This window comes from Bos mutus, chromosome 9, assembly GCF_027580195.1.
Source record: "Bos mutus isolate GX-2022 chromosome 9, NWIPB_WYAK_1.1, whole genome shotgun sequence".
Classification (NCBI taxonomy): Eukaryota; Metazoa; Chordata; class Mammalia; order Artiodactyla; family Bovidae; genus Bos; species Bos mutus.
The window spans coordinates 94,366,049-94,438,137 of NC_091625.1; the positions used below are offsets into that span (position 1 = coordinate 94,366,049).

The following is a 72,089-nucleotide window of genomic DNA, read 5'->3' on the forward strand; positions in this document are numbered from 1 at the left end:
CTTTGGTACCCATGTCAAGGGCAATTCAACTGAACACAATTCTTTCTTTCCAACATCACTCTTTTCTAACATGAGGGCATTTTATTCGTTTTTGGATTTTTGTTTGCATCTTAAAATGCAGTGTTTTCATTCTCTTTTTTTTTTTTTTTTTTTGTATGCCAGGATTTGGTCAATAACCGAACTTGCCAAAAAACACATCTAGGTCCCTATTCTCTGAGTTTATGTCAACTGTGTCTGTCTATTACCTTGTAGTTGAATGGTGACTTAACTGTTATCTTCTAATTAATTTTCCTTCTGCATTCACTGTGGTTCTGCAACCATTAAGCAAAACCTCTATTAAGAAGAGGATTTTCATCCGTGTCTCTCCCGTTCTTTAATGTGGTTTCTGCTGTATCCTGTAATTGTCTTGATTGGGTTTCCAATTTGTTTCTCAATCTCTTTTTCCCTTGTTCATCATTCTTTGTATTCTTCAAGGATTACATTTGCTTTTATAATGGAATCTTCAGTCATCAGTATATATAAAACTTGGTTTGCTTTCTTATGTTAAGTATCATGCCATTTCATCTTATGTATAATAAACTTCATCCAGACAAACTTGCCCTGCTTATCGGAAGCTGCTTCCTGTTCATCCCTGCTTGATGTTACTGCTCATCCCCTCTTCATTTATCTGAGTGTGGGAAGGGACAAAGGTTACCCCCGTACACCCCTGGGGAGAGCTTTGTACTATCTTTGTTTAAAGATCTGTCCTCTCCCACTTCTTTTGAGGATTTCTGGCCTCTCCCACTTCTTTTGAGGATTTGTTAATGGCTATCCTGGGATTCACTTCCCCTGGACTCTTATCCTCTGTCCCATGTTGTCGTCGTCCAGTCGCTCAGTCGTGTCTGACTCTTTGCAACCCCATGGACTGCAGCTCAGCAGGCTTCCCTATTTTTCACCATCTCCTGGAGCTTCCTCAGACTCATCTCCACTGAGTCAGTGATGCCATCCATCCATCTCATCCTCTGCCATCCCCTTCTCCTCCTGCCTTCAATCTTTCCCAGCATCAGGGTCTTTTCCAATGAGCGAGCTCTTAGCATCAGGTGGCCAAAGTATTGGAAGTTACTAGTCCCATAAGGGCTTCAGAAAACAAAGCCTGGCTGATTCTGCCTCCCCCATCGCCCACATTTACATGTCCAATTATAGAGGTTTCCAACCTCAAGGTTTATTCCTTAACTTTGCTCAAGACCACCTTCCTCTTTTTTTCTACAAAATAGAGAACTGTTATCACAGTTCTCAAGACTATTAATCTTGAGGTCAACTTTCTTCCCTAATATCACTTATTTTTTTCCTAGCTACCATTTTTCAAAGTTAATGACAGCTTTTAGTCCTTTCATTTTTTTAGTTGCTGTGAATTATTTTCCACTTTTCCTTTTTCTTCCCCCTCCTTTTAATGAGCTACTGAGGGAGAGAAATTCTACGATCAGCTTGGAAGTCCTAGACTACCCACTACTGTGATGTTTTGTCAGTTCTTAATGTTTTAAACGTTCTATGAAAACCCTGCAATGCACACGCATAGGTTTTAAAATAAAACCCAGGCTTAACCTTTGCTCTCACTAGCTCTGAGACTCTGGGCCAGTTTTATGACTATTTTAATGCTGAGTTTTCCTATCTCTAAAATATGGCTAAATCTACCTTGTATTCTTATATAAGGGGCTTCCCAAGTGGCTTAGTGGTTAAGAAAATGCCTGCCAATAAAGGAGATGCAGGTTTAATCCTTGGGTCAGGAAGATCCCCAGAGAAGGGAATGGCTACCTACTCCAGTATTCTTGCTTGAGAAATCCCATGGACAGAGGAGCCTGACAGGCTACAGTCCATGAGGTCACAGAGTCAGACATAACTGAGCGCACATTCTTATATAAAGCAACACTTGGTGCATAAGTATTCAAAACATGTTCACTGAATTACAGTTCTATTTTATCAGTAGGATGAGGACCAATTAGTCCAAACGTGAAAATCAGAATCAGAGACTGGGCAATAGAAATGGAAAAGGATTCTGGGACCCTTGGAAGAGAGAGGACAGCATCTGATAGTAATCCTGTGTGGGGAGGAGAAGTCCACTGAAAAAGGTCCTGCTTGAATGAAAAGTAATGAACTGTCTGAAACAGAAACAGGAGAGATGGACTCGATGGAGAATAAACACTGAAATTCTTAGGAGCTTTCAAAGTGTTAATTTTTTAATTAAAAGTTAATTTATTGAACATGCTTAAATTTTTTTCATGGACATAATTTTTATACCAAATGTCAATAAAAACCAAACCAAACATTAACATATTAAATATTACAAAGATGTGAAAATTCAGGAGGGTATGCCTAAAACTCAAATTTTAGGAATTAGAAGTAATTTGAGGGGCATCATAAATTATGAACCAAGCTCAAGAGACTCATTACTGTATTACCTTGTGGCCTTTCTCAACAGGAAGTCTGCCAGCACCCAACACCACGGGTGTGCCCACTGAGCCGAGGGCCACATCCTCCACTATATTCCGGCTGTCGGTGTAACCTTGGCTGAATGGCTGAGCCAGCGTCGAGAAAGGTATCCTGATGCTCCACGAGCAGTCTCTTTCTGTGGCAACATTTACACACTGGAGCACAGGGGGCTCAGTGCCCTCGACTTTTAGGGTTGACAGTAAAACCGGAAAGAAGTGACGGGGGTGTAGATGAGAAGAACTAGCTTTCCATAGTCATCTGAATTGTGTTTACAGCGTGCTTTCAGGAGTCTGCTCTCTAACACGCCTGTACTGTTTATTTCCTTCTGGGTGAATCATTTAAAGCGACTTTTCACATGAGGGGAAAGGTAGTCGAAACTTCTCCCGAAATCCTCTCCCAGAGAGGACATTTAAACAAGGCTGACTGAGCTAGAACCATTTTATTGATGGTCTAAGTTTAAAACTGTTTCAAACGTGTTATGTTTTCATATGTTGTATTCTTAAGAGTTTTTCAGGTGGTGATTATTTTAAAAATATTATTGACTTAAATCTCACAAGACTGAAGTAAATCTGTGAATATCATATCCACTTCATAAAAAGAATAAACAGAAATGGTGGCTTGCCTGAGAAACTATAGTAATTCAGCAGTACACTGGATCTCTCTGCTAGACCTTATTTTTAAAGCACAGCTATAATAGCTATATCGAGATTTTATGAAGTGGAGTTTCATTCTATTACTCCACGTTAATGAACAGATGTTCCAACCATGGTTTATCTGCCATGGTTCATGGAAAACAAACAAAACAAAAAAGAACCAAACATACCTACACCTCTACCCTGTGATCCCATTAGCTAGTTTATTGCTGACAGCTAACCAGCACATTCTCTGTAGCAGGATAATAAGATAAGTCAAGTCACTTGTTAGATCATTGCATAATTAAACAATTAGATGTTGTTAGGGTTTATGGCTGACCCCTGTGTACCTTCAGATGCTGTACTTGTTTTAGCTTTTGACTATCCCATTCTACAAATGGCCATCATTTTCAAAATGGTAAACATAAGCTTAACATGACTTAGCAATTCCACTCCTAGTATATACCCAAGAGAATGTAAAACATCTCCACAAAAAAACTTGTACATGAATGTTCACAGCAGCATTATTCATAATAGCCCCAACATGGAAAGGACCTAAATGTCCATCAACTGATGAACGGGTAAGCAAATGTGGTACATCCATGCAGTAGAATGTTATCTGCCATAAAATAACAACAAAGCACTACATATATGCATGTTATATCACGGATGAGACTTGAAAATGTTATGCTCCAGGAAAGAAGCTAGGGACTCCCACAGTAGTCCAGTGGCTAAGACACTGTGCTCCCATTGCAGGGGGCCCAGGTTTGATCCCTAGTCAGGGAACTAGATCCCACATCTCAACTGAAGATGCTACATACCACAACTAAAACAAACAAATAAACAAATGTTAAAAAAGAAAGGAAGAAGCCACATAAGATTCCATTCCATTCCATTGTAAGATTCCATTTATAATGAAATGTCCATAACAGACAAATCCATAGAGACCAAAAGATCAGTGTTCATCAGGGGTTGGGGCAGAGCAGAGGAAGACTGGTTGCTGGTGAGTATGGGGTTATTTGGGGGGTGATGAGATGTTCTGCAAGTACATAGTGGTCATGGTCGCACAACTGTAACTACTCCAAAAATCCACGAGCTATACATTTAAAACTGAATTTTACGGTATGTGAATTATTTTTCAATAATTACTCTTCAATTATTTTTCAAAAAGTCATCAATATTATTTCCTATTTCTCACATGCTGGAGACAATTAATAGCACTTCCAAATGAGCAAGAAGGAAAGGTATATTTTATTTTGCTAAAGTGAATCTGAGAATCTTGATACTAACTATTGCTAATACGTGTATTGGCTTAGAATAGTCTTATCTCACACTCTGATCAATAATGGATTTATTCTTCTTATCTGAGAAAAATTAAAAGTATAGGGAGCTACAGTCTGGAAGGAATTATTATAGGCTAGAACTCTTTGAAAAAGAAAAATACTTGTTCTCAGCAATATGAAAATGAAAACTTACCAGGAACTGACCCATGGATGACAAGAGGTAAAACAAAGCCACCACGTTAGACAAAGGTTTACACTGACAAAGTTTTAAAATTTACAGCACATGGAAATCCAGACCCAAAACAGAGTCTTGAAGGTCCTAGTTCCTGCTCTCTCCACTTTAGGTTCCCTCCGAGAGGCATTTCTACGGTAAGCTGGTGATGGCTCTCCCTGCAGAAGTCACCCGTGCCGCTCCCAGCATTCGCCGGGGATGGCCACAGATGGCCAAAGTCACAGGTCACGTGCTCTGCAGCCACAGCAGCTTGCTCCCTACCACCAGGGACAACGCTGCACAAAGTAAACCGACGCACAGGAAGTTGTTTTTTACTCAAAACAGTGCAGTCTAGCCTCCCTTCAGTCCAGTCTAGCCTCCCTTCAGTCTTGACCGCCCCTTTCACGTTCGTGTTTCACACAACAGTGGTCTGCTGCCTGCGACGCACTTCAAGCCGCCTGGATGCCACAAGGACTATGTCTGCATGATTGAGTAGAGCTTAAAAAAAGAACAGCACGCTTCTTGCACTGTGTTCACATATGAAAAGGGAAAAGACGGCTGTCAGTTTTCCAGGTCTTTGGCTAAAGCGTCACGGATGAACTGTAAGGTACGCTGGTACAAAAAAGCATCCTTTTTCTTTGGCTTACAAATGTTCAGATGGTTAACATCCACAGGAATTAGATCTCCAAGGCCTAGATCTAAAGAAAACAGAAATGTCAATAAAGTCTAGGTAAAAATATAAGCTGCCCCCGTCAACAGGGAAAGAGACCACCAGATGGGTAGATGTAAATGTCAAGTTGGTTGTGACAGAGATCTCTAAAAGATAAAGGAACTTAAAGTTTGACTAGCTAAATGGTATGTGCCTACTCATAAGAGGACGGAGTCTTAGGCAGTGCCCTCATATGCCTATGCTTTTCTCATCAATTCTGCATATGTGTGCACTGCCTGCTTCCTGATCTAACAGTGAGCTGTGCCAGAGCACTGTCATCTTCAAAGCCTTTATACACTGCAGGCTGTTCCTAAGTTACCCCACACTTCTGTGAACCACTTCTTTTTCTAGAGTTAATGTGAGAAACTCGATAGTGAGCTCCCTTGCCCGATGAAAAGAATGGGAACGTCTCACACAGAATCCTTTCTATGCCCAGACCCTCCATGCTCACTCTACCAGGGAAGGCGATGACATGGTGCTTGGGAGACCTGGGTGAGTTTTTCATGTTTCAACCTAGCCAAGTCCACCTCCTGGGCATGCCAGGAGGTACTAGTGAGGCCAGCCTGGTGAGCAAGTGCAGGTGGAGGTTATGAAGGAAGTAAGGCCAGCTGGTGACACAGAAGAAGGGGTGGACAGAGTTACAGTAAGGCTATGTCACTGCCAGCAGCTGGCCCACCATACTGATTCTGCTTTAAGCTTCCAAAGTCGTCATAAAAAACAAACAAAAAGCCACTGTTCTTTGAACTCTTTAGGTTCTTCAACTACCAAACAGCAACCCCTCACTTCATGGCATATTACTTTAAGGTAAAGTCTCTTCAGGTTCCACTACAGGGTATCAAGCCTTTTTCATTTTACTTAGATAATAACTAACGCAGCAGGAGAGAAGGCCCATCGGCAGGCGCTCCGGATACGCTCCACGCCTGGCTGCCCGGAGCCCGCAGTGCCACCAGGACAGCACCTGATTCAGCCTCTGAGGCGATCAGAAAAGAGTTTGACGAGCAAACTCAAGAGTTAGCCGGATGAGGGGAAAGCATTTCAGGGAGTGGAGTGTCCATGCTGTTTACTATGCACAGAGAAACAGAGGAGGCTGCAAGGAGAATGGAGATTTGAGCCCTGCCCGCAAGGAGCCTTATATGGGCTACAGGAGTGGGTACTGGCCATGTCCCTCATCCCAGGAGCAGGAAGAGACTTTACACTAGTTTTTTTCCTTTCAAATCTTTGTTGCTTGAATATTCCCCATGTACCCTCCATTTATTTACTAAGCATCCATGCCTTTAGTAGATTTAAAGGCTCCTGAAGGTGGCTATCAGTCTGTTAAATGAAATACTCCTTTTGATTGGGCTGATAGAAAAGTTCTGGATTCTTACCTGAAGGCAGCAGCTTTCAGTGTGGGAGCTAACACAGCGTTAGCCAGTTAACCTATGCCGTCTAATCAGTTAAATCAAAGCAGGGGAGGAAATGCCAAGGTTGAATGTTTGCCGAGAAATTTTAATCTGTGGCTTAACAGAGTAACAGAATCTAAATCTTCATAAAGCTGTCTTCTAAAAACTGAGAAACTGAATCTAAAAGCTGACGTTTATGATGACCACCTACCAGGAATCTAAGGTCAAACAAGTTTCAAAAGAGTGAATACCTGCCGAGTCCAGGGGCACCACGTGGAGCTTAATCATGCTACCGATGTAGGTTGGTAGTGTTTCTACAAAACTCAGCACCTGGAAGTTTTTGTCTTTTGCAAACTCCAGAAAGTCGTCCTGTAGTGTTTTAAGGGCAGGAGAATCTGTAGAATTATAGAGAATGAGAACATGACAAGTCCTGTGTATCTAGTTCATAATAAAATGCAGCAGCCTTGTGAATTTCGGGAGGAAATTAGGTTCTGATTCAAGATAGTGGCTTAGTTTCTTCACTTCCTAAGGAGCCATGAAGATGAGAGTAAAGGGCTAAAACCACGCGAGAACTGAGGAGCTGGTAGCAGCAGCAGCAGTTTCTCACGTTACTGGCTGACAGGAAGCAGTGCCAGGGCAGTGTGGTATGTAGGACGGAGGGTCCTGCAGTGTGCTGGCGGACACACCTGCGTGCATCCTGAAATACCTCTAACCAGCAGAGCCTGTGTGTAGTCACAGAGCGCCTGTCTCCCACCCTCAGATAAGAAAAGGGCAACCAAGAGGCGCCAGGTCTCAGGAAAGCCTGCCACCGGAGAGAGACCCGGCGAGCAGACAGAAAACCTGAGCACAGGAGACAGTTAAAAACAAAACCTCTGGTATCTTTAGGATGATTTCAAAAGAAAATGGATCACAGAAGAAAGCTGCTAGAAAATAAAATTTGACTTCAAAAAATAAAATTCACCAGAAGGTTTCAAGGTAAAGTCCAATAACTCTCCATAAAGCAGAAAAAAGAACATCTGAGCAAAAGGACAACGGCATATTAAGGCTTAGGCCAGGGGTCCCAAAATTCTCATAGCAGGTGTTCCAGAAAAGAGAAGATGCTCATTAACCCAAAATAAATATAATGCCTTATAGTTAATATGGTGAATATCTTTAAAGCTCATGTATATTTTAATAGTTGATTTTGCAAACCTGTGGGAAAAAACAGTTCATTGGTAATTTGGAATAACACTTAACGCAGAACATTATGTATCTCTTAAAATTGTAAATATTTAAGATAGTATTAAAATTGTTGTATTTCTTGAGAAAATAATGTGTGCTAAAAAAAATGTGCTAAGTTGCTTTAGTGGTATCTGACTCTTTGAGACCCTAATGATCACAGCCCTTCAGGCTCCTCTGTCCGTGGGATTCTCCAGGCAAGAACACTGGAGTGGGTTGTCATTTCCTTCTCTAGGGGATCTTTCCTACCCAGGGTCGAACCCGTGGTTCTTATGTCTCCTGCACTGGCAGGTGGGTTCTTTACTACTAGCACCACCTGAGAAAATAATGCTAAGACGAAAAAGGGATGGTATCAAAGAAAAATTCACCCCAAACTGAAAGTTTTCCATGATAGTCTAAACACAACTAATATAGAAAGAGTAAAGTGAGGTAATCTGGGTCAAGTCAGAAACTGTCTCCTCCTCCTATATACTGGTGTTAACACAATGCCAATTTTCTTCTGAAAGAAAGAATTACCTTTGCTGAGTTCTTTGACTTCCAAAGAGGGAAAGAGAAGATAGCGAATATTAACAGAGTATTCAGCCAGATGGGATCCATGATGAGGGACGCTATAAAAAATTATTCCTCTGGTATTGTTTATAATAGTATTCATTTCTGGCTTCTTCGAGGCTTCCAAGAGCATCTTTTTGACAAGAAGACCTAGTCACAGAGAAGGGAAAAAAAATGTGTAAGCTAATTTCCTTCGCAAACAAGAATACAGAAAGAGATGCTTTCTTTAAAAAAGCTGAAACAATTGTTCTCTGTAGTCCAACAAGCAAGGCCTTAAAATATTAACACTTAGTCATGCTCCTAAGCCTCTAAAATCTGTAGCACAAGACTGCACACAGGTGAGATTCTACAAACTGTTTGTAAGGCAGCTCTTACTTCACAGGACGCCCTCTCCCAGAGAAGAAGGTCAGGCATTGCATGCTGAGTGCCCATCAAGGCGGTGAGTATGCATGGCCAACCCCCACCCTAACCCACAGTAGCCCACTAACCGCCACTCCATTAAGACAGTACTAAGATTAAAAAACACAGACTCTCATATCGTGGGAAAAACAAAGCTGTTGTGGGAGAATGCACCTAGGAATGCACCTTCTCCTCTGTCCCCCAACCTGTGCTTAGAGCTGACAGGGAAACCCAAGGTAACATGGAGGGGAACAGTGGGTCTCTGAGAAAGTGTTACATCCACCTTTCGGCCCAGACACAGAGCCAGCAATCCTGAGCATTTCACCAGATAATCTAAGCCAGGAGCTGTACAAAGGCCCTCTGTGAGGTAGATGGTGAAAATTTAGAACTAGACTGGGGGAGAGGGTTGGGAGAAACAGGAGATGTGGCTAGCAAGCAAGCATAAGGACCGAAGAGCCAACCCCTGCGATCACACCGCCATCGTGGGCTCCAGCCAGGGGAAAGCAGGCCGGAAGGGGGCTGGGGCTGTGGGCACCGGAGCAACGACAGACTCTCAATGATGGTTGAGAAACAGGGAAGAAAGGGAGGGCCCTGGGACCAGCCATGCGTGCTGAGCGATATTTACAAGTCAGGCTTATACATGCCATGGACAGATTCTGACATTTACTCATTATCACGCTTAATGCCTCATGAAAGCATTAAGTGGCAAACTCATTTGCTTCTTTTTAGTTTCTCATTTTTCTTTTTATATGATCTGTTACTAGTTGTCCCTTTCTAGAAAAACAAATAGCATGGAAGGAGAGTAGTCATTCTCAACCTCCAAGCTATCGCCAGAAACATTAATTCAGGGGAAAAGGGGCCACCATTACACAGCCGCAGAGACTTCGCTCAGCCTGCTGGCTGACGACTCACAGTGCTGGCTGGCAGCAGTGAAGCGCACTGACCTCCCATGCTGTGCGACACCCATACCACCGGCCTGTCCCCAACGCCAGCAGCTCTGAGCTTCCGCAGAAGTTCGTTGCTCCTGAACGCGATGGACTTCCTGAACAAAATGAGAACAGCAGGCATGACAGGACGCTGTCGCTCTCCCCCACCCCCAGACTTTGCAGTCCATTCTTTAAAGCAAGAGCCTTTGTTCACTGTACCAATTCTACAGGCTACGTTTCGGAGTCAGGACCACCTCCATTCTCTTGGGTTGATCCCTGCAGTTGCTTATTCCCCATTTCTAACTTAATCACGCTGGTGGAAGTGGACATCTTTACTAAACAAGCACTGTTCAGGCATCTAACATGTATCTGGCAATTTTCATGGGTCCAACTGCCCCCCCACCCCACTTAGACTGTGCGTCCCCCTCTCAGTATGTGGCCTCACTGGAGACCACGTGGTCCCTTGCGAGTTCACCTGTGGAGTCAGCTCTCACTGCTGTTTAGCTCTACTTGTATTTATGTCACAAACACTAAGCTTCTATCATTTTGGTTATACTCCTTAGAAACAGCACAAAGCTAATCAGAATCGAAGCATTCAAATACATATTTTTAAACTAGAAGGGAACTTTAAAGCTGTCTGGTCTAGTAGATTTAAACTGTGTATCTGGAGAATCCTTTCTTTAAATAAAGGTGTATGAGCACTCGTCCGAATTAAGTGGGGAGGGAGCCCTGTGGACTTGTCCACTGACCCCTAGGCACCATTCCTCCATCGTCTGGGTGGGGATCATTCAAAGATAACAGTTTGAGAACACTGATCAGACCAACCCCCTCCATTGGCAGATCAAACTTCCCAGACCAGTGAAATGACCTAAAGTGGCTGGTGAGTCAAAGGCAGAATTGGCTACAGTCTGGCTCCTGACACCTGGAAGTCGCGTGCTGTCTCCTGTACCTACAATTGGACGAACGACGTACAAGTGACCGAAGGAGCCCACACGGTGCAACCTCTCTCGGCTGCCTTCAGGTGGTGTGCTCGGGAACACAAAAGCCAAAAGCCTCGTGTTTACTTCCAGGAGTTACGGAGACTGTGCTCCGAATCTGTGGTCCTTACTCAGTTCAGTTCAGTCGCTCAGTCGTGTCCGACTCTTTGCGACCCCATGGACTGCATCACGCCAGGCCTCCCTGTCCATCACCAACTCCCGGAGCTTACTCAAACTCATGTCCATTGAGTCGGTGATGCCATCCAACCATCTCATCCTCTGTTGTCCCCTTCTCCTCCCGCCTTCAATCTTTCCCACCATCAGGGTCTTTTCCAAGGAGTCAGTTCTTCGCATCAAGTGGCCAAAGCATTGGAGTTTCAGCTTCAGCATCAGTCCTTCCAACGAATATTCAGGACTGATTTCCTTTAGGGTGGACTTGTTGGATCTCCTTGCTGTGGTCCTTATTATGAGAGGAGTTTTAAGTGAACCATGTTAGGAACCCAACAGTAATACTCTAAGCCTTTGGTAGTTTCATTACTTATAGCTAACTGTCTCTAGAAGGAAGAGGGAAAAGGTTAAGAAGAAAATCCTGGCTGTGACATCAAAGACAAAACTCCCCTCCTTCCGGGCCACCTGTGGCGCAACCCCTTCCCCTCTGTTACCTTTCTGTAGGGCACCTGGCTCTCCAGTTGCTGAGGCTGGTGTCGTACTCCACAGATATTATTCGGAGAGCAGGACAGTCTCTTGCTAACCACGACTATGTAAAATAAAAAGTACAATAGGACAAATATTAATTTCCACTATCCCACTTACTTCTTAGCACCTGAAATGTGTACCTGAAGGCCCCTTGTTAATACTGACAGCCAGTCAAAGACTGCATTGGAGTCAGGTGTGAAGGTGACCAGAAAAATGATCGCAGCATTTTATCTTTATATCACTGCTCGCAAAGGGATATCAGTATTTACAGCATAAGGTCTATGTAGGTGTTAAGAGTATGCTCAATTTTAATCTGCTATAGACAAAAGCAGGGCCTGGTTCTGGAGTCTAGATCAAATTGGCTTTTTGAAAGCATTTAATAGAAAGCTATGATCTCAGGACAGACAGAACAGAGTGACAGAGGTTAGAGATCCGATCTGAGAACTCAGAGATACTGATTAGAGTCACGGTTCTGTCTCCATGTTCCGGTGTCACCAGAGGGAGGGCGCCAACTATTCTTTCTGCTGATAAGCCTCGTGAAGGTGAATAAGCAGCAGTGGGACAAAGCCCCAGAAACTATACATATTTACAGCATCAATTTTCACCAAGCTTTAGATAAATTTCATTCAGTAAATTCATCCCAGCATTTAGGCTCTTTAGGAGAAATAATGTCAAAGAAATCCAAAGCAGAATTACTTCTTCAAAGTCTTTCTATTATAATTATTGAAATCACAGAACTAGTCAACTGTCATTAATATATTATTTACTGAATTATATTTTCAGTGTGAGTGAACTATTACTGGCCCTCACCCCTGTTTTTTTTCACTTAATACACTTTGTATCATAGCATGTACCCAACATTATACAACAGAGTGACAAGCCCAGCTGTTCATGTAACATACTGTAGGTGTCTCTAAGGGAAAGAAAAACTGCACGGAAAAAAATCCCAGTAGAAGGAGAAAAACAAGTCACAATGAGGACCCAAAGGCTGGTGGCACAGCCGTGTGTCAGGATACGGGGTGGCCCGCCGGAGGCAGCTGCTTCCTTACCTTGGGCCAACATGTTGTATACTTGGTTTCATCTTCTGAGACCTTTTCAGTTAAATCCTGATCATTGTCCTGCTGGCGCCACGTTTTGAATGCTGCTCCCATAAGGCCATGAATAAAAAGGACATCTGCTTTAATGGGCTGACTAATAGGCGGGAGAGAGTTTTGAAAAGAAGCAGAAAAAAGTGCATTATTACTTTGATAGCACAGCTGGCCAGGCAGACCAACCAAAATCAACTGTAATGCACTTAGAGATCAATGAAGTGACATGTCATAGATTACCCTCCAGAGAATTCCATGAGAATATTACACAAATCAATAAAAATATTTAAGACATTAAATAATATGCTAATGTAGTTTCAAACTCAGAGTGCACGAAAGAGATTCTTTTACCAAGGTAAGTGATGTTTATCAGAAACAGAGCAAATGAGATTTTAAAGTAACTTTATTCTCTCTTTGTATATGACATTTTAAAAATTATAATAGCATATTACTTGCAAGCTATTTATAATACACACACAGTTATGCCACACATATAAAATACATTACCATATCACATTATTTACAAATGAGAATTAACCAGGCCATCTATTTTTCAAGTTGAAAAGAAGTTCTTGCTATTTTCTGAGGTATTATTTTTAAAGTACCTGACAAAAACCCAAGATATGTGTAATTTTTTTGTTGTGGTCCTTTTTATATTTATTGTCTTAGCAATGATACAGCTAGAAATAGTGGCCAGAAATAACCTGAGGAAGAAGCATGAGTCAGATGTATCATTACAGCCCATTCTGCCAGGCACCGGCCTTTATACTCGCCTAAGCCTTCTCCAGTCCCTTGAGTCCTAGGCCCAGGCTCATTTGGTGCCTGCATATAATAATGTCCTAGTCCCTCTTCATCCAGATCAGCCTCTATGACCCTAATCAGTCAATAACTTACATCTCCATGAAAAAGTGTAATGTAACAAAGATGAAATAGGCATCACAAAGTTTAAGTGAGACAAGTTATAAAAGGTGAATGCAGTCTTCCTAAAGGTAAGCCCTTGGTAGAAAATAACCCTGGTAACTTAGCTGGTTCCCATTCTTTGGTGAGTGCAGACTGTTTGAGTAAATGAGGTATCTGACGTATTTGTACGGGATTTCACTGGTCTAAATCGTGCAGAAGGCAGTTAGAATGTTAAGCCCTCCAGGCCCCAGGCCCCCGGGGACAGAGCGGCGCTGGGCCTTCTCACCTGGTCCGATACTGCGGGTGCAGCACATACACGCCATCGTGGTACTTGTCTGGCACAGTCTCTCGGTCTAGGTTAGCCAGCGTTCTGGCGGCATGGGAGGCCTCCATGACGTGCTGAGACTTGATTGCTTCCGCCAGTATGGAAACCCAGCCTGGTGAAGAGAACAGACTCCCTAAATACCAGCCCCCATTGCTCTCAGACTGTTGAGAGGCTTCAGGCTAAAAAGGGCGGGAGGAGGGCAAACCTCTGCCTCTGTCTGCGAGGAAAAGCCTGACCGCCCCAATTCCATTCTTCCCTAAGGCCCTCTGGGTCCCACAACACAACGCCACGATGTCCCCAGCCATTTTTTTTTTGTTTAGAAAGTGTAACAAAAGTTGTAATTACTAGGGATGAGGTCATAAACTGTAAGAAAAGGTCCTATTTTGCTTTAGCAATGATTATTAAACTCAGTGAGTTAATACTAGTTATTTCATTCTGATTGGCAGTCAGATTAGCAGGCCTTGATATCCATGAGGAAGCTGTTTCTTAATTATGAACTTAAGACCTGAGGTTCAGAGGGAAAAAAAATATTTTTTAATTGAAGCACAGTGGATTTACAGTGCTGTGTTCATTTCTGTGTACAGCAAAGTAAGCCAGTTATACCTGTATCTATATATTCTTTTTCATATTCTCTTCCTTTATTGTTTATCTCAGGAGACTGAGTATAGTTCCCTATGCAATACGGTGGAACCTTGTTTACCCATTCTCTACATAACACTGGAAAAACTTTCTTAAAGGGAGACAAAGAAATACTGCCTGCAGTACCACTGCATTTCTTTTTGATATTTTTGTGGTTTAAAAGTTACATAAGTATGTACATAAGTATGTATGAAAGTCTACGCATGCGTGCACACATCACACGCAAAGACCTAAAAAGAGGCACCAAACTAACAAATAGCCACTACGTCTTAGGAGGGGAGGCAGTTGGGATTGGGGTGGGCTCTGTAAAGGTGGGTTTAATTTTTTCTGTATCTGTGTTCTCCGAAGTATTTACAGTGAGAGTCTGCCCATGAATTATTTAATTTAAAATAAAATAGGACATGGGCTTGGAGGTCAGAGAGACTTGGGCATCCAATTTCTGTGCCCTGCTGACTTGCTATGGAGCCTCAGTCAAGTTACTTTGCTCCTTTGACCCAAAGGAAGGTTCTAATCATTAATCTAGATAAAAACTGCCATTACCAAGCCCAGCAGGTGCTCAATAGACAGCAGCTTGTCCTCATGTCCTCCTCCCACTTTCTGTGGCAAAGTGTTGAGAATCACTGTGATGATAGGAGGCCATTATTTAATAATCCAGAAGAAATTTCAGACCCAACAATTTTTTAAACAATATTCTAATTTTAAAGAAAACCCCTCTTCAAAATCTGTTGTAGAATGCTTTATAATAAATAATGTTTTAAAATTCTACCTAGAGAGATATACAAGTTTGTTACTGGTATGTACAAAAATATGGCTTCGTTTTTAATGGAGTCACAAGAAAGGTAACAGTAGAGCGCGTGGCACAAGCCATTTCTACAGCATTCTTCAGTCGACAGAGTATTTTAACAATGCCTACAATGCTGCACCTTTATAAACCATCAACTGCTCCTTGGGAAACTTGTGTCTTTCTTATATATTTACTGTTTTTAAATTATATAATCTCTGAATATATTTTAATTGTAAAAATGAACAAAAACAGCATTTAAAAATGAACTTTAGCATCCCCATCATTTCCCCATTCTCATTTATATCCTCAGAAGTAACCAAAGGTAAAACTCCGGTAGATACCCTTCCAAACCTTTTTAAAAATTCAACTACATACCAATAATTTATACATATATCCTAGCTCCATATACTTTTATTTTTGCTAAATGGAATTATCCTGTTCCTACTGTCCAGTGAGTTGATTTTATACTTTAGCCATGTACACAGATCAAATACCAATAATGAAATTGAATCAGTAACAATAGTAATAATAATAAACTCCCAACAAACAAAAGTCCAGGACAAGATGGCTTCACAGGCGAATCCTACCAAACATTTAAAGAAGAGTTAACACCTATCCTTCTCAATCTATTCCACAAAACTGCAGAGAAGGGAATGCTTCTGAACTCATGCTACGAGATCAGCATCACCCTAATGCCAAAACCAGACAAAAATATAACAAAAAAATAAAATAACAGACCAGTATCACTGATGAACATAGAAGCAAAATTCTCAACGGAACATTAGTAAGCTGAATTCAATGTACAAGAATCATACACCATGACTGAGTGTGATTTACCCCAGAGGTGCAAAGACACTTCTACACCTGTAAATCCATCAGGGTGACACACCACATTAACAAGTTAAAAATTGTGAATTACTATGCTGTATACCTGAAACTTATCTAACACTGCACCTCAACTATACCTCAACTATACTAAATAAAAGTACATTAAAAAACAGAAAGGGAAAGCACAAACAAATGTTTGGAAAGATATGGACAGAGCCTCAGTGACCTGTGGAACAGAATCAAGAGGTCTAATATACAGAATTGAGGTTTCAGGAGGAAAGAGAGAAAAGGGGACAGAAAAAAATCTAACGATACACTATCTGTAAAGTTTCCAAATTTGAACAAAAACATCAACTCACAGATACAGTCAGCTCAGTGAACACCAAGTAAGATCAACAAAACAGACTAGATACTTCACAGTCAAACTGCTGAAATCTTAAAAGAAGGCAGAGGAAAAAAAGACACATATCATATAAGAGAACAAATGGACCTAAGAGACTTCTCATCAGACAATACACACACAAACCAGCATGGTGACAGGAGCCTGCTCTTGGTGTCTTGGAAACATGCCCCCAAACTGCTGCTTTGTTATCAATAAAAGATTGATGTTCAAAAGAAAAAGGAGAATAGAATGATATTTTTTAAGTGCTGACAGAAAAAAAAAAACAAAACCACATTATCAATAAAGTATTTTTTATCCATGGAAAATAACCTATCCCTGGATAATAAAAGTCAAGATATTTTCAGAAAATGAAAGGTGAGAGAATTTATTGCCAGCAGACTCAGGTCTTTAGGTTGAAGGGAAATGATATCAGATGCAAATTTAGATAGAAAAGCAGGTAGAGTTCTGGATATAATATGTAAATAAAATTTGTTTTCTTATATTCTTTAAATATCACTTGACTATTAAAAGAAAACTAACCACAATATATTGTGATGTCTATGGCCTGTAACGTATTAGAGTTTGACAGTGCCACAAATGATGGCAGAGGGCATAAAGTGAATCACACTGTTGGAGACACTCACATTATATTTGAAATGGTGTACTATGAATTCAGAATAGACTTATAAGTTAAAGATACAGTCAATCAAAAAGCACACATTAAATACTGTAAAAAAGCTAAAAGAGGAGAAAGAATAGAATATAAAACAATACTCAAGTAACCCCAAAATTGCCAATAAAGGAGAAAAAAAGAAACAAAAACCAGAAAGGGGGAAAAATGCAAGACAACAGACATAACCAAACAATATCAATGATTATATTAGAGGCAAACAGACAAAACACTCCAATTAAAGGGGATTATCAAGCTGAACTTTCTAAAGAAGATGTAAGTGTGTGATGTCTGTGAAAGATGTACTTATTTTTAGGCACAGCAAAATGAAAGCAAAAGAGAAAAACACAAAAGACATGCAATGCAAACAGCAAGCACTAAAAAAGGCCAGCTGGCTATTTTAATACCTGATAAAGTAGACTCCAAGAAAAGGAGTATTACCAGTGATAGAGAAATTACTTAATAAAAAAGGAACAATTCACCAGGAAGAAAAATCTGAGAGAACTAAAGGGAGAAACAGACAAATTTATAATCACAGTTGAAGAATTTAACTTGTCTTGGTAACTGATAAAAACTAAGCAAAAGATCTGGAGAAGATTTGAATAATATAATCAACCAGCTTGGTTTCACTGTTACCATCGCTGTAAAACACTTGACCCAACGACAGGATATTCATTCATTTCAAGTGCAAATAGTTCACCAAGAGAGACCATAAAACAGGCCATCACATGAGTGTCAAATTACCAAAGACTAAACTCTTATAGGGTATGTTCTTTGAACGCCTGGACTATTAAACTGGAAATCAGAGACATATGATATCTAGAGAGCCATTAATATTTGTAAATTACTCCAACACACTTTTAAGTAACCCATGAAACAAAGAAGAAATCACAAGGAGAACTGGAAAATATTTCAAACCGAATAATGATGAAAATACATACAAAATTTGAGGGATGCAGCTAAAGCAGGTTGGAGGACATTTACAGCTCTAAATACCTATATTAGAAAATAACTAATGATTAAATTAAATTTATTTTAATTAGTTATTTAAAATAACTAATAATTTAATGATTTTAAAACGTCTTCAAATTCTTTTGACACTGTTCTCATCAAGAGGGGATGGATCTAAACCCCTTCTAAATCCTCTCCCCTCAAATATGAATTAGCCTTAGTGACTAGCTTTTAATCAACTAATACAATTATGTAAAGTTTAAAAATAAAATAAAATTTAAAAAATAAATAAATAAAACAGCATTTGGAGCAAAAAAAAAAAATAGATTTGGCAAAAATTACTTCCAGTGCTTGATTTTTTTGTAAAAGGCAAAAGAGCATATTATACCTGGCTCTTTCTCGGAAAATTTGCCCTTGGAATCCAGCCACCATGCTTTAAGGAAGCCCAAGGTGGCTGTTGAAGGAAGCGAATGCTCCTGGCCCTGGCTGAGCTCCAGGCTGAAAGCCGGTACCAATTTACAAGTTGTATGAGTGAGCAATCTTTAAAGGGTAATCTCCATCCCATGGTTGAGCTGCCCTGCTGACGTAGCATAGAGCCCGTTAAGGCCCTCCCTACTGAATCTTGCTCGAATTTCAGATTCATGCACAAAAGATATGACTGACGTTCTAACCAGTGAGTTTGGGGTGGTTTGATACACAGCAATAGATAACTGAAACAAGAAAAAAGGTTCAAATCACTGATCTAAGTTCCCACCTTAAAAAAAGAAAAACAGGAACAAATAAAACCAATACTGTAAGTGGTCCTTTACAGGAAAGTCTGCTGGTCCCTGTATCAGACTTCAGTAAGTTAAAATCTTCTGCTTATCAAGACACTCTTAAATATAAATTAAAAAAAAAATGGAGAGAGATACAAGAGAAAATATAATATAAATTCATCATTTCTACTAAATATTGTTGAACACATGCATGCATATGTGCACATATGCATGGATATTTACATATGTGTATGTATACATTTGTATACATTATGTATACATTACAAATAAATGTATGCATTTATTTGTATATATCACCCTGCTTCTTCCACTGAAAAAGCCAAGAAGCAAAGACATCCCAGGAGCAATAAGCACATCTAACTAGCACCCAACCTTGGTCTCTTAACAATTAGCCTCCACTAAAAGGAAACAGGATTCTCTGAAGAAATAAGCCTGGAACATGTCATTACACCAGCACGTAAGGAATGCCTCCCAAAATGAGGTGGGTACATCAGAGGACACAGGAGCTAGCTGGCTGGGCTCCACTGACCAAAGCTGGGACAATCTGGCATCAAAGTACAGTGAGAAGTTGTAAACCATGAAAAATTAGGAATCCATGTGCCCATACTGATAGGGAGGGAGGGAGGGAGAAGGAAAGGAGGGAGAAGGAAGAAAGGCAGGAGGCAGAGAAGGAAGGGCTCTTGCTTACAGCAGAATGCCAAATGCTGAACTGTCAACGAGGCAGGGATGCTGCAGCTGGAAAACCACCATGGTGCAGGCATCATGATGCATCATGACAGAGACCAGAGCAGGTGGGAAATTTCATCCACAGCATCTCCCCACAGGTGCTTTATTAGTTACAAGGCGGGGATATCACCTCTCTTTAGTCTTACTATGCCTCTTGGTTACCCAGATCATATCAAAGATGGTCGTCATGGCCGAAACTGCTCTCCTATGACCGTCTACACACTGATTAGCGTAGGTGAGGATTATCCACATGTCTCAAGCAATTCTTTGCCCCTACTAAAACGACATGCTCTAAGGACCCAAAACTAACCCTAAGCAAAGCCTTATGTCTGTTGAGAAATTAGAGTACCACGACGGAGGGGTAGAGGTGGGAGAAGAACAGAGGGCTGGATTCCAAATACTCAGTATGTAAAGTTGTTACCTGAGCGAACTATAGTAGAATGAAGATGTTCATTCAAAGCCATATTTCCAAGGATGCGCATTATATTTCTCTGCACTTTAGGACAGTCCTTGTGAAGTTGGTACAGCCTCTGCAGTAGCTGCAAGCCTCCATTTGCTTCAATTTTATCACAATGTGTGGGTATCTAGCACAATAAATTAATGAAAGCTCACTTTACGTTGTACAAGTTCACTAACCAGGTGACAAGAGCATGCTGGCGGGCAGCCAGGTGGCTCCTGCTCAAGGAAGAGACCCAGGGAGACCCCCAAACTCTCAGCTCAGCTCAAATATATCAGCCAACCCCCATCTGCGTGGAAGTGCTTTAAAAATCACTGGAAAATGAAGGCCACTAGGACTTGTGACATTTTTATTCTTAAAAGTCATTCTGCTTAGCTCTTGGTTGGATGGAACCATGATATCATTATTTCAGAATTGTTTCAGTATATATGGATATTTTGATTGGTTTCAAACTACATTAAAGGGTCTTCTCCCCTTGAGAAACCTGCCACCTGATGCCAGGAAATAACCCCTGTGTAAATGGCAGATGTTGCTTCTGTCTATATGAACTCCCAGATACAGATAAGCAACATCTGTGATCCCACACAAGCCCATAGCCTGAGCGGGCAGTGCTCGGAGAGGCATGCTCACCTCAAACTTAAGAGTTGAACATGTTTTTAAAAGAGAAAGATCAGGTAAAAATTAGAAAGAAAAGGGGATGTGCACTTTTAACGGAGAAAAGAGATCAAAGAAAGCCAAAGGAAATCTATGGATTAAGGTAAGACGACAGAACTGACCCAGGACAGTCTGCCACGATCCCCAGGGTGGTCTTGCTCTTTTTGCCAGCACTTAGTTTTATCACTTATGTGACACCATGTCCTGTAGATGCAATGACTTTCCCTTTCTAAATTCTTATTAAATTTCACCACATTTTAAATGCATTTAAAAGTATGCCTTTGGGACATGTATCAGTGAGATATGTCATACATTGAGAAGTTTCTGGAAAGGAAACTGTTACGTTCTGTGCACTGGACCTACTACTACAGATGCACCTGTTATTTCAGACAACAGTCATAAGTCACAAAACAGTTAAGCTGCTTCTCCCACGTTCCCTTTTCAGGGAACACTCAAGACCCTGGTGCTCATTCCTGATTCCACCAGTGGGAGCTGAGATGAGCACTGCGCTTCTGTGCCGTGTCTAACGGTTCTCAGTTAAACGGGAGCATTTAGAGCCGATTCTCATGATGTGGGATGACCCGCCTGCATCAGCCTCACCAGGAGTGCCTGTTACCAATGTGAACTCCTGGACCCCACCGCACATCGACTCCATTCAAATGGCCAGAGGTGAGTAGGAATGTGCATTTTAAGCATGCTTCCTGGATAATTTTTATGTACTAATGCTTGAGCACCACAGTTTGTTGCTTTTTTCTTTATAAAACCAAACCATGATCATGATAGAAACGTTGTCATAATGCAAAAAAAAGTTTTAAAAATCATTGACATATACATGCTATGGTTAAAATTGAAGGCTATGGTCAAGTAGATACTTTTACCAAGTATTTACTTTTTTCCTGTCTTACATCTTTGGCACATATTTTAACTGGAAATTAACTCCAGTTAAATAATAATACTTGTAAATTTTAATATTATTGATAATATTACTTGTAAAAACTATCTGAGAAAGGTAATGGAAGACAGCATAATTGAAAGGTAAATGCTATATTTAGACAACAGGTTGCTTTATGTACACTTGAGATTAAATCCATTTTTAGAAATACTTAGCAAAGATGAAATTCATGTGTTGGTGCTAAATCATGATTATCAATGCTAATAATTGAGAAAAAAGCAGGAAAACAAGCAAAAAAAATTTTTTTTCTTTTATAAAAAATTAGAATTACTTCCCTTGAATGAATCAACATGTATAATGTTTTCAATGTGATCATAAAATGTGACCATATTTTGAAAATGTAACTTACCTCAGAATGCTTTACTAAAGCTTCCAAACAGAACATTTCCACTGTAGCTGAAGGAACTTCTCCAAAACTTTCCGCATAAGGAAGTCCATTTCCTCCGAAACACCATAAACCACCCTGACAATGAGATGATCAAAATTCTTAGTGAAAAAAAGGGCCTAATATTTTTTGTTTCACAAAAAACAAACAAACAAACAAAAACCTCTGTACTATATATAGTAATTAGAAAGAACTAATATGTAGGACTCAAAATATTTCAGAGACTTACAGGGAACTTTCATTATGCAAACTGTTGCTAGACTAGAAAACATGTGGGATTATTCTTAGAAGACAGCGGTCTTTGAGCTTCTCAGTTCTTTCCTCTGTGTCCTCTTATCTGAAAGTACAGAGACTAACACACAAATCTTCACCCGGTAAGAAAAGCCAGGGCTGAACAAATGGTGTTCTGGTGTCAGATTATGCCAGTAGAGTCTAGCTAAAATCTATCAATAAGAATGATAGAAAAGGCATTACTCAAAAAAGTTAAAATACAGACAATAACAACTGCTCAAAGAGCTTTTAATTTAAAAAGGGGGGGTGGGGCACAAATTCCCCGGCAGTCCAGTGGTTAGGGCTTGGCGCTTTCACTGCCAGGGTCGGGGTTTAATCCCTGGTTGGGGAGCTAAGATCCTGAAAGCCATGCAGCACAGCCAAAAGAGAGAGAGAGAAAGCTTTTAAGTCTTCTTAAGTTGAAATTCAAATTCACATGGAAGAATAAACAGAAGAGTTAGGAAAATTACGAAGGAGAGGAGTAGTGGGGACTAGTCCTTGTAGATACTAAAACACAAAAATAAACTGGGAAAGGAAAATTTCAGTTCTTACAGCAGATTGCTAACATGCGATGATCGCCCACAAATCAGTGAGAAAATACCAACAAGGCTATGGAAAAATGAGCAACAGTCAGAAGCAGAAAGTTCTTAGGAAAAGAAATATAATGCCTCTAAAATATATGAAACAGTGCCCAACATTGCTGGATTGTCCTTAAACCAAGACCACAAAAGCTTCACAATGGAAAAACCACTGCACCACATCCACTGTTCTCTTGACCCCAGGCGGTTTGTCATATTGGATCAAAAAGAAGTCACAGTCTACACTGTCCAAATGTTTGCATCCTGTTTGCACCCTTGGGCTCTGAGGTCTCCAACAGAGGCTGAACCTGGAGACAAGGTGACTGGGAGTGTCCAATGGTAAGAAAAACCAAACAAGACAAACCTGGATCCTGACATCAGAGGAGGAGCAATCTTGATGGTAACATGTGGGATGGTAGAAGACCAAGGACCATTCCTGCCTGGCCTCCCTCCAGAAGTACAGTCAGCAAATTTCCCAGGCTTTAGCAGTGGGAGTAGGTGACCATTAAAGCTGAGAAGCGCTTTCCTGCTCACCGACCCAGTTCTCCCAGTGAACTGAGAAAGTAAAAGCAGGGAAGCCAAATCATCACCAGGGTGGGTGGGGTGCAGGGGGGTGGGGGGTTTTGATACTGCCTCTAACTGCGGGTCCCTTCCTTTTAATACATGTGAGAGCTAATCTCTAGTGTTTCTTCATAAAAAATTACAACCTTAGAGCTCTGCAACTTGTTCAGACTCACTGGGCATAAATGACGTTCATTCTAAAGCACGAGTTTGTAACCCAGGTTATCCTTAAGGGTCTGGGGTATAGAGAATTTGGGGAAGAGAGGATGTAAGCTTGGATGGGAAAAAATTGTCTCTTTAACTTTCCTAACCCTTAAGTGAAACTTTTCATTGTGTTCAATTACCAACAAAGATAAAAAGCCACAGTGACAGCAGCAGTCTGTGCGCCTCTGCCAACAATAGAAAAGAAAGAAAAGGGACGTCGCTCAGTCGTGTCCAACCCTTTGCGACCCCATGGACTGTAGCCTACCAGGCTCCTCCATCTGTGGGATTCTCCAGGCCAGAGTACTGGAGTGGGTTGCCATTCCCTTCTCCAGGGGATCTTCCTGACCCAGCGATCGAACCTGGGTCTCCCGCATTGCAGGCAGATGCTTTACCGTCTGAGCCACCAGCGAAGCCCTGCAAATAATAGAAGGTGCATCTTTTCCCCACCACACGTCACTTGCTGCAGCTGCCTGAAAACAGCATCATGCTCATGGTTCCTTTGAATGCCAACTGCATATTCTCACACTGGTGACCCCAAACTGACCCTGCATCTAACTCTCAAAAGGCACAGGGTGGAAAACTGTAAACGTGCGTAAAAACAGACATAGAAAAAATATATCTATAGGGCTTCCCTGGTGGTACAGTGGATAAGAATTCACCGGCCAATGCAGGGTACATGGGTTCGATCCCTGGCCCAGGAAGATTCCACATGCCTCAAAGCAACTGGGCCCACGCGCCACAACTACTGAGCTTGCGTGCAGCAACCACTGAAGCCCGCGCTCTAAGATCCAAGAGCCTGTGCTCTGTATCAAGAGAAGCCACTGCAACGAGAAGACCGAGCACTGCAACTAGAGAGGAGCCCCTGCTCACCACAACTAGAGAAAGCCTGTGCAGTGATGAAGACCCAGCGCAACAAAAAAAAAAAGAAAAAAAAAATATACACACATATATATGGAGAGTAAATGGGGAATGATAAAACAAATGGGATAAACTAGGAATAACTGACAAGTCTACTGAAATATATTATTGTTGCAATTCTTTAAGTTTGTAATTAAAGTACATACTTTACAAATTTGTAAATTGGATAATAGTATTTCAATATAGTCGGTCTCCCGTGTAATCCTATGTATTTTAAGCACCTAGAAATGAGTTCATAGGCTTTATCAAGTCACCAGAGGGATCCATGGTGTGCAGAGGTTAAGAAGCCAGGCTCTGAACCCAATCCTAACTGCAGGCTGTCCGCTAAGCCCAGAGGGACCTCTGCACGTGAGCAGTGTTGTAGAGAAGCTGCAGCCCCCACTGCCCCACTGAAGGGGGCTTGGGGACTGTCACGGGACGGGGACTGTCACGGGACAGGTCTGTCATAACTGGTCAGATCACTAAAAACCAGACGGGCGTGCCTCCCACTCCTTCCCCCAACTTACAAAAAAACCAGAGCCTGACTAAACTGGGAGTAAGAGTAACTGAAGTGGAGTTGCTCACTGGTCTGATGAGATGGGATCTCAGAACTAAAGTTACTGATTTCAATACGAAACTAACTAAAGATGGGCTACTCCTCTAAACTGCTGGCTGAGGCCATGATGTCCAGGTAGCAAGGAAGTGGTACAACGTGTTACACCATGAACTCTCTTCACTTAGCGAAAGGTGAGGACATCCTGTAGAAGGTGACAGAACACTAGAGAAGGCAGAGGGATGTCAACTGAATAGTCATGAGCAGAAGAAAATCTTTGGTGCTGAAAAATGAGGAACTCCAGGCCAGGTAGCAGGAGCTCTGCAGGGGAGTGAGGACAGAAGTTGAAAGAGAAGTCGTGGGAGACGGAAGCCGTGGGATGCCCTGTGGGAGGCAGGAAGAATCGAGAAGAGCCAGGGACCTCTCACCATCAGAAAACACAGGTGCTCTCACAGCTACCTTGGGGATAGAATTAAAAAGGACAACGAGGAACAGGCTCTGGTGGCCAGGCAGTGACGCTCTGAGCATCGAAAGGAAAACGATGATTACACTTCATTTGAGCGATTCCAAGACACGGCCCAAAGGAGAAATTGTAAAACATGGGCTAGAGAAGTCATAGCTACTAGTATGTCCCTAATTTCTCATAAAAACGGAAATGAGGGAAAGACAAGCTGTCTGGAAAAAAATGAATAATGTGAGAGTTGTGAGTGAAGTTTTATTTGGGGAAAAATGAGGACTGTAGCCTGGAGAGAGAGCGTCTCAGATAGTTCTGAGGAACAGAGGCAGGGGGGAAGGCCAGCATTTTATGTGGTTTTAATGACACACTATGGCAGAGGCCGAAGTGAGGAGCGCATGACACTGTTAATGATTTTACTGCTTTTCTAGATAAGAGGACATGCGAGAACTTGGGCTCATAAAATCTTTTCCTAAAAATATCTATCTGAAGGCCTGTTCTGCCAGTTTTCCCCAGAGCACAGAGGGCCTCATTCCTGATCTCCACCCTGAACTGCCTTCGGGGTGTGTTGATAGTGGCTACCGTGGTCAGTGACTTAATCCTTGTGGAGGCAGATAGCAAGTGCAAATTTTTAGCTGGCAGTTCAATTGGTAAAAGAATACAGAATACTATGATTTGTTTTACTGATAATGCTTTTTATTTTATTGCATTTTTATTGCAAAACAAATGCAAACAAAATGCATTTGTTTCACTGATAAAATGCTTTCTCCTCACTGAGTTGATTATGTAATTAATATAGTAATAGTGACTATAATTTGTTTGGTTTCTCTTAGAGATGTAAGAGCTATTCTTTTTAACTTTTTATTTTGTATTGGGGTGTAACTGATCAACAAACAATATTGGGATAGTTTCAGGTAAACAGTGAAGGGACTCAGCCATACACATACCTGTATCCATTCTCCCCCAACTTCCCATCTACCCTGCCACGTAACAGAGCCAAGCTCCCTGTGCTGTACAGTAGGTTCTTGTTGGTGATCCATTTTAAATACAGCAGTGTGTACATGACCATCTCAGACTCCCTAACTGTCCCTTCCCCGTGACAACCGTTAAGTTCGATCTCTAGGTCTGTGGGTCTCTTCTGTTGTAAGAGTTATTTTTGGAAGACAGAAGTCTTGCTGAGATGATAGCAGAGGAACAGTGGAAGCCAGTGACCACGCTGGGCAGGCCGGAGCGGGAGTCTGTTTAGGAGGCTGCTGTGATTCACCGAGAAGCCCTCTGCGACGTATGGGTGGTTTTATGCCAGGTGTTCACATCTGGTCAACAGGCCGTGGCTAGAACAGCAGGAGTAAGGGTTTCGGGGAGATAACAGACACCTCCATCGGAAGTGATGGCTTTTCCTGTCTGAAAGTAGTCTTACTCCCAAGGAGTGGAGCTTCCCCGGGGAGCACTCTAAGAGCTCTGACCACGGTGCAAACACCGCCTTCCTCACCTAAGTGTGGTCTCCTTCAGTTTTCAGCCTCTTTGCCACCAAACAAACTTTACATCTGTGCCCAGTGGCGCCTTCCTGTCAATCTCCTCACCACTCCTAGGGGCAGGCACACCGGTAAAACACAGGCCAGTCCGTGCCTGGATCACAGTGAGGGGTTCAGGTTTAATGTGCAACGGGGAGCCATTTGAAGGGCTCCAAGCAGGAGTGTGACCTGATTGAACTTGTGTTTTGTTTTTAAATCACTGCAGCTGCTGAGGACACAGAACTGGAGACAGAAGTTGGAGGTTGAAGCAGTGTCGAGGTGATGGAGACATGATAAGGAAGCTTTCTAGATGCAGCAAGAAGGTGAACTTGGCTCCCAGGTACGGACAAAGAATGTAGCCTATCATTACACTAAACAAAAAATGTACCCACCATCAAGCCATCAGCCACTGCGGCACAGGCTACCCACTGTGTGCCCTGGGGGAATTCCGGATGGAGGGAAACAGAGAAAAGTCCGCACTCTGGATACTGGCCCGAGGTGATAAAGATGCATATCTAATGAATAATTTCAATGAGCCCAGATTTTTAACTCATGATGTGTTTGTGTGTGTGTGTGTGTGTGTGTGTGTGTGTGTGTGAGAGAGAGAGAGAGAGAGAGAGAGAGATTAGCAATAATCTTTGGTGTTCAACCGCAGGGTTTTTTTCCCAACAAAAACTCATATACCCTGGCTCCTTCCTCACCTCTGTGGAGCAGTTCCTTGGAGCTACCTTAGCTACAATCCTCAATAAGTTCCCCAAATAAAACTTAACCTGGAACTTTAGGTTGTGATTTTTTCTTTAGTTAACATACTGAGCCCCTCCCATGACAAGCATGCTTAATAAAATATAGCAAAACTATTTTGAAACAAAGTTAAGCTCTAAAGAAAATAAAAAAGAAATAAAGGGAAACCCCTGGGTGCTAGAACTGAAAACAATGTTCAGCAGAAGTGGTCAGCACATCGGTGATGGGTCAGCACATCGGTGATGAGGTAGAATGCTTGCAGGCCCCTGAGGATGGGATAGTAACACGTGTTCAGGGGTCACATCACCGAAGAAGATGGGGTTTGAGTCTCATGTTCTCTGGGAGCTAGATCCAAGATCTCTATTTAAAGAGAGAACCCTGCAAAGTTTGCCTCCTTGTCTATAAGACAGTCTAGAAAAACTGTGCTCACCAGCCCATGAGCAAGAAACCTGTCTCTGCTGGGCTTTAAGTGGGAAATCACAACCACAATCTGTATCATCCACAGATGTATGTGAATTCACACTACCAATGTGCTCTAGAAATTCCAAGCTAAGGAATTAATATAAAAAAAAATTAGTCCCATTATAGTGAACCCTTGGGGTATCCAAAAGAAGCAAACATAAAAACTTCTCCGTAGCAATAAATTTAGAATGTGAGGTACTTGGGACTCCCATAGAAAACAATCAGTCTAGCTAAAGATAAGCTCACAGTAAAAATGATTAACGTGTGTTAATCCACAATATAATATATCGGGGAGCCTCCACAAATAGGAATCAACACCCCAGTAAACTGAAATAAAAAAAGAGACTTTAAAATTATTTTTAAATGAAGGGAAGAACAGAACCAGGATGAAGGAACAGGACACTATGAGGAAGAGATGACGGTGGCCAGGAGTAAGTGGCTACAGTGAGGATGGTGAGACCATGGATTCAAGGCATATGTGAAGGAACAGCTTACACTAACTGCTGATCAGATGAACATGGAAGAAAAGAATCAAGAATCCCTAGGCTTTAGCTTAAGCAACTACATGGATGCTCTGCCCTCTACTGAAACAAAACAGACTAGGGGAGGAAGAGCTTTGTGGAGGGAGGGAGGGAGAGTTCAGTACGTATAGTTGGGATGCCTGTTAAACATCCATGTAGAGACATCAAGAAGGAGGCTGCAATATTTAAACCTAGAGCTTAGGTGAGAACACAGGTTAGAGAAGTTGAATTCAGGCATCACCAACATAGAGGTAATGTTTAATAGCCTTGTCGGTTACTACCTATTCATTCTTCAAGATCCAACTTCAGAGGACATCCTATAGAGCTTTTTGAACATGGCCTCTTACAAAGAGTGATGGGATCCTGGATCTCTCTTACACGCTCTGTAACTTTGTTTATTAACTGTCTCCCGTTATCCTGAACACCAAGCCCAGGATGTGGCAGACAACCAGGAATCAGAAGTATTCAGTTCCTAGATGAATGACTGCCCTACAGCTCTAAGTGCTAGCCTCTAGCACAACATTTTAGAAAAGTGGACACTCAAGGGTATTTACTAACTGAATAGAAGGGCTAACCTTCTGAGCAGCTAGACTTTGACTGCTCTCACTCAGAGCCAAAGCTGTAAAACACTGGATACACTCGTCCAGGTCTGTTTGAGGTAAAGAAGCCAGCAGGTGCCTGAGCTCTTCTTCAGTGGAAGAATCCTGAAATAAAGGGAAAAAATTCTTCATAACTAAATTCAACAATTGAGTATAATGAAAAGCACCCAAAGAATCTAAGCCAAAACAAAACAGTAGAGGTAAATCAGTGCTTTTAGTCTTGCAGCCGGTCACCCACCCTGGTAAAAGGGGACTGTTTAATTTTGAATTCCATACTTTCCTGTCTACTACCTCAGCCTGAAAGACCTACTGCAATTTATCGCTCAAGATTTCACCTCATGGGCCACTTCACATCTTGACTCAAAATGAATTACTATATTCTCTCTAATTAAAGCTGGCTTTTTAATATCCACAACTTGTTCCTATTGTTCTGATTTTCACTAATAACTTACGTCTAGTATAGTTTTTTTCTGTTTTTCAAAAACTCATGGCAAAGTTTTCAGATTTTCACTTTCTAGGAAAGCCTAGGAAAAGCACTTAGGGAACATGCTCTAATATCTTTATTAGTGGTTAACAATTAACCATTGTTATTAATTAACCACTATTATTTATTATTAATTAACCACTATAATTAATATTATTGTATACTAATACAGGGAGACCTGGTGTGCTGCAGTCCATGGGGTCTCAAAGAGTCGGACACGACTTGGCGACTGAACAACAACATGGTAATACATTAGTATCTAAATGCAGTGCTTCTCAGGGGCTGTTTTGCAGACTAGGAAATATTTAGAAATATCTGGAGACATTTTCGGTTGTTACAATTGGGGGGTGCTACTGTCATCCAGGGAGTAGCTGCCACTGTGTACAGAACATCTTCCAACAACAAAGAATTATTTGACCCAAAATGTCAGTAGTGTTGAGATTGAGAAAAACCAATCTATAACAATCTTAGTACAAAGGACCAATTGATGGATGCTGATATGCTAAGAAGCCACCCTCTGGTAAAAAGAGACTCCCAACTCCACAAAGAGGAAAATAATTTAGGAGAAATAGCACCTCCTGAGGAATCAAGAAACCTTGGAATGGAAGCTACAATTGCAGGTTTACACCCTAACTAACCTGCTTGTGAGAAGCAGCCAAAAAATTATTTTTTGAATTGTTATTTTGCACCCAAAGTGAAGATGATATATTAAACTTTTTTTCACTCAGCAGATTATTTTTACTTACTTCTTTTAAAGATGGCAGGGGAGGAGGGCGGAGAAAAAACCGAAGATCACTGTCTTTGCTTCGTGCCAAACCAGTAAGAGTTCTCATATCACAGGCTTGAGCGATTATCCTGTACTGGTAATCTATTGCAGAAGTATGCTGTTAGCACCCAACTTAGGCTATGGTTGTTTCAAAGATTAAATGAAGAACATAATTTTTAAACTATAAGTTTATAATTCAAAATTTTGCTGCATTTACAATACCAATAAGCGAAATATCCAACATTTCCATGACTGATCTGATTTTCAACACATATCTAGACATATCACAGTCTAACTAACCTTTTTGAAAAAATAAACCTCAAATGTGAAACCTGATAGATCAGAACCAATTTAATTTCTTCTCCTTTAAAAAAGAAATTCCAGCATTCAAAAGCTATTTTGATCACTACAGAAAACCCTGCAAGGAGATCAAACCAGTCAATCCTAAAGGAACTCAATCCTAAATATTCATTAGAAGGACTGATGTTGAAGCTCTAATACTTTGGTCACCTGATGCAAAGAGCCAACTCATTGAAAAAGACCATGATGCTGGGAAAGACTGAAGGCAGAAGAAGGGGGTGGCAGAGGATGAGATGGTTAGATAGCATCACTGACTCAATGAACATGAGTTTGAGCAAACTCCGGGAGACAGTGAAGGAAAGAGGAGCCTGGCATGCTACAGTCCAGCGTAGCAAAGAGTCAGACATGACTTAGCAACTGAACACCATCAACAAAAGCCTGCGGTTCCATTTAGATCCATCATCCCCTGGTACTGCTATGGTGCTCTGGCATTTCATGATGCTGATTAATAATCTGAGGTCCCAGATAGCAGTACTTTGGTTTAGCCTTCATGATTTCACTGTTCCATTCTTTATGTATTGCTATAGAGTGAATGTTTGTGTCCCTCCCAAATTCATGTGTTGGAACCTAATCCCTAATGTCATGGGATTTGGAGGTAGGGCCTTTGCAAGGTGATGTGCAGCGCTCATGACTAGGATTAGTGCTCCTGTAAAAGGGACCCTCCATCCTTACCAGACACCAGGGTGCCAAGTCTGCTGCCCTGATCTTGTATTTCTCGGCCTCCAGAAAACCGTGAGAAATAAATTTCTGTTGTTTATAAGCTACCTGAAAAGTGAAAGTCGCTCAGTCGTATCTGACTCTTTGCAACCCCATGGACTATATAATCCATGGAATTCTCCAGGCCAGAATACTGGAGTGAGTAGCCGTTCCCTTCTCCAGGGGATCTTTCCAGCCCAGGATCAAACCCAGGTCTCCCACATTGCAGGCGTATTCTTTACCATCTGAGCCACCAGGGAAGCCCAAAATAAGCCACCTAGTCTATGGCATTTTGCTACAGCATCCCAAATGGATTAAGACATGTGTCAAAAAAAAAAAAAACAAAACCTGCAACCACTGGAGGAGACATTATTTTTAATAATAGCCCTATGTAACCTGGGTGTAAGAATCAAGTGTGGAACTTTTTCAAAATCTACATGCCAGGGCTCCAACTTTGATGTTTCTGATGGAGCAGAAATCTGAATGGAGTCTTGGAAGGCAGATTTTGAAACAGATTTTTATTCTAAACCGCCACTCACATTCTCCACTGAGCTAGTTCAGTTCAGTCACTCAGTTGTGTCCGACTCTTTGCGACCCCATGGACTGCAGCATGCCAGGCTTCCCTGTCCATCACCAACTCCCAGAGCTTGCTCAAACTCATATCTATCAAGTCGGTGATGCCATCTAGCCATCTCATCCTCTGTCGTCCCCTTCTCCTCCTGCCTTCATTCTTTCCCAGCATCAAGGTCTTTTCCAATAAGTCAGTTTTTCGCATCAGGTGGCCAAAGTACTGGAGCTTCAGCTTCAGCATCAGTCCTTCCAATGAAGATTCAGGACTGATTTCCTTTAGGATTGACTGGTTGGATCTCCTTGCAGTCCAAGGGACTCTCAAGAGTCTTCTCCAACACCATAGTTCAAAAGCATCAATTCTCTGGTGCTTAGCTTTCTTTATAGTCCAACTTTCACATCCATACATGACTACGGGAAAAACCACAGCTTTGACTAGATGGACCTTTGTTAGCAAAGTAATGTCTCTGTTTTTTAATATGCTGTCTAGGCTGGTCATAGCTTTTCTTCCAAGGAGCAAGTGTCTTTTAATTACCTCCACCATAGTTTGGTCTCTGGAGAAGGCAATGGCACCCCACTCCAGTACTCTTGCCTGGAAAATCCCATGGACTGAGGAGCCTGGTAGGCTACAGTCCACGGGGTCGCTAGGAGTCGGACACGACTGAGCAACTTCACTTTGACTTTTCACTTTCATGCATTGGAGGAGGAAATGGCAACCCACTCCAGTGTTCCTGCCTGGAGAATCCCATGGACAGAGGAGCCTGGTGGGCTGCCGTCTATGGGGTCGCACAGAGTCGGACACGACTGAAGCGACTTAGCAGCATAGTTTGGTCTCAGGTCAAACAACAGGGAGGGAACACACCCCAGCCCGTCAATCAACAGAAAATTGGATTAAAGATTTACTGAGCACAGCCCGGCCCATCAGGATAAGACAGTTTCCCCCTCAGTCAGTCTCTCCCATCAGGAAGCTTCCATAAGCCTCTTATCTGTCAAAGGGCAGACTGAATGAAAACCACAATCACAGAAAAACTAATCAAACTGATCACATGGCCCACAGCCTTGTCAAACTCAATGAACCTATGAGCCATGAAACTAGGGCCACCCAAGATGGACAGGTCATGGTGGAGAGTTCTGACAAAACGTGGTCCACTGGAGAAGGAATGGCAAACCACTTCAGTATTCTTGCCTTGAAAACCCCATGAACAGTATGAAAAGGCAAAAAGATATGACACTGAAAGATGAACTCCCCAGGTTGTTCGGTAGGTGTCCAATATGCTACTGGAGAAGAATGGAGAAATAACTCCGGAAAGAATGAAGAGATGGAGCCAAAGTGAAAACAACACCCAGTTGTGAATGTGACTGGTGATGGAAGTGAAGTCCAATGCTGTAAAGAGCAATATTGCATAGGAACCTGGAATGTTAGGTCCACGAATCAAGGTAAATTAGAAGTGGTCAAACAGGAGATGGCAAGAGTGAACATCGACAATTTAGGAATTAGTGAACTAAAATGGACTGGAATGGGTGAATTTAATTCAGATGATCACTCAAATTAAGTAAGCTTATTTTTACATTATAAATTACTATAGTCACCAATTAGTCAAACTGACTGACTAACTCGTATGGAGACAGAGATCTTATTCTGAAACTAAACTTTTCTTTGAGAACATCATTTTTTTTACATGTTTGTGAAAGTGAAAGTGTTAGTCACTCAGTTGTATTAGACTCTTTGTGACCCCATGAACTGTAGTCTGCCAGGCTTCTCTGCCCACGTAATACTCCAGATAAGAATACTGGAGCCGGTTGCCATTTCCTCCTCCAAGGGATGTTCCCAACTCAGGGATCAAACCCAGGTTTCCTGCACTGCAGGCAGATTCTATACTGTCTGAGCCACCAGGGAAAGTGAAAAAAGCAAAAGCAAAGTCGTTCAGTCATATCTGACTCTTTGTGACCCCGTGGACTGTAGCCCACCAGGCTCCTCAATCCACGGAATTTTCTAGGCAAGAATATTGGAGTGGGTTGCCATTTCCTTCTCCAGGGATCTTCCCGACCCAGGGATCGAACCCGGGTCTCCTGCATTTCAGGCAGACGCTTTACCATCTGAGCCACCAGGGAAGCCCTCTACTAACAAAGTATATACTTTAGTCCCTGTACTATATTCAGAGCAGATCTGAGCTCTTGCTCATGTACTTTTACCGCAGAACCTGCAATTTTAAATACAATTAAATATTAAAAACCTTTCTTAAAAAACAAACATACACATGGCCAATTAGGTACATTTGACAAATTATTATATTAAAGCCAAGAGACTGTCAACTGAAAGCACATATCACTTTGGTGCAGCCAGCAATTAAAATATATCTCATTAAATAGGAATGAAAAAACATGCCAACACATTAAGCTATACCTATCAGAATCAAGAGTTTCTCCCATCAAGTATAAAAACTTCATTCTGGGAGAAAGTTTATACAAATATATCTACCTCCGTTTTCAGGGGGTTCTTACCAAACACCCCATGGCTACCAGGCCAGCAGGTTTCGTACTTTATCACTGGAGTTTCTTTTAAAGTTTTTGAAAATATTTTTTACACATGTTAATATTTCCTGAATTATTCTCCTTTGATGTCTCTGGCCCTTCATTTCACATCAGAGATCACGAGCTTGCCAATGTGTGCAGCGTGCGCTGACGTCTCCTTACCGTGCCAGTGACGGGCCTCCGACATCTCCTGGACGGCCTGCAGTCGGGCTGCTCTGTCATCCGACCGGCTCTTCCTCAGCAGCAGCCACACAGCGCAGTCGTGATCTTCTATATCGACTGTACTAAAAGTGTCTTCGCGGTAACAAAAAAAAGACAATGTGAACTGCTAAAACGTTTTCATCCTCACATGTAAGAGGGTAGTTTGTTAAGTATCTGAAATCTACAATAGGGAAGTTAAATCCATCGCCAGGTGTTGATAATGACTGAGGCTTATTCTCAGTTCTGTCATATTATGATGTTTCATTTGTTACGTATAATATGTACATGCTTTTGTTTTATATATTATGTTGGCTTTCACAATAAGGTCTTTGTTTCTTTTTGGCTCCTTTTCCCTAAAGAAACTTTTTATTATGAGAAATATCAAGTATATGAGATAGATTAAAATAATAATACATTAACAGCCACATGTTTACCACAATTAGATTTAACAAATGTTCTTATTTTGCCATAGCTGTTTAATCTGCATGGTGTGTATAATTTATTTTACTTTTTTGCTATGCTGAGCAGCTTGTGGGATCCTAGTTCCCTGACGAGGGATTAAACCCAGGCCCTTGACAGAGAAAGCGTATAGTCCGAACCACTGGGCTACCAGAGAATTCCCCTGGATGTGTATATACTTTTTTTCTAAACTGTGTAAAAGAAAGTTGCAGAAGTAATGATATTTTACCCTTTCATAATTCTAAATGCATGTCCTAAAAATAAGCCTACATTCTCCTATATAATCACAATGCCATTATAACACCTAAGAATACTAACAACAATCTTCCAGATCGTCTAAAAATCAGTCTAACTCCATCTTCAAATTCCTCCACCTTTTCTCAAAATATCTTTAGAGCTGTTTAAAAACAAAACAAAACAAAACAGGATTTTGTTAAGTCTCTTTAATAATTCTAGAAAGTTTTCCCACCTTTCCTTTTTCATCACACCAACTTTGTAAAGAGATCAGGTCAGCCCTTTTACAGGGAGCTCCACAATGTAGATTTGCCCAATTGTGAATCTAGATTTTTGATGCAATATGAGAAAGCATGGAAATGATTTTCTAACAAATAATTTTGAAATATTCATCAAGAGAGTCTCAATATTTATTTGGGCTTCCCTGGTGGCTCAGAGGGTAAAGTGTCTGCCTGCAATGCAGGAGACCCGGATTTGATCCCTTGGTCAGGAAGATCTGCTGGAGAAGAAAATGGCAACCCACTCCTGTACTCTTGCCTGGAAAATGAATCCCTTGGATGCAGAAGCCTGATAGGCTACAGTCCATGGTGTCACAAAGAGTCGGACAACTATCTAAAAATAATGCATCCATAAAGACAGAAGGAAAAATCTTTCCAAGGCATCAAGTCCTTAAAATTAAGTATAGCCCAAGAGAACAAGGTTATTCAATGTTCCATAGCTACAATAAATCTTAGCACAAGAAATGGAAAAAAAAATCTCAGGTTGATCATTGAATGACTTTCAGATTACTGATAAGGATTCTCAATTAAGTATGTGATACTTACCAGCAAATGGACCCCGAAATATCCTGGCTGATGTTGCTAATACTTTTCTTACTGCTTTGTGAAGCTCTTTTCTTGCCTGGTAGGTGATTCCTAGAATGATTACAGATGTAAATAAAATCAAATAGGTACTCTTAATGCTGTGCTCCAATACTTCAAAGAAAAATATATAAATTAAGTTCTGATTTTTTAAAAAGAAAATGTAAAATAGCATCTTTCTTTTTTTACTGTCACTATTAAAGCAACTAAAACCATTATGGGAACACAGAGTCTCCAAATTCCTACCCCGCTTCCAAAATTACTTTCCTAGTCAGGGAAAAGGTGAAAACAAAACAAAAGCAAACACACTAACTCAAGCTAACAAAAATCCTCATATACAACACAGGATTAACTATATTTGAGAAAATGTCACTTAAAAATACCCCTCTCACTGTGATGGATTCATTTTGATATTTGGCAAAACTAATACAATTATGTAAAATTTAAAAATAAAATTAAATTAAAATTACACACACACAAAAAAAATACCCCTCTCAAAGCGAAAATTAGAGATACGTGACTAGTGAGATTCAGCTTTACTATATAAGTAAATTACATGCTATAAAAACTAGCTGTGTAATTGATGTAACACACCATGAAAGCATGCTGAAATAAGTAGGGTACACTAACAATACATGCAGACTAGAAAGGGCGGTGATAGATACAGCTGCAGACAGGGGAGCAGCAGAACCTGCCCGACTCGGGGAACGTAAAGTGCTCACAGACATGGTTATTCTGGCTGACGATGTACAACAGGCAGCTGTAAATCTAGTGTGATGACTTGCCAGGCTACCCATATCCTGATGAAAAGATACTCTGTTCTAAAAGTTCATGTTCACCAAGCAACCATCTGATTACTAATTGGGTTTCTATCTGACCTAAATATGGAGGAGGGAAGGGTTTCGACTAGTAGAGCCAGGTTTTCCAACCTTAATGACACATTTTTTTTTTCCCTCTGTAAATAAGTTGGCATTCACATTTATGAATCCATCCCATGAGTTTAGGGTGCATAATAATAAATGCCTTAGACAAAAATACCTCTGAGCTAAGTGACAAAAATCATGTTTTCATGTTTGCTAAACTGAGGACCAGCGTCTGAACTGACAGTCCTCGTGAAGTAAAGAACTCCAAGTGAAAGTGAAACTCGCTCAGTCATGTCTGACTTTTTGTGACCCCACGGACTGTACAGTCCATGGAATTCTCCAGGCCAGAATACTGGAGTGGGTAGCCTTTCCCTTCTCCAGGGGAATCTTCCCAACCCAGGGATTGAATCCAGGTCTCCCGCATAGCAGGTGGATTCTTTACCAGCTGAGCCACCAAGGAACTCCAAGTTTAGACTAAAACAGTTGGCTAGTCTTCACCTGACTTAGTTATAGGAGAGCTGCAAATTTGGGTTAAATATGTGAAGTCCAAAATTTGATTTTCAATTAATTCCTTAGCAACTTGGTTCTTACAGGTCTGGTTATTCTTACAGTTAGCTGAACCTCTTTTATTAATGTTGTATTCATTTTTTAAAATTTTTATAGTTTTTTCTTCAAGTTTTATTGCACAACAATTGACATACAGGTCCGTATAAGTTTAAAGTAAACAGCATGATTTGAACATCTATCATCTCATGGATACAAAATTAAAGACATAGAAAAAAAATTTTTCCTTGTAAGGAAAACTCTGAGGATTCATTCTCATAATAACTTTCATATATAACATACAACAGTGTTAGTTACATTTATATTCATTAATGTACGTTATACCCTGAGTACTTATTTATCTTATAACTGGAAGTTTGTACATTTTGACCACCTTCATCCAATTCTCCCTGCCGCCACGTGCCCTGCCAATGGTAAGCACAAATCTGATCTCTTCTCTATGAGTCTGTTTGTTCTTGATGTATAATTGACTTACAACATTGTGTTAGTTACTGGTATTGTTGTTGTTGTTTAGTTGCTAAGTCCTGACTGACTCTGCAACTCCATGGACTGTAGCCTGCCAGGCTCCTCTGTCCATGGAGTTCTCTAGGCAAGAATACCAGAGTGGGTTGTCATTCCCTTCTCCAGGGGATCTTCCCAACCTAGGGATCAAACCTGTGTCTCCCACATTGACAGGCAGATTCTTGACCACTGAGCCACCAGGACTGTTGATATCACAATATAACAATCACTGGGGCAGGAACTATGGATTTTTTATATCCTTTATTTTTCTACTTCTCTCTGTTCTGTATCTAATCCTCCTGATCACTTTTAAAACTGGGTGGTTGGGGAGAAGCTTTTCCTTCACAAAGTTATTTCATTTTAGTTTGATACAGTTAGTATGGCTGGGAGACAACTAAGAAAATTTTCCTTTACTGTGAAACATTTTAGTTCTAATTTCTGCCAGTCACATGAAGTAATTTCATACTTCTATATATTTCAAAATGATCAGCACACTAAATCTAGTTATCATCTCTCACCATACAAGAGTACTGCATAATTACTGACCACATTCCCCACACTGAATACTTTATATCTGTAACTCATTTATTTATAACCAAAAGATTGTACCTCTCAATCTCCCTTGCCTATTTCTCTTCTTCCCCAACCCCCACTCCTCTGGCAACCACGTGTAGGTGTTCTGTATAAATGATTTGGTTTCTGTTTTGTTTACTCATGTTCGATTTTTAGATTCCACATATACATGAAATCACACAGTATTTTGTCTTTCTCTGTCTGACTTATTTCAATCAGCATTATACCCTCTGGGTCTATCGTGTTGTTACAAATGGTAAGGTTTCATTCCTTTTTATGGCTGAGCAATATTCCGTTGTGTATATACACACACATATCTTCTTTATCCATTCATCTATTGATGGGCACTTAGGCTGCTTTCATATCTTGGCTATCGTAAATAATGCTGCACTGAATAGAGGGATGAATAATCTTTTAGAATTTTCTTTGAATAAATACCCAGGGATGGAATTGCTGGTTCTAATATAGTTCTATTGTTAATTTTTTAAGGAATCTGAATACTGTTTTCCATAGTGTTTGTACCAATTTACATTCCTAAATACTCATTTTTTAAATTCAATAACTAACTTCCATTGTTCACAAAGATGGGATTACTTTACCATGACCATGAACTTACCATGATTTTCTGTTTTATCTAAAGAAACTGTGTGCACATATATATATGACTTCATTTTTTCTCTTTCTATCACTTGAGTATCTAATGTCAAAGACTTCTTCAAGGCCAGAACTTCATATGTAATAAATAAAGAGCCTCTTAAAAAGAAACAAAAAATTCATCATAAACATATAATCTAAATACAACACAGGAGCCACTCTTTTTTAATAAGCTTTCTGTAGAACTTTTTCTTTCTTTTTTATTGGGAAACATAGTATGAATACGGTAATGTGTATATAACATACATTATACATATATATATACAAATGTATATACACATTTCAGCTTAACAAATAATAAGAAATATCTGCATTACATTCCCAGGCAAAAAACATTAACAGTACCCAGAAGCCCACAGTGCGTCCCTCCCTGATCCTGACCCTGTCTCTCATCTTTATAGCCAATTATTATTCTCTGATTATAATAATATCCTTGCTATTCTTTATAGTTCACCACCTAAACACGAACCTTTAAACAACAAGGCCTAATTTTGTCTGTGAATGTCAAAGGAATGGAATCTCACTGTACGTACACTTTAGTCCAGCCTTCTTCCTGTGAGATTCACCCATGTTGTTACATGTATCTCGAGCTCAAGCATTTGTATTTTCACGTGGCATGTGATTCATCCACTGTGTGGCTATATAACGACTTACTTATCCATTCTACCACAGACGGGCATTTAGGGAATTTCTGTTTTGAGTCAATTACAAACAGTGTGTTATATACACACCATATACTTCTGCACTGTAGGCATGTGTATATGTTCCTCTAAGATACATACTCGTGTTTTTTGATACATATGTTCCTCCAAGATACATACTTAGAAATAAAATTATAGACTTTCTGAAAGTATTTATATATTGTTCAACTTTACTAGATAATGCCAAAGTGTTTTTTAAAAAGATTAGTCAATCTGTACTCCTTAACACCAGCATATGAAAATTTCTTCTCTCCTAAGCATTAAACCTAAAATCAAATATTTGAAGTGAAACACAAGGACTGCTCTGACGACCCAGTGGTTAGGACTCTGCCCTTTCACTGCCAAGGGCCCAGGTCCAGTCCTTGGCTGGGAAACTAAGATGCTGCAAGCTGCACGGTGGAGGTGGGGGGAAGCAAACTGGAATTTGTTTTTAAGTGAAATACAATGTTGTACATCCTAAAGTGCAGGATTTTTTCCCCTAGTCAGACTGACCTACACACTCCTTATATCCAGACAGAAAGGCTGCACTCTGTGAACTCAAGAGCTTAGAAACAACAGTTATATGAAGCCTTTTCCCAAGCTTCCTACCCTACAGCAAAAGCAAGGAAGACAGAAAGGCCAGACACCACCAGCACCAGAAGAATGGAGAGAAAGCTCTCGAGAGTCATCACCTCTCTGCGGGGATCAACCAGGGCAGCCAAAACAAACAAATCTATTCAGTATTTTTATCACATGTTTCATGAAAGACAAAATTCTTTACTAGAAATTGTGATTTTTCACAATATTCCTGAATTTTACTATGATATAAACAAAGAAACTGCATCATAGAAAAGAATATAACATGTATCTTTTGCCTGGAATGAGTCCAAGGAAAAAAATCCTCTAAATATGTTCTGTCTTACCTTATAATGTCATGGAGAAATGTATGTATTTGGATAAAATGGCAAATATATCTACTTTATCATTTTAGTATCTAAGACTTGATTTCATATTCACACTAATGAAAAAGATTATTATTAACAGAAACACTAGAGCAGCATTGGACATACACTTAATATATATCCATCCCTCCTCTCCAAAAAGAAGAAAAGAGAATGAAAAATAACAACCTTTGGAAGAAAATCACTCCATTCATTAAACATGTGCCTCTGAAACAGCATGAAATGGGAGTGTCAATCTAGTGGTTTTCTCAGTCAACCTCAATTCCTTTCATAACAGCTTTATGGTGACTCAAAGGACTTTCAAAAATAATTTTGACTATAGTTGATTTCAGCTTTCTTGAACCTCTTCATAACCTAACACAAGATGTGATCTTAGGTATGTGAAAGCTAATCAGTGAGTGCCTGCTCTGTACTTGCCAAGTGCTTTCCTCAGAGCAACAGTGCCAGGGCAGAACTCCCAGATCTACACTTAGATCCAAGAGAAAACACTCCTCAGGGCTTAAAGTAACTGGCTCAAGACAACACTGAAGTGACAGAACCAGTGATTAACCAGTGATGAATCCACATGTTCACAGATTCCAAAATCTATACCCTTTCAGTACCCCTATGCTACCTGTAAATTCCTTCCACTGAGCTCTCAAACAGTAGTATAATGAAGTCAATTAACATTTCACAGTTGACACTTACCCTAAAATAAGTGATCCAGTAAACTTTATTATATTTCCTTCAAAAAGAAAGGGAAAAAAAGACAATGTCAATGTATAATTTGTTGGATGTATAGAAGCTTTGTTCCGAGTTTTGTTCAAAGCTTCAAATAATGCTGCCAAGAAAACATTTCTCCTCCCTACTGAGGGTTAAGGAACTCTCCACTGACTTCCCCACATATCAGCCCAAACATTCCTCCCAAGTTCTAGGAAACAGTTCCAGAACAGGAAAGAGGATAATTCCAGGAAGTCTTCCTTATTCCAAGATGGCTTCCTGGACTTCCTGAGGAGCAGCTGGTTTGTTTCCTCCTATACTGCTGGCCCTGTTCCTTCATACTAGGATGTTTCTTTTTCACTAAGCCCTGGAGACAGAGCGCAGACTCACAGCCTCTTCTGCTGCCCTACAGTATATTCACCACTCTTGAGTTTGTTCCGCTAGAAATGATGAGAGAAGAAAAGCTCCCTTCTCTGTTCCACTCCTTTTTGTATTTTTAAAATACAAAATCACAGAATTTTCCAGATGAAAAGGATCTATCCTAAAAACTGATCTCTCTTAAAGACCAAAAGGAAGCTCCATGAGGACAGACTTTGTCTTATTCAATACTGTACCCTCAGAGCCTAGTAGTACCCAGCACACAGCAGAATGAATGAAAGATGGCCTAGGTAATACTCTCATTTTACAAATAAAGGTTAGTAATAAACATAAACATTTACAAATAAAGACAGGACATTGGTGCTAGACCTTAAGTTCTTAGAGGGCAAGCGAAACATCTTCCTGGCTCTCCACTGAATTCCCAGAACCTAATACATGGGCCTGGCGCCAGTGGTATAGGAGCTTAATAAACAGCTGCTGAAGAATGGAGTGAGACTTGAATTTACAAGGATGAGTACGAACCTGACAGGAACAAAGGGAGGGGGAGATTCCCAAGAAAAAGGACTATGCATGCCTCTGGGCCTACAACTGGGGGTGAACCATCAGTCCAGAAAAGTTGTAAACAAATCTGAGATTTATCACGGATTAAATAAGTCTTTGCGGACCACCCTGGAAACTTAACCAGAATTCTATCACTGTTTCTACAAGAAAATACTGTCGTTTAAACTGTACTCACTGATATCTCTCCAGTATGTGCTGCTTTTTGGCGGAGGAGTAGAGGTTCCCATTCTTCTACAGCAGATGACACAATAAGCAGCCAGGGACATTCTGTGTATTTAGAACAATTGTAACAGATTTAATTTAGCATGTAATTAAAATATTTCTTTTAATTATAAGAACACATCATTACAGAATAGTTCCACTGCTCTAAAAATTGACTGTGCATTCTATATTCATCCCTTCCCTCTACCTTCCTCTAAACCCTGGCAAACACGGGCCTTTTTACTATCTCTATAGTTTTGTCACTTACAAAATGTTATTATAATTGGAATCATACAATGAAGAAAAAAAAGAACATGTCACAATCACAGTAGATTGACCACAGAGTTAGATGTTTCAAGACTTGGAAAAAAAACTTTTCTATTAAAACAAAATTTCTCCCTTAAAAATTTAAAGCAGACTTATTAGAATAGTATTTTGCTGGTACCTTGACAATTATTATTCAAACCGTATCCAATTGTGAACAATGATTAGTAGGAAATAGGAAAAGAGGTTATTGAGAATATCAATATAGGTGTCAAAAAACTTTAAATGCCTTTGATACATATTCATATAGATAGATACTTATATTTATCTTTGGTGACTGTGAAGTCCCTACAGAAGTGAAAAGCACTCTGAATGGAAGATATACTTAGGACCCATGGAAGCGTTTAGCCTTTCTTCAAATCCTTTAAGATGGTACCCAATATTGTTTAAAATCTTTGAAATTTAATTGTTACTTAGTGGCATCCTGACAAAGAAGATGCTGCTCAACTATCTAATCACTCACCTTTCATGCAACGATTTAACCAACTAAGTGAAGGTGATCTAAATATGATGCGATGGTTTTTAGAACACCTCAGTATTCTAGAATCAGGCTGTCTCCGGATGAAACATTTCTTCTTTTTTCTTTTGGAATAAGAGAAAAGAAAGAAGATGCCTTGAGGAACTCGTAAGAAATGGTCTTTGGTTTATTTTAATACAGTAAAAACATCTGGCAGCCTTACAGAGAGTAGAGGGAAAATAATCTAACTAATGCTTGGTGTAAGAAAATCTGTTAGGAATAACACAAAATAAAAAGCTTAAAAAATTTTCTTGTGGTTCTAGTACATCAACTGATTAAGCAAACTGTTTAAGCAACAGGTAAACTTGTAAAGATCACTGTTTTAAAGGTCACTGTTTCTTATTTTCTCACTTGTTTAAAGAGTTGCTGTCACTTCACAAAAATTTTCACAGTATTACCTTAAACACACACACACACCTGAGCAGGTTGCCCTCCACCACATCCTGAATATGTCTGAGTGCAGCAGAAATCTACTCCATCTTCCTTCCCTCTAGATTTCCTCAAATGCCAACACTGGCCCTTTCAGCTTTTTCTAGAATAAGCTGCTCCATATCTAATTCTCTAACGTTCAACTCTCTCAGTATCTAGACTACTTCCAGTTCACTGCTCTCCAGCCTCAACAAACCTTCCATCTTTGCCTTCCCGGGAGTGAGCAGCTATCTCATGGTTCTACTTCCTTCCAGACTTGCCTCAACTCCAGGGTACATCACTTCACCTTCTTTCTACCTGCTCCCTCAACACACCAGTTGAGTGAGTGAGTGAGTGAAAGTCACTCAGTTGTGTCCAACTCTTTGCAACCCCATGGACTATAGTCCATGGAATTCTTCAGGCCAGAATACTGGAGTGGGTAGCCTTTCCCTTCTCCAGGGGATCTTCCCAACCCAGGGATTGAACCCAGGTCTCCTGCATTGCAGGTGGATTCTTTACCAGTTCAGCCACGAGGGACGCTCAGCAGAGCCCTCCTCTTTCTAGTAATACTATCCTGCAGCCCCAACTTGAAACGTGTTTTCTCTGTTCCGACACTTGGGACAGCCAAGACGGGGGACAGGGGCCACAAGACAAACTGGGAGTGGGCTCCCAGAATGATCTCTGCTGTCCCTGATCGTTTCTCTCTTACCCTCACAGCAACTGCCCTAAATAGCCACGAACTCTGCGAAGCGGGCTATGCTCCCTTCATCCCTTTCAAATGATTTGTCTCTCACTTCGCTCAGAAAATGAAGCCTATGAACTCCTTCAACTTCTGCCCCCATACCTACAAGCAGGGATTGACTGAGGTATTGAGGGAAATAAATTGTATTCAAATAGTGGGGTAGGAGAAGGGTTGGAAGTTCCTTTAAAAAAAAAAAAAAACTACACACAAAACCACAAATATCAAATTAGGTACTAAAATGAAAGTAATTTAGAATGAGAAAAGATACCACAATAAATTCCTGGAGTCCTAGAAATGTTGATACCTTTCTTTTGGAGTTTCATTAGGTAATCCTTCAGAAGTGCTTACAAAGAAATGCTTCGGGATTATACTCTGATCTTCCTCCCTCCCTAAGACATGACAGGTCCTACCAATTCTGAGTGCTCAAAGGTGCCCATGTGGTTAAGGCACCCCCAAGCCTAAGCTTCATAATATCACAGGAAATCTACCCTGGCTGTTTTTTACATCGTTATCTGCATCACCTTCTCCAGATTGCAAATGGACTTTTATCAGCACTATTCTTTCCTATTTCTGAGGAAAAGGTCTCATCCTTTCTCACGGGGAAATGTATCATCTATGTTCTCATCTCTTTCACTTCCACAGGGACCTTGATCCATTCATTAACTTTCTCTTCTTTATCTTCACACACTCTCTTTCAGCTCTTTCTACTCCTCCCCTCGAAATACTAGATGTCCAGTGTTCTCCCATCAAAACACAAAAACTTCTCTCACCTCCTCAAGTGGTGGCAGTCTCTTCACGCCCACGACTGCTCTGAACATCCACATGCTCTGCCAAGCCCCGACCTGACCTCCAATCCGCCACCACTTCTCTTTCCCATTGCACGTCTGTCACCTGCATTTCTTAAGACTCTTTCCCCAGTGTGTCTTCCTGAAACACTAGACTGGCCCTCCCCAGGGTCACCAGTGAGTGACATCTTTGCTGCGAAAGCCACTTTTCAGTCACCATCTTCCGGTCTTTGTCTGAAGCGTTTGACTGCTCCCTCTTTCTCTCCTCTAGCTACTGTGACACCGGGTCTTCTAGGCTGAATTCTCACATTTCTGGCCACTCCATCCCATTACTCACTTGGCAAAAACTTACTAAGCACCCACCGCCTGCAGGGGATGGAAACCTGAGATGTGCCCTCAATGGGCTTACAGCTGGCTCTGCTGCCTCTGTGCGTGCGTGCATGCATGCTACATCGCTTCAGTCGTGTCCGACTCTCTGCGACCCCATGGACTGCAGCCCACCAGGCTCCTCTGTTCTTGGGATTCTCCAGGCAAGAATACTGGACTGGGTTGCCATGCCCTCCTCCAGGGGATCTTCCAGACCCAGGGAACAAACCTGAGGCTCTTACATCTCCAGCACTGGCAGGTGGGTTCTTTACCACCAGCGCCACCACCCAGTCCTTAAACGTCAGTGTTGCAGTGGGTTCCACCTGAGGTCCTCTTTTTTCCTCATACTATCTTCTCGTGCTAAGTAATTTCAGTGTTTTCATAATAAAGTTTTACCTGTAAGCTTATGATTCCCAAACTTCTATAACTATTTCTATTCAAGTCTCTCTGCTAAGCTTCACACACATATTCAGCTGCCTAGTGCACATTTCCACTCTGAAGCACCACAAACACCCAGGTTGTCTGAAGTCAAATTATCATACTCCTGAAACCAAATATCCCAAGACCATTTACTACCAAAACATAGTTTTCACACTGATTAGAAATGACTGCTTGCTACACCAAGGTCTAATCTACCTGGGGTCCATTTCTGGAGTTCTGTGCCACTGTTATATTTGTCTAACTCTGCATCCATGATACAATGCCTTTCTTAATTGCCATACCTTTAAAATAAGCCGATAGCTTCTAGGTAAGCACCCCGCCCCTATTCTTTTCACAATTATCTTGTCTATTGGGATTTTTATGGAACTGAATTGAATTTACAGACTTAATTTGGGAGAATTGATGCTTTTGAACTGTGGTGTTGGAGAAGACTCTTGAAAGTCCCTTGGACTGCAAGGAGATCCAACCAGTCCATCCTAAAGGAAATCAATCCTGAATACTCATTGGAAGGACTGATGTTGAAGCTGAAACTCCAATACTTTGGCCACCTGATGCGAAGAACTGACTCATTTGAAAAGACCCTGATACTGTGAAAGATCAAAGGCGGGAGAAGAGGACAACAGAGGATGAGATGGTTTGATGGCATCACCAACTCAATGGGCATGAGTTTGAGTAAACTCCAGGAGTTGGTGATGGACAGGGAGGCCTGGTGTCCTGCAGTCCATGGGGTCGCAAAGAGTCGGACACGACTGAGCAACTGAACTGAACTGATATCATATGGAGCCTCTCCATTCATTAAAAGTATTATCTTCAGTTCTTCTTTTAGATCTTTTGTAATTTTCTCCACAAAGGTCATGCATGGTTTTTCTTTGTTTCCTCATTTCATGGAAAATTTCAAATGTATACAAATGTGGAGAGAATAATAAAATGAATCTCTCATCACTCAGCTTCAAAACTTATCAACACAAGGTCAACCTTGTTTCATCTACACCTGCTCTAGCCAAAAGAACTTCTGCACGAAAGAGATTTCCTACTACTAATGTGAAAATATGCTAATATGACTGAGGAACTGTCATTTCAAATTTTAAATTTTAATTAATTTTAATTACCCACATATGGCTAGTGGCTATAGTATTGAACAGTGCAATCTGTAACCTACATTCACTCCACCACCATAACACTCAATTATTTTGAAGCAATTCCATGATGTCATGTCTTATTTAACCCTTAAATACTATAGTATGTTGCTGCTGCTACTGCTGCTAAGTCGCTTCAGTCGTGTCCAACTCTGTGCGACCCCATAGATGGCAGCCCACCAGGCTCCCCAGTCCCTGGGATTCTCCAGGCAAGAACACTGGAGTGGGTTGTCATTTCCTTCTCCAATGCATGAAAGTGAAAAGTGAAAGTGAAGTTGCTCAGTCGGGCCTGACCCTCAGCGACCCCATGGACTGCAGCCTGCCAGGCTCCTCTGTCCATGGGATTTTCCAGGCAAGAGTACTGGAGTGGGGTGCCATTGCCTGCTGAGAAAATTAACCATCATTATTACCCTCTCCAAAAACATTCCTCAGTATCATCAAATGTCCAATGAATGTTTCAATTGTTTCATAAACTTTGGTTTTGCACTACTGGACTATTAGAATTAGGATCTAACCAAGGTCCACATTAGGCTGCTAATGTGCCTCTTTTTTAGACTCACTTTATTTCTATAACTACTAATTTAGATTTTTCTTTTCTTGAATTAGTCTTGATAATATTTATTTTTCAAGAAAGTGGGAATTTAGGTTTTTCAAAATCATGAACATAAAGCTATTCTTGCTTATTCCTATGATCTTTTTATCCCTAAAATTGCCTTTTTTCTTCCTAGCATTATTTGTTTCTTTTTTACTTTTCAGCTGTCTTCTAAAAGTTTACTAATAGAAAATGTTATTAATTTTCTTCATCTATTGGTTTTGCTGAGCATCTCTGTTTTACTTTGTTTTCTATTTCTGCTCTTCACTATCTTCTTTCTTTCTTTGGATTTACCCTGTCCTTTTCTTAACGTCTTCAATAAAACTTAATATATTAAGAGCATTTCTTGCTGTTTCATAGTGCATTTAAAACCATAAATTCCCCTCTAGTTTTGCTTTACTTCAATTTCACAAGTCCTGATATTTCCACTGTGTGTGTTTAGTCGCTTCAGTCATGTCCGACTCTGCGACCCCATGGACCATGGCCTGCTGGACTCCTCTGTCCATGGGATTCTCTAGGCAAGAACACCGGAGTGGGTTGCCATTTCCTTCTCCAGATCTGACCTGAGACAAGACCTCCTCCAAGCTGTGGATTGTTTAGTTCTGTTTCCAGTCTTTAAACATGAAATTTCTAAAGATTATCTTTTCATTGTGCTAGATGGCATAGATTCTTTGGAATTGTGAAGACATGCTTTGCCACCTAATTGCAACCAATATTTATAAATGTATCATATAAACTTATTCTTTGTTATGGGCAAAATTTATAATATCCATTATAGCAAGCTCATGAATTTTGTTGTTAAAAGGTATCTATGGCTTTACTAAATTTTATCTGCATGATCTTCTAGTACCTCAGAGAGGTTTTTAAAAATTCTCATCCTGGTTTCTTATCCTTACGGTATCCTTGGACTTGTCCATTATTTCTTTAAATTATTTATTCATTCAACAAATACTTGAGCACCTATAAACCAGGAACTGTTTTAAGTACTGGAGATACAGTAATGAATATGAAAACTATGTACCTGCCCTCATGCATCTTACCTTCTACTATAGAACCCCCTCACTGTGCCAAACGAATATGGTCATATTTTGGTCATGATGTGAAAAGACATGTCATTAGGTGTATAAAAACTTAAGACTGTTGGAACCTTAGTACCCTGTTCATCATCATATCTGATCCCTCGTTATCCCTATTAATATTTATTGCCTTAAGTTCTATTTCATGTTAATATTTACTTTCCATTTTTCTTTCAACATGTGCATCATTTTCCCCAATCATGCTTATAGTCTTTTGATATCATATATATTTAATTCCAAAATCTTTTAACAGATAAGCTTAATCCATTTACATGTACTGTATGTGGGATAAATCAAGTTTTCTTTATTACCCTTTAACTGGTTTAAAGTTATATCATTTATTTCTATTCATTTAAAAAATACATTTTTAACATGCTACATTAAGTATAAACTTAAAGCAATACAAAAATTCTCCCAAATGAGAATGCTTTAAATCTAATCCAATCTCTATCTTTTTAGGTATTTTTGCCTACTATTTTAATTCCACATTATTTTTAAATACTCCAATGGGAGTCTGTTAGACACTTCACTAATAGGAACAGTTTCATGGACTATGGAAGTTATAAAGCAGACATGCAGGTAGCGACCTCACAAGAAGTCTTACAGGCAGAAAGTCTAGTACCAGGTACTTCCTCCAAAAAGGCAGAAGTTATCACTCTCACCAAAGCAGGATGAAGTATATCATACAGATGTCCCCCATCCAAAAAACCTGGAAAGAAGTACTCCCAGAAAACCAATCCCACCCAGTGGGTGGAGCCTCATCAGGTTTTGCTAGTAACTAATTCTTCTGCTAAACTTGAAGATGTTAAGCCTTGGATTCATCCAAGTGAAGGAGGATCCCTCCTGGCCATCAACACAATAAAGGGGAAAGCTGATGCTGAAAGCCCTTAACAGACTTTTAACTCTTTAGAAGAAACAGGAAGAACAAACAGGATGGCTCCTAACATTAAGATAAGGGCTGCAACTGTTTGGTTGCTTGAGCAAAGTTCTCTTATCTGATCCTGGAAACTAGTTCGGACTCTCAAGATCAAGTTACTTTACCCTTTCACTATAATTACACTACTTTGGAACTGAAGTACCCATTTCTGTCACTCTCTAATTTAGATTCAGCCTTTCAGTTCAGTTCAGTTTAGTCACTCAGTCGTGTCGACTCTTTGCGACCCCATGAATCGCAGCACGCCAGGCCTCCCTGTCCATCACCAACTCCCAGAGTTCACTCAGACTCACGTCCATCGAGTCGGTGATGCCATCCAGCCATCTCATCCTCTGTTGTCCCCTTCTCCTCCTGCCCCCATCCCTCCCAGCATCAGAGTCTTTTCCAATGAGTTAACTCTTCGCAAGAGGTGGCCAAAGGACTGGAGTTTCAGCTTTAGCATCATTCCTTCCAAAGAAACCCAGGGCTGATCTCCTTCAGAATGGACTGGTTGGATCTCCTTGCAATCCAAGGGACTCTCAAGAGTCTTCTCCAACACCACAGTTCAAAAGCATCAATTCTTCGGCGTTCAGCCTTCTTCACAGTCCAACTCTCACATCCATACATGACCACAGGAAAAACCATAGCCTTGACTAGACGGACCTTTGTTGGTAAAGTAATGTCTCTGCTTTCCAATATGCTATCTAGGTTGGTCATAACTTTCCTTCCAAGGAGTAAGTGTCTTTTAATTTCATGGCTGCAGTCACCATCTGCAGTGATTCTGGAGCCCAAAGAAATAAGGTCTGACACTGTTTCCACTGTTTCCCCATCTATTTCCCATTTTCATAACCTATGGTACTATATAGGGCCCAGACTAAGGCAGAATTTTTTGGAGTGATTGTCCCACAATCGGCTAGGGGGAGCTCGTTGTGGGTGTGTGTCAACAGGACTGGATGGCAGCATCCTCTGCAGGGTCCGGGTTATAATGTGAAGTGCTGTCTGCCACTTGTGTTTCCTGTTGTGCTTTGCCCTCACACGTACCAGCCTTTTTTTTGCAGGTGGGCCCCATCCTCAAGGTTACCTCCTGCCTCTGCTAGCCCCTGACCAGAATCAGTTTGAAAGTGAAGTCGCTCAGTTGTGTCCAGCTCTTTGCCACTCCATGGACTGTAACCTACCAGGCTCCTCCATCTATGGGATTTTCTAGGCAAGAATACTGGAGTGGGTTGCCATTTCCTTCTCCAGGAGATCTTCCCGACACAGGGATTGAACCCAGGTCTCCCGCAGTGTAGGCAGACACTTTACCATCTGAGCCACCAGGGAAGTAAGATAGTTTAACCGTGCTCAAACCCACAAAAGACGTGGAATGTTACAGGAGGCCAGGCGGACCACAGAAACCATACTGAATTTGGGCACCACCCTTACTCATATTACTGTGATCTGGGGCACCTAATACTTTTCGGCGAATACTCTTTACCCGAACTGCACCCAACCAATCACTCCCCAACTGAACCAACACCTGTGGTGACTTGAGCAACACTGGCCAAAACCTAAGAGAAGAGAGAGATACTGAGGGATCTGGGGCTGGCTAAAGGGGATGAGCCAGAGAGGAATGGCCACCAAGGAATACGGTTATGGAAAAGAAAAGGGACTATTAATGCAGATAGATGGATTAACAGGGCTACTATTTCAGGAAGAAGGGACAGGTGAAGAAAGCAGCCTAGAAGACAAATGATACTCTGAGTCAATGCACAAATCAGACCTAGAAAATAATGGCAAAAATGCTAAGAACCACTTCTGCGAACGGGCTGATAGAAACACACAGCAGAGCTTACTAAGCATGCTGATTGAACCAGAAGCCAAACTGGCATCTAAGCAGTGGTCCACTATACTGGGGGGTAGAAAGTCAGAAGGCAAAGCTTTGGGAAAACCCATGCCCTCCTTGCCCCCTAGGACTATGGGATATTTTGAGCAGTAACTATAATTTCTGCCACTGTGCCGTGACGGCAGCTGTTCCCTGGATTAACAAAAAGGGGCTGTAGGCAAAGGGAAAAGGAACACTTGCCAGAGACAGCATATACAGCCCATGGGGAACCACTGGGCCCTCATGAACAAACTGTGCCCCAGATTCAGATATGCAGCTCCAGTTCTAACTGTCACTTCTTGTCATGCATACAGGCTTCTCAGGAGACAGGTCAGGTGGCCTGGTATTCCCATCTCTTTAAGAATTTTCCACAATTTGTTGTGATCCACACAGTCAAAGGCTTTGGTGTAGTCAATGAAGCAGATTTCTTTTTTTTTTTTTATTTCTTTTTCTATGATCCAGTGGATGTTAGCAATTTGATCTCTGGTTCCTCTGCCTTTTCTAAATCCAGCTTGTACATCTGGAAGTTCTCAGTTCACATACTGCTGAAGCCTAGTAGAAGGATTTTGAGAATCAACTTGCTAGCATGTGAAATGAGTACAACTGTATGGTAGTCTGAATATTCTTTGGCATTGCCCTTCTTTGGGACTGGAACGAAAACTGCTGAGTTTCAAATTTGCTGGCATATTCACTGCAGCACTTTAAAAGCATCATCTTTCAGGATTTTAAATAGCTCAGCTGGAATTTCATCACCTCTATAAGCTTTGTTTGTAATAATGCTTCCTAAGGCCTACTTGACTTCATCAAAATTGGGAAAGGTATGTCAAGGCTATTTTTAAAAGGTTAAATAAGCAGGTATATCACCCTGCTTATTTAACTTCTATGCAGAATATATCATGCAAAATGCTGGGATGGGTGACTCACAAACTGGAACAAAGATTGCAGGGAGAAATATCAACAACCTCAGATATGCAAATGATATGACTTTAATGGAAGAAAGTGAAGAGGAACTAAAGAGCCTCTTTGATGAAGGTGAAAGAGGGGAGTGAAAAAGTTGCCTTAACACTCAACGTTCAAAAAACTAAGATCATGGCACCCAGTCCCATCACTTCATGGCAAACAGAAGGGGAAAAAGTAGAAACAGTGACAGATTTTCTTGGGCTCCAAAATCACTGCAGACAGTGACTGCAACCATGAAATTAAAAGATGTTTGCTCCTTAGAAGGAAAGCTATGACAAACCTAGACAGCATATTGAAAAGCAGAGACATCACTTTGCAGACAAACATCCATCTAGTCAAAGCTATGGTTTTTCCAGGACTCATGTATGGATGTGAGACAGGAGTTGAAGTTCATTTTTTCCCCCTCTATATGAATAGCCAATAGGCCCAGCATCATTTGTTGAAAACATTTCCCTATCCTCATTGAATCGACTTTGTGCCTTGGTTGAAAATCAATTGATTAAATAAGTAGGGCCTATTTCTGTACTACACTGCATTCCACTGATCTATTTGTGTACCCTTATGTAAAATCACACAGTACTGATTACTGCAGTTTTATAATAAATCTTGGGGCTTTGCAGGTGGTGCTGGTGGTAAAGAACCTGCCTGCCAATGTAGGAGACATAAGAGACTCAGGTTCGATTACTAACTAGTTAGTAGTTAGTGATTCTGCTTCTGTAGACAAGCAGTAGTAATGATGGCATGATAACATGAATATCCCTGAATTGTACACTGTATGTGGTTAAAATGGTAAATTTTATGTGACATGTATTTAACGCAAAGAAACAAAAAAGAAATCTTTCCCAGAAACAACATAGCCGCCTATATTTTTTTCTAAGTATTTTTCAGGTGTGTCTTTCACACTTAGGTCTTCAGTCCATTTGGAAATTGCTGTTATAAATGATGTGAAGTAGGAATCCAATTTTGTCTTCAATCTATATGGATACCACATAGCTCAGCATCATTTACTGAATACACTGTGCTTCTGTACTACTACTTGGTGGTATACTTCCATATGTATATGAGCATGTTTCTAAGCTCTCTCTTCTGTTCCACGGGTTTACTTTCCTGTCCCTAAATCAAGACCAGTAATTAAGCCAGGAGTCTTGATTATTATGGTTTTATATTGTTTTGATACCTAGAAGGCAGAGAGTTTTTCTTCAAAATTGAGTTAGGAATTCCGGGTGCTCTGTCTTTTCATAGACATATTAGGTTCAACATGTGAAGCTCCATGAAAAACCATATTCCAATTTTAATTGGAATTTCAACAAATCCGTAGATTTGGAGAAAATGGACATCTTTATAATACTGAGTCTTCCTACCCCAAGAATATGGTGAGTGAGTGATAGTCACTCAGTTGTGTCTGACTCTCTGCAACCCCATGGACTGTAGCCCGCCAAGGCTCCTTTGTCCATGGAATTCTCCAGGCAAGAATATTGGAGTGGGTTGCCATTTCCTTCTCCAATGAATATGGCATATGGCTGCATTTACTTGGGTCTTCTTTTATGTGTTTCAATAGAGCATTATAATTTTCTCCTTAAAGGACAATGTACCTTTAGTTTGATCTATTTCCAGATACCTTCAGTTTTCAATACTGTTATGAATAGCATCTTTTTATTATTAAAATTCCCAGTTATTGCTGGTGTGTAGAAGTTACTCTTTTATTCAGAAATCTGCTTGAATTGAAGGTCATTTTTGATGACCTCCTAACAAACGAAGCCCTTCCAGTTCTTCATTATCACATCCTATCAATTAACCTTCTAGTTATCTGATTTTTAGTGTCCTTTTCCCTGCCTATATTTAAGTTGCCAGCTCACATTGTAAGTTCAATGTCTAGAATAGGGTCTGACATATACTGCACAAAATGTTTGTTGAAAAAAATGGCGATTTTAAATCTAGATGATTTGGAAAAACAAGGGAAGAAAAGCAGATTTTGAAGTGATGGTGAAGTAAGGTCTAATTCAGGTTGGGAGGAATTCTTTAGAATTCTCACAGGTCATTAACATGCAGGCATCCGGCCACCACCTGGAGCACAAGCATAGAGGTTTGATGTGATGGAACTGATGAGACAGTGAAAGAGGAGAATGCATTCAAGAAAAAAAAAAAAAAAAGAAAGAATATATTTAGGAACAACGAGAGTTGGGGCAGATTAGAGAGAGGGAGGGAACGAGCATGAGCAGCAGCATGGAAACCAACCGGACCGGAAAGATTTGAAGCAAAGAAAGAGGGAAATAAATAAAAGAGCCAGGTTCCTAAATTACATGAACACACAATTGGAGAAGTACAATTTCACCTAAGGAACAGAAAGCAAGAAACCTCATTTCTCGACTGGTAAAAAAACAATTAGAGCTCCAATACATTGTTGTTCAGTAGCTAAGTGGAGTCCGACTCTTTGCAACCCTATGGATTGCAGCATGCCAGGCCCTTTCTGTCTTCCACTATGTTCCCGAGTTTGCTCAAGTCATATCCATTAGGTTGGGTGATGTTATCTAACCATCTCATCCTCTGTTCCCCTTCTCCTCCTGCCCCTAGTCTTTCCCAGCATCAGGATCATTTCCAATGAGTGGACTCTTCCCATCAGGTGGCCAGAGTATTAGACTACAGATCCGGGAATCTGGGGAAGGAAGTAATTTTAGAACTCTCTGGGTCTTTCCTCCGGGCTCGGAGGACCCATTAGCATTCAATCTTATTCATCCTCTCGCGTCACAGCTATAGAAGCTGTGGTCTGAAAGGTTCCGATCTGAACTGCGGATACTTGTTTCCTCCTCATTTTCACCATCCTTCCTGTGGCCGACGGTACCGGCAGGTGCTCTCTGGGCCTGGGACTTGAATTAAGAGGAGGGTGGCGACCGGGAAAGCAGAGCTGGGTTGCCGAGGCGGGGAAACAGGCCCTCACCTCACGCCCAGCGCCGGGTCAGCGGGTCAGCCAGGGGCCGCGCGCCCTCCCTGGGGCGCCCCGGCCGCGCCGCGTCGCCGCCCGCCGCACGGCCCGCAGTGCCCGGCTTCGCCGAGGCCTGCATCCGCCCCCACCCACGAGCCCAGCCCTACCTTCCTTACCTGCCGGCGCACGGAGGCGGCTACAGTCCCCTGGCAGTTCTCGCAGGAGCAAGTCCGCGGGGAACCCGCCCCAGCCCACCGCTACCAGTCCCCGCCCCTCCACCAGTAGCGGGCGACACGTGACCCCGCCCTCACCTCGCCCCGCCCCGCAAGAAGCCCCGCCCACGTCCCTCCTCCTCGCCGGCGCGCCCCACCCACGAGGCCGTCGCGGTCGCTATGACGTAGGAGGCGCATGCGAATTCGGTAGTCCGTGTCTAGCCGCTGCGGGATCCGTGGGTGGAAAGGTGCGTGGCGTCGGCCCTCGGAGCCATAGGGGAGCCTGGGGTGCGTGGAAGCTCTGTGGGTTTCCAAGAAAAAAGGAGGAGAGGGAAGAGTCCCAGAAACCTGTCTTTCAGGTTGCGGGGATACAGGGTTCTGTCCTCTTTCTGACGAGGCCGGGCGGCTGCCCCGCGGCAGTTGAACTGTGAATTTCTTTTGCAGGGGGGCATTGCCCAGCGCCCAAGTGTGGAAGTTTAATAAGAGTTAATTTGGCGTGCGGTGAATGGGTTCCTTACCTTCGAGCGCACGTCATTGGGGTACATATTTTATTTGGCAATATAACACAAGATCTGGAGACTTGGATTGTTCTTTTTCTGCTGGTAGCTGCGACTTAAATCTTTTTGCTCCATCTCATCTGTAAAACGAGATGGTCGGAGCCCCCATATAATTTTTAAGGCCCCTTGCGAAGCTACCATTCTGTGACTCCTGTCTCCGAGAATTTTACTTTTTATTATACTTCTAGGTGGGAAAAAGAAATATTTTGAATAATGTACTTGTTCTAAACCTGGATTGGCCACATTGCTGTGGAGTTAGGCCCCATTACGCTTTCATTAGGATTGACTGGGGGTAGGTTTGTTTGCAAATAAGATTTGTGCATTGTTACTATCCCAAATAGACTCGTTTGAATTTTGTTAAAAGATCAGAATATCTGGATGTTTTCCTAATGTTAGCTCTATGTTTTCATAGACTTATATGTTTAGTCTTGGCATTTAATATTTTGCCTCTGTTCAGAAGTAAATCACCGAAGGATATTGAAGTTAATGCTTTTCTATTTTGTCACCTTAGGCTTTGTTAGCATTTTTAGGGTCATCAGCACCTTCTGACTGGGAAAAGATGGTCAACGTCTTGAAAGGAGTGCTTATAGAATGGTTAGTAGTTTTGATACTTATTAAGTTTTAAATCCGCACATTGAGTCTTGATTTGCATGTGTACTGTTTCCAAAATCCATTTTGTTTTGTTCTTAAGATCTGAATGAATCAAGTCTTTCAGCTTTCTCAACTTCATTTTTCTTGCTTAGTAACTAGTGGGACAAATTTTGTTGCTAAGTTTCTTCCTAGTGCCAGTTTTCAGCATCTCTGTTGAATTGATGTAATTGGTGTTATTTCCAACAAATTGTGGTCAGTGGCAGGCAGCATATATGTTAAATTAACCCTCTTTAGGGGAACAGTGCTTGTATTTTCAAGTCATCAGTGATTAACTAGAATTTTAGGGCCTGCCAAAGTCACACAGACTTTGGTCTTTAAAAAAGAGAAAAAAACAGGAGAGCCAGTTGGAGGTTTCTTAAACTAGGCACACATTCCAAAGGCGAAACTAAAAGCTGTGGGCAGAGTTAGCTCCTTAGAGCTAAAGTAGGGCTCAATTATCCCCAGTTTGAAAATCTGAACTGCTGGACCAGTCTTGCTCAGTCTCCACTTTTTTTTTTTTTAAGCCCCACCAAATAATTCTGTTTCATCTGGGAATCCTGCCCTGATTGTCTGAAAATACTACTGTCTACATTTCTGTACCTCTAATGTGAGCCATCATATGGATGATGATACTGTTTCTGTGGTGGCAGCGTTCAGGGAGGAGCAAGACCAAACCCTCGGATATTCTGACATTTCAAGCAGCACCATCCAGTAGAAATATAACATGAGCCCCATATTTAGTCTTAAAGTTTCTAGTAGCCACACTGAAAAGTAAAATGAAACAAGTGCAATTTATTTAACTCAGTATAGCTGAAGTATTTCATCAGGTACAAAATCCTCAAAGTTCATACTAACACTTCAGGATTGTATTAAGTCTTTTTCCATGCTGCTGCTGCTAGGTTGCATCAGTCGTGTCTGACTGTGCGACCCCATAGACTGTAGCCCATTTCCATAGTAGAGCTTCAAAATCCACTGTCTTCTGTACTCTTATAGCTAGTCACAGGCTAGCCATATTTCAAGTGCTCAGTAGTGATGTGTGACTAGTGGGCTGCTTTATGGATAGTGCAGATTTAGCTTGAGTGGAAACCCCAAAGATAATTAAGAAAACAGCCAGTGAAGTGGAAGGGAACCTAAGGGAACGTTTCACGAAAGCAAGTAGGCTGTGTTAAGTGGTGGTGAGAGGTTGAGTAAGATGAAGACACTGGAGGTCATTGATTTTTTTCTTTTTTTTTTTAATCAGAGCTCCAATAATTTAGTGGAAAGGTGGGATAGATACTTCAGAAAGGGGAAGGGAGGAAAGGAAGTGAGACTGTTTGTCTTGATAATGAACAAGTGAAGTCGCTCAGTTGTGTCTGACTCTCTGCAACTCCATGGACTGCAGCACCCCAGGCTCCCCCCTCCATGGGATTTCCCAGGCAAGAATACTGGAGTGGGTTGCCATTTCCTTTGCCAGGGGCTCTTCCTGACCCTGGGATGGAACCCAGTTCTCCCGCATTGCAGGCACATTCTTTACCATCTGAGCCACCTGGGAAGCAAAGGGATAGAGAAATGGGTTGGTCACAGAGGAAGGATTGGTTAAGATACTCTGCTGCTTGTTACTCTCACTATTTTAACGTGAGAGACTAGAATGTTTGGTGATGGAAGTAAATGCTAGAAATGAGGGAAACGTTCACTTGGGAAAGCCAAGGGATGGATCTAGATCCCAGAATTCCAAGCATACTGCGCGGTTGTCTTTTGGAAAACACTTCTGAGCTACTTGTTTTTTATTTTTCTTATTACTTTGTCATAGCTAATAAAAACATTTTTCTCATTGGTCTTTTAATGTTATTTTTTTTAACACAGAGGATCCACACACACATTGTCAGCTGTTTTTCCCTTTTATTTTTTCCAATTCTTCCAAATTTAATCTTCCTTCTGGATTTGATTGGTATTTACCTCTCTCCTAGGGTCTTCATATTTTTCTTTTAATTAATATTTTGTATTTCATTCATCTGGAATTTATTGAGAGGAGGGGCAAATTAAATTAGCTGTCTTTTTTTTTTTTTTGGTCGATAGCTGAATAATTGTCCAACATTTATTTCCTTCCCTCATGATGTGTGATGGCTCTTTTATCACATCGTCTTTCTGTCCTTGCTACGCTCCCTAATCCCATCCCATATCCATTTTTTGTCATTCTTACCTATTCAAGAATAACCTGGGAATAATTTAGTTTGTTTCCAAAATAGTCCTTTTGGAATGATGGTTTGAATTGTATTACACACATGCGTATATATTTTTCAGTGATAGCTGGGAAGCATTTTAAAGAGCAAAACTTTGGGTGACTCATTAAAGTTTTGGTGGTAGGCTTTCAGTTTTAGCCCTAAGAACAGAGAGTGCAAGTTTGTAAGAGGAACTGAGGTACTTTTTCCTGACGGGGCAAGCTCCCACTGGTTTGCTTGTGACCAGCCTCGAAATTGTCCCTGGGCACTAGTGGCCTTCTGCCACCTTGTTTTTCCATGTATTGCCCAGACGACCAGCACCAGCACCATCTGGAGTTTGTTAGAAATGAAAATTTTCAGACCTCACCCCAAATCTCCTAAGTCAGAACTGTGCATACAAAAGGATTTTAACACAGTGCACTTAATCAGCTGAAGTTTGGTAATCAGTTTTGCAATGGAGAATTGTCTTGCCCCAAGACTAGATTTTATTTTTCAGAGGGATGCTATCCTAGCAGGGGCTTCCCTGGTGGCTCAGTGGTAAAGAAACTGCCTGCCAGTGCAGGAAACCCAGCAGACCCGGCCGGGTTTGATCCCTGGGTCAGGAAGATCTGGAGTAGAAAATGGCAACCCACTCCAATGTTCTTGCCTGAAAAATTCCGTGGACAGAGGAGCCTGGCAGTCCATAGTTCATGGGGTCACAAGAGTCAGACACAACTTAATGACTAGGCAATAACAACTATCCTTGCAAAACTTAATTTTTCCCTTCATGGTGAAATCTGAAGTGTAGCCTGAACAATTTTTCACAAGGGCAGCTGTCTTCCCAAAGATTGAGATCTTTCAAGAAGGCTCCAGATCTAAGCGATAATAGAGTCGTAAAGGGCATGGCCAGGGCCAGTGGCCCTCCTTCATGAGTAGGTGCACCTGTGGGGATGGTGGTACCTGAACGAGTCTTTCAGTCCCCTCATGTCTATACTTGATGCCAAAGGGAAGACTGTTGATAATACAACAGCAGCTGTATACTTCTGTTTATCATCTCATAATATTCATAGATGGTATGAAGCATTTAGGTGAATTGGAGTACAGATCTCCATTAAAAAAATAAACAGTGTATAACGTTGGCCATTTAGTCCCAACTGTCAGTGAATTGAAAAATTGAAAAGTACATGAATATAATAAGATTCTTTCTTCCCAACGCTTATCAATACCAGAGTCTAAAGATTTTCATATTTTTTTGTCAAAATGAGGTTGGTGGAAACTTCCTGTTTTTTGGGATCCACCTCTTGTCATTGACTGCCAGCCTCACACCAAGAGTTTCCCTAGTGGAGCCAACCACAGCAGTTACTGAAGCAAGCCGCATATGCTCAGCACATGTCTGCGTCCGATTCCAGGTGCTCGAGCAGACCTCTGGTGTGATACTTAATCACAGTTGGTTTGGCAAGGGCTTCAGCAAGGAAGATTTGTAGTACAGGTGCAAGTTCCAACCAGTTCACAGCACGAGAGCAAAGAATCTGGAGAAATAGGTAGTATTAGACCAGTCTTGTCCTTACACTTTTGGCTTCCAAACCTGCATTCTATTTGAAAAGCAAATCAGAACTAAGGCCAAGCCAGTCTAACCACTGTCCTATTCTTTCACAGTATTTGTAGTATCTTTTGTGAGCCTTTGCTTTGTATTCTTAGCAAGGCCACATTACATTCACTGAAGTTTCTTGGGCACCCAGAACAATGCCTGAGATATATATAGAGAGAGAGCTACTTAGTAAATATTTGTTTATTGAAAGAATTTTGGTAATAAAATTGAATCAAGGGGTATAATTTCACTTTAAATTCCAGATGATTAGTGTTCCTTTGGAGCTTGTATACTACGACAGTGAACTAGAGTGGGTCTTGATAGATTGAATTCAAGTTTCAGTACAGAAAAGGTTTGTACAATAGGCCTCCTTTTTGGCAAGTTACATCAGAGTAGCTTTTTTTTTTCTTTTAATTGGAGTACAGTTGATTTACAATGTTAATTTCAGGTTTACTGCAGAGTGATTTAGTTATACACAAAATTACTTTCTCTATGACCATATTAATTCATCAGAAAAAAATAAAACATTAGGATGACTGGTGATTTTGTACTAGGTGAAGTTAAGCTGAAACGTTAATTTGACTTAAAGGCAATTAAAAGAAAACAAGACTTAGTAATACGTAATGCACGTGTAATAGGAGATGGCTAAAATGCAAGGGTAGTCTGCAAATGGCAGAAATTTTGAAAACACTGACCTCCTGGTTAAAAACACAGATGTGAGTCCCTGGCACTTCTTGGTTTCAGTTTGTTCAACTTTTATTCAATGGGAAGTATGCAGATGTATTTTATTTGTAAAATTTCTGGAGATGAAAGTCTTCATAACCACTTCACCCTTGCTGTCTCTAATCCCAGTAGCTAGTCAATTGTGTGTCTTCTGTGAATGCACTGCACTCAGTAACAAGACAACGTATCAATTCGGACAGCAGTATTTATAATGTCCTTAGTTCTCCTCATTGTTCCAATTAGACCCACAGTTTATTTTAAAGGGTTAACAAAAAACTATTGTATGGCTTGCCACCTAAAGTGTATCTTTTTAAGAAGCCTCTGAATGTGTGCTTTTTGTAGGAGATACTAAGATTACTGTGGGGTCTAAGGCAGTTCAGGACAGGAAAGGCCGTGGGGGTGAAGTGGGCACCAGAGTCACCAAGAGAGAGACAGGCATGTCCCTCCTCGCAGGGACGTGAGGGAGCAGCCTGGGTGCAGAGCGCTGAGGCCAAGGGGTGGTTTCTGTCTCCCCTTAAACTGCCCTCCTTCCTTTCCCCACCTCTCCCCACCCCCAAACCCCCATTTACATGTATAGGCTTGGAGTAATTGAGACAGTAGCTGAGATTTCAAAGAGTGTGAGCAGGAAGACAGAAGTTGTAGAGAAGCTGAAGCTTTGGTTTCCCCGTCCTGTGGGCCTTCCCATTTTCATTTCTGTAAAATCTGAAAGAATCCTGTTCAGCTGCTTCGTTACTGCCAGATTCTTTCTAGAATTATTCTTTAAACTCTTTTTTTTTTAATATTTCACAGCCTGGGTATGATTGGTAAGATGATTGGATGATTGGTATGATTGTGTACTTCAGTGAGATTTCTCAATTCAGGGTGGTGTTGCTTTACAAAAATTTCTTACTTAAATTTTTATTCTGTGTAACTGCCAAAATTAGGGAGTTACTGCAGGTGTAAATTTAACATCCTCAGTATCTGATTAAATCTGTGACCATCACATTGCCTCTCTTTATATTTATAGAAGACCCTGTTGTTTCTCCCATCCTGCATGGGCAGTGATGGGACCAGATGCCGTGATCTTAGTTGTCTGAATGTTGAGTTTTAAGCCAACTTTTTCACTCTTCTCTTTCATGTTATTATCAGCCTTGAGACTCTCATTCCTAGGCCCTCAGTCACCCAAAACGCCACAGATTTCCAGGTCATCCTCATTCATTTTACATTCACTACCTTATGGCTCTGTTCATCGGCACTTAAATTCTACCTCCCCCTCACCCCTAGCCCATCCTTTCCACTTTGGCCTCTAGAACCTAGTGAAAGCAGGAACCCCCTGGATCCCAGCTTCTTCTCTCAACTTTCCATCTTTCTTCTCCCCCAATTCCCCTTTTTGTTGTTGTTATAATAAAACCTAGCTTTCCCCTGAGCCCACTCTGTTGACCTTTTTTCTCTAATATATCTTGTACCTTTGGGCCAAGAAATAGGATGGGTATCTATCTTCTTTGACTGTGTGGATCACAATAAACTGTGGAAAATTCTGAAAGATGGGCATACCAGACCACATGACCTGCCTCTTGAGAAACCTGTATGCAGGTCAGGAAGCAACAGTTAGAACTGGACATGGAACAACAGACTGGTTCCAAATAGGAAAAGGAGTACATCAAGGCTGTATATTTGACACCCTGCTTATTTAACTTATATGCAGAGTAGATCATGAGAAATGGTGGGCTGGATGAAGCACAAGCTGGAATCAAGATTGGTGGGAGAAATATCAATAACCTCAGATATGCAGATGACACCACCCTTATGGCAGAAAGTGAAGAAGAACTAAAGAGCCTCTTGATGAAAGTGAAAGAAGAGAGTGAAAAGGTTGGCTTAAAGCTCAACATTCAGAAAACTAAGATCATGGCATCCAGTCCCATCACTTCATGGCAAATAGATGGGGAAACAGTGGCTGACTGTATTTTTCTGGGCTCCAAAATCACTGCAGATGGTGATTGCAGCCCTGAAATTAAAAGATGCTTACTCCTTGGAAGAAAAGTTATGACCAGCCTAGACAGCATATCAAAAAGCAGAGACATTACTTTGCCAACAAAGGTCCGTCTTACCGGGGTCCAGCCCCGGTTGGATCCAGGGATTCCCTCAGGATGACGGCGTTGGCGAAAAGGATAGAAATAGAGAAAGAGATAAGGAAAGAATTTTGCAGTTAAGAAAATAGAGGAGAGAAAAGAGGCTGATATTCCTTGGTTTACGCAGAAAGCCAATAAAGCCCCAGCACGGGACTTGCTCTGTTCATGTAGGCCGCAGGCGCCCTCTCGAATCACTGAAGGTGCCCCACCTTAGGCACCTTCTCTAGTGGGTCTTATAAGCCTAGGCAGGAAAGTGAACGCAGAGAGCCCCTGCACTCCAGGGGATCAGCCTGAAAAGGAAAAGGAAAGAGAAGGAAACAAGAAAGAACCACACGGGGAGACCAAGCTTTGAGCAAGGCCCGTAGCTTTATTTTCAAAGGGAGCTTATGTACCTTAAGTTGTGCATAGAAGATAATAGGGGGTGTGAAATCATGCAAAGTCAGCAGTCCTTGATCCTTATCGAGACCAGGCTTTCTTTTCTGCAAACTTATTGTATACAAATGGCTTAGGTGATTTACATCATCTTCTGGCCAGAAGGCCTGTTAACATTTTATGACTCTGATAAAGGTTTGTCAACCATAAGACTTACTTTCTCTAAGAGTAATTATTTTAAAGTTTGGCGCCATCCTCCGAAGGTATTAGATAAAGTTGCATTCCTATAGGGCAGAGGTGCAGTGGGTTTACAACAAGGAAAGAATTTATTACCTTAAGGGTCTAAAGTTGTTAGCACCAAGGCCACTACTTATTTTTTCTACATACCAACTATATTAATTAATACACTTCCAAGGATACAATACAGGGGATGTGGAAACTTGGCAGCAAGCATTGGCTCAACAAGGAAATCTTCTACTAGTTCTATTCTGACAATTTCTAACTCCCTGAGAGGCTCTATACTATTTGAATATACTATTTGAATATCTTAAGCCTCCCATGCCTCATACACTCTTCCTGCCGTGACGCTGTGAGTGATATCCTTCTTCTCCAACTCCCGCTTGATTTTCCTGCTCTTTGTAGCAGAATTTCTCAGAAGATACATCTCTGTTCACCTTTCTCTGATTTCTTTCCTCTCAGTCTAGAAACCACTCCAGTCAGATTCTTTGCTGTGTCCTCATCGTCTTGAAACTGCTTTTGTGTGGTCAGTTTTCAGTCCTTATCTTGCTATTCCTGTTAACAGCGTTTGACCCGGTTGATCTCTGCGTCTTCCTGGATATCCTTTGTTAACATAACTTGTAAATACGCTTCAGATTTTCTTCCGACCTCAGTGGTCACGTTATAGTCTGTTTTGCTGGTTCCTCCTTTCCTTCCTAACCTTTTGGGGTTGGGCTGTCCAGGGCTTGGTGCCTGGACTGTCCTCTCTAGCTCTGCTCCCTCCTTGGTCACGGCTCTAAATGCCATCTAGACACTGCTGACTGACTGAGTCCTTGTTCTTGACTTCACTGCTGAAATGCAGAATTGTATATCTGGCTTCCTGCTCAACCGCTTCACGCGGGCGACATCTCAAAGGTAACATGCCTGAAACTGGACTCCTGATCTTACCTGCTTACTTGTCCTTCCGTGTTCCTCCTCATCTCAGTGCAAGACTGCTTCATCTCTCTATTATCTCAGGCCAAAAGTCTTGGCATCTCCTTAATTCCTCTCAAAGTTCGAGTCCAGTCTCAGCAGGTTATGTTGGCTTTACATTCTGCATGTGTCTAGCAGTCAGCCACTGCCCAAGCTCGTTTTTACCACCGAGGTCCAGATTGTTGTGTCTTGTCTGGATTACCGCGGTAACCTAATGAGTCTCCCTCCTTCCAGCCTTGCCTCCACCGTCCACCAGTCTTTTCTCAGCCCTGCAGTCAGTATGATCCTTAACATTTAAAAGTCAGGTCAGTTTGTAAGTTAAATCAGGATAAAGCTCTGACCTCATCTGGTGATGCTCCCCCCCAACCCCCGGCTGCCCCCTCCAGCTCTGTGGCCTTGCTGTTGGCTCTGCCTGGGCAGCTCTGCGTCGCGTCACCCCATGGTTCGCTCCCTGCCTCCTTCTGACGTTTGTTCAGATACCACCTGCTCAGTAAGGCCTTCCCTGAGGCCCCTTCTTAAACTTCCAAGATCACGTCACTGTCGTCACTGCCATTTCTCACTCCGATTCCTTGGTTTTTGTGCGTTTGTCATAGTGTTACCACTAGACTCTAAGCTCCGCAATAGAAAGGGTTCTGAATTATTGTTTGCTTCACTGCTGGATCCCCCGGACCACAATAGCGCTGGACACATGATGGGTATTCAGTAAGTTTTCACTGAATGAGGGAATAAAACTTAAAATAGCATATTTGCTACTTCTGAGCAAATCAGTACCCCACATTAGTATGGTCATTCTGATACAGCAACTATAGAACTTAACTGAATTTTGCCAAACTTAAGTGGGTAAATATAACCTTGGTATTCTGAACCTAAGGTAACAAACAGACTAGGAGCTAAATTTAAAATCTGTGTTGTTTCTGACATGGGCAGACCTGCTTATTTATTCACATAATTTTAGAGCATAGTAAATTGTTAATAAAATTATTTGGAAGGTAAGTTGTTGAAAGTAATTAAGACAGCCGTTTTTTCAGGAAGAGTTGACTTTATTCGTAGTTGATATGCCATGCACCGCACTCGTTTAGTAATTGAAACCCATTACCTAGTAGCTTCACATATACCTATGCTGCTGCTAAGTCGCTTCAGTCGTGTCCAACTCTGTGCGACCCCATAGACGGCAGCCCACCAGGCTCCCCTGTCCCTGGGATTCTCCAGGGAGGAACACTGGAATGGGTTGCCATTTCCTTCTCCAATGCATGACAGTGAAAAGTGAAAGGGAAGTCGCTTAGTCGTGTCCGACTCTTGGCAACCCCCTGGACTGCAGCCTACCAGGCTCCTCCGTCCATGGGATTTTCCAGGCAAGAGTCCTGGAGTGGGGTGCCATCGCCTTCTCCGACATATACCTATGCTTGTACTTAAAAGCAATAAGATGTATACAGTTTTTACTAAATTACACTGACCTCTTTGAATTAAAGAGGTATTTTTGCAATTGATGTTGACATCCCTCAAAAAAAACGAAAGATTGTGTGAGATTATGTTTTCTCTAAGAATTAAAAAAAAACCTGTATGTAACCGGACATAATTTTATATTCATCTTTTGCTAAACACATTATTGTATATTATATCCTTTGTTGTGATTCAGGTTTTTATAAAAAGCATTTCTATAAATCCAAAAAATTTTATCTCTTTGCCTTAAGACTATCCTGTTTATTCCAAGCTAAAAATCACAAATAGAGTTGAATTTAGCTCTTTTTTTGAGCTCAGTATGTTCAAAAATATTTGGTTAGAATTTCCTTTAAAGATTCTAAGTGATAGTTCAGACTTAACGAGGTTCAGAATTAAAGAAGAGAAAAATAGTTGAATATTTATTATCAGCCAGACATTGTCTTTGACATTTTTAAAATCAGTCAACAGGGCCGTGCTTTGGGTCCCTGTTAACTACAGAGTTGTGACTGTTGCTTTACTTTTACACTTGTCGCTGACAGATTATTATTTAAAATCTCATCTTCGGCCTCTTCTAAACTTCCACCAACTGTTCTCAAGGAAGCTGCATCTGTGAATCGTCAGCCCTTGGGGCAGAGAAGAGAGGGGAGGGGTGGGGAACACTTGACAACTTTTGAAATTGTCCTCAAACAGTCTGTGCTCAGTCTTCATTGTTCAGGTCGCTGGCACACCTAGACAGCAAGGTGTCGCCTTGTCACATGTTCTATCTCGACAGTGACCCTGCCGCGAAGCAGTTGCTGCTGTACTTGTCTCATCACATGTTTTATCTCGACAGTGACCCTGCCATGAAGCAGTTTCTGCTGTACTTGGACGAGTCAAACGCCCTCGGGAAGAAGTTCATCATTCAGGACATTGATGACACCCATGTCTTTGTGATAGCAGAGTTGGTTAATGTCCTCCAGGAGCGAGTAGGCGAATTAATGGACCAGAATGCCTTTTCTCTTACCCAGAAGTGAAAATATTAGCTACTGACCCCTTGGGAATTAAAAGTAACAAGTGTGAGAGTCTGCCACCATCCTATGTCTTATGTGACCGGTTTGGTTTACAGAATTGCTTAGAAGCTTTTCATGGGAAAGACAGGGGTATCATTCGTTCATAAAAAGCCCTGAACTGACTTTCTTGTGCTATTCCCACCCCCACCCCCCACCCCCAGTATATATACCCTAGAATTAAAAAAATTTAACTGTTGGGTATAATTTGGCTTTTATTTACCTTTATTAAACTATAATGTGAGAGACCTGGGTTCGATCCCTGAGTTGGGAAGATTCCCTGGAGAAGGAAATGGCAACCCACTCCAGTACTCTTGCCTTGAAAATCCCATGGGCGGAGGAGCTTGGTGCAGGCTACTATCCATGGGGTCACAAAGAGTTGGGCACGACTGAGCGACTTCACTTTCACTTTAAAACCATAAATGTAATTGGTTTTCCTACCTTTTCATGCCAATTTATTCCATTAAAAAATAGAATGAAATATGCTTTTAAATCCTCAATCTAATAATCTAGATACTTATTTTTCTTGTTCCTATTAGTAACGGGGGTTTGATAGAGAAGGTATGGTTTGTTTTGTTTCAACTAGATCAATATGCCAGGGTGGGAACTTTGGTAATATTTGTGCTTTACAAATGATATCTGCATACCAGCCAGCTCTATTGGTGAAGAAGATGTGGAAGAGAACCATGTAACATTACCCGAAAATTCAGTTTTTAAAAGCACCGAGGATTAGAAACAACCAAATGGAAAAGGTATGTGCTGCTTTGCAGCTTTCATCATTCCTTATTTAGACTTTGTCACATTTTCTTATTAAGGCAAGTGTTCTTTTATTAAGAAGTCAGTTTTACTTGGGACTTATTCCCTATGACAATCCCTGTTTAAACTTATCTCAGAAAGGTAAGAACAGACAGAATCAAAGTCAGTCTTGGTGGAGGCGGCATGACAAGATTAAGTTTTGTTGCATCTAGTTCTGTGGTTGATGCAGGCAGAAACAAGGACCCTTTTGGAGGCTTTGCTTCCCTTCCTGAAGATGGTATTAGCAGGATGGGTTCAGATAGCAGGAGTTTTCCAAGAGAAAAGAGAACTTTCAGGATGTTAGGTGGAATCTTCTCGAACCCCACTTCACCTGCCTCCCTATGGTGTGCGTATTCACAGCATCTGTGTACCAGCATCACTTGCACATGCATTCCTAAACCTAGAAACTTCCATTGGCATATTTATCATGATTCCCACCCATATAACTCAAACCACCCAATTTTGATTTTCACATAACCGTGCAAACAGTTTTGATGAGTCATTGGGGTTCCCTGATGGCTCAGATGGTAAAGAGTCGGCCCGCAATGCGGGAGACCTAGGTTCGATCCCTAGATTGTGAAGATCCTTTGGACAAGGGAACACTACCAACTCCAGTCCTCTGGCCTGAAGAATTCCATGGACAGAGGACCTTGGCAGGCCACAGTCCGTGGGGTCACAAAGAGTCAGATACGATTGAGGGACTTTCAGTCTCTTTTCCAGTGCCACAACTTGTTGAATACAGTTCCTTCCTTTAGGATTTCCAGCTGTCCTGAAATGTTAATGACTCTTGTATTTCAGGCATGTCTAAATCAATTTACCTTAGGTTTTTTTGTCCGTTAGCCTTTTAACATGAAAGTGAGAGAAAATTTTTTTAGAATATCAGAGTTTAAAAAGTACCAGATAGACTATTGGACAGTGACCACAAAGAGTGTTAAGTGGAGGAAAATCTTTTTAATTGTTTAAAAAGTGGAGTTAGGGCAAATGCTCAGCATGTTTCTCCAGACGGCGTCAGAAAGATGGGACGGTGTAGTGCTGGGAGCGCCACCCGGCAGCCACTGAGCTGACTTGTCCAACGGTGAGAGAAGCTAGGAGAGAACAGGAAATATCTAGGCAACATCTTCCCTAGGCTCTGCTGCCTGGAATCTGGTTGACACGATTTGATTTAGCACACTTTGGTTGTATAGAACAAGAGAGGTTGGCTGCTGAATACGGGAGAAATTAACTGCTGTCTTTTTAACAAAGTCCTAAATATGTGAAAAGGTAGTATTAACTTACATTTTCCTAACTGCATAAAAGAATCACATGTTAATTTATGGAAGAGAGTTGACCAGTCACAAATACCTGTGTACTAAAACTTGATTTTTAGAATTATGCTAAGTTCTTTAGAAAGTCCCTTTTTTAACACCGTCTAAGGACAAAACTTCTGAATTCCTTGGAACCCCAATTTCCTTGTGAAATTTAGTGTGATTATTATAAAATTTCAAGCATCCTAAGTAGGCATAATAATTAACTTAAAAATGTTTGTTGAGAAATCCGTTTTGGTGAACACTAACTGATAATAGGCAACAAAGGTGCCAATCAAAGTTATTAACGATTATATTGTTCTTAACATTATCTACGGGGGGCTCCCACAGGGCACTAGTGGCAAAGAACCCGCCTGCAGTGCAGGAGACACAAGAGACACGGGTTCAGTCTCTGGGTCAGGAAGATCCCCTGGAGGAGGACATGGCAACTCACTCCAGTATGCGCTCCTGGAAAATCCCACGGGCAAAGGAGCCTAGAGGGCTACAAGCCATGGGACCGCAAAGGGTCAGACACGACTGAGTGAGCGCAAAACAACAACATTTATAATAGAGGTGATTTGACATAATAGTACACTTTTCTGGAAAGATGGTAAATAATGTGCTTGCTCAATTTCATAGTTACACATTAAACCTCTCTTAGCTCCAGAGAAACTAAAAACTCTGACATACGCCTTCTGATTTTACTGCGATCATTCTCTCAACCACCTTTACAGACAGGAAAAGGGTAGGTTTTAAAGATGAAGAACGATGAAGCCTGCAACTATGGTCAGTTCATATTCTCAGGTATGCATAGCTCTGCTTCATTTGTAGCAGAGACAACACTAAAGGGTCTATTGGTGAGATTATTGAATATGCTTTTGGAAAACACTGTTCTCCCTACAGAAAAGTGATGACAAGCCTGACTGGGTCCAGTCTGCCTGGGTCCAAATGTTAGCTCCCTGCTTTCCAGCTCTGGGATCTCATACATGTCGCTGAGTTTTTCTGTGCCTCTGAGCCCTCGTCTGTGGAAACAGGAAAAGTTATCCTCAAAACTTGTTTGGATGATTATATGTTAAAATACATAAAGCAGATGGTTCTGAAATTTAGTTACCTTGAATCTAGAAAAGCACAATGAAAAAGAGGGAAAAGAGACATTTCAGCACACATACACACTTTGTTTTGCATGATCACTATACTGTGAGAACAAGCAGATGGGGGAGGTGGGGAATTCCTTGTAAAAGAACATTGAGTAGATAGTTTGGGCAACTTTGTCAGGAAATACCTGAATGCTTATCTTTTCTGAGACCATCCCTCTCTCCCTTTGCTCTTTTTTTTTTTAATTAATTAATTTTTTTATTGAAGGATAATTGCTTTACAGAATTTTGTTTTCTGTCAAGCCTCAACATGAATCAGCCATGTGTGTGTGTGAAAGTCCTTCAGTCACGTCCGACTCTTTATGACCCCATGGACTATACAGTCTGTGGAATTCTCCAGGCCAGAATACTGGAGTGGGTAGCCTTTCCCTCCTCCAGGGGATCTTCCTGACCCAGGAATTGAACCAGTATCTCCTGCTTTGCCGGCGGATTATTTACCAACTGAGCTATCAGCCACAGGTATACATATATTCCCTCCTTTTTGAACCTCCCTCCCCTCTAGCTCCCCATCCTACCCCTCTAGGTTGATACAGACCTGGGTTTGAGTTTCCTGAGCCATACAGCAATTTCCCATCGGCTATCTATTTTACATATGGTAATACGAGTTTCCATGTTACTCTTTGCATGCATCTCCCTTCAATCTTAAATATCATTAGCCTTTATT

General features: G+C 41.2%; 1 protein-coding gene and 1 non-coding gene across 4 annotated transcripts; both read right to left on the bottom strand.

The window, feature by feature from the left end:
* Positions 1 to 2,191: 2,191 nt before the first annotated feature.
* On the bottom strand, positions 2,192 to 56,458 carry SERAC1 (serine active site containing 1). 3 transcript variants are annotated; one of them, XM_005900378.3, is made up of 18 exons: positions 56,329 to 56,458; positions 43,899 to 44,017; positions 43,086 to 43,177; positions 41,960 to 41,996; positions 39,593 to 39,729; positions 36,440 to 36,529; positions 34,884 to 35,015; positions 30,547 to 30,668; positions 29,293 to 29,421; positions 21,930 to 22,043; positions 19,939 to 20,101; positions 13,723 to 13,873; positions 12,498 to 12,639; positions 11,415 to 11,509; positions 9,794 to 9,891; positions 8,418 to 8,600; positions 6,935 to 7,078; positions 2,193 to 5,290 (listed from the first exon to the last, which is right to left on the bottom strand). In XM_005900378.3, exons 3-18 carry the CDS (start codon positions 43,174 to 43,176, stop codon positions 5,154 to 5,156), a joined length of 1,965 nt encoding a protein of 654 aa, XP_005900440.2. In that variant the 5' UTR covers position 43,177; positions 43,899 to 44,017; positions 56,329 to 56,458; the 3' UTR covers positions 2,193 to 5,153. The 3 variants fall into 3 exon arrangements, with proteins under 3 accessions (XP_070233062.1, XP_005900440.2, XP_070233063.1); XM_070376961.1 differs by lacking the exon at positions 43,899 to 44,017 and having other exon boundaries at positions 2,192 to 5,290; positions 56,329 to 56,405; XM_070376962.1 differs by lacking the exons at positions 2,193 to 5,290; positions 6,935 to 7,078; positions 8,418 to 8,600; positions 9,794 to 9,891 and adding an exon at positions 9,908 to 11,212.
* Positions 34,230 to 34,301, bottom strand: TRNAF-GAA (transfer RNA phenylalanine (anticodon GAA)). The gene has a single exon. It is a non-coding gene; the product is annotated as a tRNA-Phe (tRNA).
* Positions 56,459 to 72,089: the final 15,631 nt, after the last annotated feature.

Excerpts from the sequence above, each read along its gene's own strand:
- SERAC1 (XM_070376961.1), bottom strand. The coding sequence starts at position 43,176 with ATGTCCCTGGCTGCTTATTGTGTCATCTGCTGTAGAAGAATGGGAACC. Across the intron at positions 39,730-41,959 it reads ACTGGATCACTTATTTTAGG|AGGCTCTTTATTTATTACAT; the intron begins GTAAGTGTCAAC and ends TTTCTTTTTAAG. Across the intron at positions 29,422-30,546 it reads CCCTGCCATCTTTAAAAGAA|GATTCTTCCACTGAAGAAGA; the intron begins GTAAGTAAAAAT and ends CCTTTATTTCAG.